Raw genomic sequence first — 65,120 nt, 5'->3', positions numbered from 1 at the left:
TGCTGGAGCAATAACAAATGAATTGTTTGCAAAGCATGCCGGTGTACCAACCAAACCAATCTAGAGGAATTTTATTTAGGCATGCCTTCAGGTGCCCAGAAACAGGGTTCAGAGTTCTCCCCATGGGCTTTCCTTGTGCAAGTGGCTCTACAAACATTACTGCGGTCTTAGAGGGTTTATTTTGAGAGGATGATCTGAACTGGAACGTGCATAGTCTCTGGCTGGTCTACACTGGCAGAGGATGAGGACAAGGCCACAGGATAGCCTCAGGTCATCAGGACTGTAATAAACCAGGAAATTGAACAATGCTTGTTTAATTCACTGTTTCAGAGATTCAACTGCAAGAGAACACACTGATACTTTTACCACGGATGGCAGTTGTCTGAACGCCCAACAAAACTGGAAGTGATTTGGCTGGTTAATTAGTCTGACGCTAAACACACTCGAAACTGCTGGACACTGTGATTATTACTTAACATGCTCACTGTTCTTTGTATTTTATTAGTTTAACCCCCCCCCCCCCCCAAAAAAAAAGCATGACTTTACAATACAAATAATATCTAATCACCTAGCACACCGTAGCAACCACCAAACAACACCCTTACAACCATACAGAACATCTGTATAACCAACTATAACACCCTAGCAACAACAAGCAATGCCCTTACAATCATACAGAACATCCTAGCAACCACATAGAAATTGCCTTATAACCCTCCAGGAAACCCTGTCAAACACCTAGCAAGGCAATAGCAAAAAATTAGCAACAGTCTTATGTTACAAGTATCAAATTGAGCAACTGTAGTAACAAAAAGATTTTGACAGGGGTTCACCCCTCTCGACTCTCGAGGTCAGCCTGGAAGACAAAATCATACTTAGTCAGAGAAAGAGCGAACCACCATCTTCATTTCCAAATCTCAATATGAGAGAAAAGGACACCCGCAACAACACCCGCCGCACTTTGGTTCCGCTCTAATTTATATTGTACAACACAATAACAATCGCAATTCTAGTGAACACTACATGTTATTAGATAAACTCATATCCTTTAAACATTAAATTGTAGTGTCACTTAAAGGTGTATCACACACTCCCCAACAAATGAAAGTGGCTCCTGACACAAGATATTCTGACCAATTTCACTCTGAACATTCACACTTTTTTTTTCACAGAACACATTTCAACTCTTAATTAGTGTATCCTATATGTATGTAATTAGTATATCCTATCAGGTGTGTGTGCCAGATCGCATCTGAGTATGTAATGTATGTAATTGTGAATGTATGTATATGATTGTCTTTCATTGCTTCTCATCCACAGTGAGCTGGGAACACTACAGGTAAGTAAGGGTAAGGGGGAATGGACGGGGGTTGGAAGTGGTGGAGGTATGGTGCACTGAGACGCTGGTAAGTACACTGAACTGGCTGGATTTCAACTGCACTCACAGTGGGCCGCGGGTGATAAGCGGGTTGACCCAGGGATGGGTAAGTAAACACAAATTTTGGCCGTCTCTCTCTCGTTGACTGTCTCGGTGGGACCTGATATTCAGTTTGTGGCATGGGGACATTGTTCTCTTGACGGACAGTATACAGTTCCTCTTGAACAGTCGCAGGCTGAAGCTGCTCCATGCCATGTTCATCGTCACTGGATATCCCCTGTTCGTCGTCTCTAACACTCTCCCTGTCCTGTTCAGGTTCTGCATGAATCATTTCTCCCAGTTGGGTCTCATTCTGTTCAGATCTGTCTTGGCAGCCAGGAGTAACATGCGGCACAGGTACGTAACTTCCAGCTCTTGGCTTCTCCATCGGTATTCGCAACCAGTATCGAGGCACACCTTCCTCTTCCTCAGAGTCACTTATATCTGGGTCCTGTGTCTCATGCGTAGGTTTCAGCCTGTCTGAAACTCTTTTCTTTCTCTTTTGTGACTCAGCTACGTTTGTCGTCTGGTTCTGAGGTGGCTCTACAGGTAGGTCGTTGACTTGCAACAGGAGGTTCCTGTGTAGAGTGTGAACTGGTCGGCCTCCTGCCTCTGGGCTTACTTTGTAGACAGGATTATCTCCAACCTGTTCTCTCACAATGTAAATAAGCTGCTCCCAGTACGGTCTAAGCTTTCCAGGGCCTCCTCGTTCACTGAGATTGCGTACAAGGACTCTGTACCCAGGCTGAAGAACCACACCCCTGCTCTGTTTATCATAGTAAGTCTTCCCTTTGGAGCTAGACTGTTGGCTGTTTGCATTTGCTATTTGGTATGCCTCCACCATTTTTCCTGCCCATTTTTCAGCATATCCTTTTGGTCCATCAGTTTCAGCTCCCTCGTCTGCCATGAGGCCGAAGAAGATGTCCACTGGTAGACGAGGATGCCGGCCATACAACAAATAGAACGGGGAGAAACCTGTGGCCTCGTGCCTTGTACAATTATATGCCTGGAGTACATTGGGCAGGTGGTCCTTCCAATTTTCCTTCTCTTTCTCTCCCAAGGTGCGGAGCATCTGCAATAGCGTGCGATTGAGCCTTTCCGCAGGATTGCCCTGGGGATGATACGGAGAGGTTCTCGAATGGGCGATACCAGCTAACTGCCTGAGAGTTCTGAAGAGTTCATTCTCAAACTCTCGACCCTGCTCGTGGTGTAGTTTGGCCGGGTATCCAAATCTGGGAATGAAGTCATTGAAAAGCCTGTCAGCGGCCGTCTTACCACCCTTGTTCCTCGTGGGGTAGGCTTGTGCGAATCTGGTGAAATGATCCACCACTACCAGGATATATTCGTACCCACCTCTGCTGGGTTCCAGGTGAAGGAAATCGATGCACACCAACTCAAGGGGCGAATTTGACGTTATACTTCCCATTGGTGCTCTTTCATGTGTGGCTGGCTTCTTCTGTTTAATGCAAGAGCACTTCCTGGTCACATACTCCTCTATCTCTCTTTTCATGAAAGGCCAGTAAAATCGCTCCCTCACTAGGCTCAGAACATTTTCAACGCCAACATGGCACATGTTGTTATGCAGCTGGGTGAGTACTGTCTGTTTGTAGGTGGCGGGCAGGACCAGTTGTTGTCAACCTGCAATCTTCCTGTAAAGAAGGTCATTCTCTATGTATAATCTGTTCCACTCTCTTAACAGTCTCCTTGCATGTGTGTACATCCTCTCTTTGTCATCCTGTGTTAGTGGTGTGCCCTTTTCCTTCAACACCATCACTTTCCCAATAGCTGGGTCTTTTCTTTGTTCCCTCACAAGCTCATCATGACTGACTTCCGGCAGAGGCTCAACTTGAGGTTGGCTGTGGGATGTTAAGTTGAGGGCTGTCACCCAGGCCACTTCTCCTTGTTGTGCTCGCCGGCTTCCTTCCCATACAGCGCATACTGCCTCCTCCGATATCTCTTCCGAACACCTAGCTATGATGGTGCCAATGTCCATGGGGCAGCGTGAATGGGTGTCAGCATCGATGTTGGTTTTGCCTGGCCGGTATTTGATATCAAAGTTGAAATCGGCCAATTGCCCCACCCACCGGTGACCCACTGCGTTGAGTTTGGCAGAACTCAGAATGTATGTGAGGGATTATTATCCGTGAAGACTGTGAAATGAGGGGCGTAAAATAAGTAATCACAGAACTTCTCACATATCGCCCACTTCAATGCGAGAAATTCAAGCTTCCCGCTGTGTAGGTGATAATTTTGTTCCGCTGATGTTAGTGTGCGTGACCCGTACCCAATCACTCTCATTTTCCCATCCTGCCCCTTCACACTCCACAGGCATCTGTGTGGACTGTGAAGGGGCAGTTGAAATCGGGATATGCCAGCACTGGGGGTTTGGTCAGCCGGTCCACGAGCTGTTCAAGGATCTGTTGGTGTTGCATATTCCACTCTACCGGAGTACGGGAGGACCGCTGACTGCCTTTCGTTTTTCCTCGTGCCGGTTTGACTGGAGAGGTGCTGGGCTTTGACTGGAGCAGGTCGTATAGGGGCTTGGCTATGCGTGAGAAGTCCTGCACGTATGTTCGATAATAGCTCAGGAACCCAAGCAACTGTCTGACGTCCCCAACTGTCTGTGGCGTCTTATCTTTCAGTGCCCGCACTGCTTCAAGGTCTTTGGGGTCTATTTTTACTCCCTCTGCTGACACCAGACGACCGACATATCGGACCTCCTTGCGGAAGAGCTCGCATTTCTCCGGCTTCAGCTTTACCCCGTGGTGTTGCAAGGCTTGAAGAACTCTGCGTAGCACCTGAACATGCTCATCAAAAGACCTGGAGAAGCACAACACGTCGTCGAGGTAAGGGATGCAGCATTCATCTCTCAGCGTGTCAAGCATACTTTCCATGCTCCTTTGAAAAGCAGCTGGGGCATTTGATAGCCCAAAGGGTATTCGGACCCACTCGTAGAGCCCCCAAGGGGTAACGAATGCAGTCAGGCACCTTGATCCTTGAGCAATTAAGCCTTGATGGTAGGCTTTCCCCTGATCGAGGATCGAAAACCAGGTATATCCTCCCAGGGAGTCAGTGAGGTCCTGAATTCTTGGAAGAGGGTGACGGTCTGGCACAGTTTTGTTGTTGAGGAGCCGGTAGTCAACACACAGGCGTAAGGACCCATCCTTCTTTCTTACACAGATGACAGGAGCTGAATAGGGCGACTGGGACTTCACGATCCATCCTTTTACCAACAGCTCCTGGATGTATTCCTTAACTTCCCTGTAGAGTGGCTTTGGGATGGATGCGTAGGCCCTCTGAACTGGGATGTCATCCTTAGTCCTGATCTCCATCTGTAGGGAGGGAATGCACCCTATGTCGTCATTGTCTCGGCTGAATGCTCCACATTCCTCATAGAGCACTTCCTTTACCTCCTTTTGTTGTTCAGGGCTGAGGTGACTGATATCAACAGGAGGAAGCCAGGACTCTGGTCGAGAGGTGCTGGGAGAAGCAACGGACTTAATCTCAACTGATGTCATCTTTCTGAGTGTAGGATCAGCCTGATGTTACTCTGGTGTATTGGTCTCAATTACCTTGATAACATGTTGGATGGTTCCCAGAGAGGTTCTCCTCGGCAGGGTGACCTCATGCTTTGAGTGGTTGGAGATGGGCACCTTAACATAAGGCCGTCGGGTGTTATTGATTTCCAAGAGGCCTTCTCCTACACTCAACTGCCCTAAGACAACGTTTTCCTCCACCGGTTCGTATAGAACAGTGGGGTTAGAGACATCAAAGTTTGGGGGTACCTTACACCAGTGGTTCCCAAACCTGTCCTGGCATACCCCCAACACTGCACATTTTCTTTGTCTCCCTAATTAAACACATCTGATTCAACTCATCAGCTCATTAACCCATGTGATAATGAGCTGATGAGTTGAATCAGATGTGTTTAATTAGGGAGACAAAGAAAACGTGCAGTGTTGGGGGTACGCCAGGACAGGTTTGGGAACCACTGCCTTACACCATGCATAAGCTGTCCTGCCAGGGGGAATGACGGTATGGTCTTTGCCCACTCTTATAGTGACTGGATCACAGTATGTCCTTGGAGGCACCTAGATGAAATTCACAATGGCTTCCACCTGTTCCTCCTCTATTCCAAAGGCACTGCGGAGAAGGCTGACAACCGTTGCAACTGCATCGCCCGAGGACTCTTTCCTTCTGATGATCTCCTGGAGTACATTGGCACCTAGAAGGGGCTGGGGCAGTGGCAGCGGGCTGACTAGGAAAAGGGCCTGTATGGTGAGATTCGGGTCTTCATTCCCGGCAAGATTGACAGTGAGCTCAACCCATCCAATTTAGGGGACAGCATGACCAGTGACTGCATAGACACCAAGTTCTTCCTCCAATAGCTCAGATAGAGGTCTCAGGATATGAGTGGGAATGTAAGTGTCAGTCCATTGTTGGTCAATTATGCTCACCTGCGAGCCTGAATCAAACAAGACTGTAGCTGGGTACCCATCAATCAAACATTTCAGCAGACTTTTATTTCCAATTAGGGGTGCTTTGCAGGCGATGTCATTCTGGCTGGTCAGTACATGTGAATCTTGCTGTTTGTTTTGCTTGCGGTGTCTTTTTATTTGTTTGTTATTTGTTACTGTTTGGGACTGAAGCTGCTCACCGGTCTCTGGGTGTCCCTCCACAAAGACCGAGCTCTGTTTCCCTGTACCCTTACTCATTGCAGACATCCCACTGCTCTGTGTCCTGCCTCACCACACACGAAGCAATGGTTACACTCCTGTGCATTCTGTTCAGTACATTTCGGACAACGAGCTGACCTACCTCTCACCTGGACTGCAGGTTGTCCCAACTGTGTTTGGACAGGTCTGCTAGAGGTTGGCTGAGAAGGAGGGTAAGACACCCGAGGCATTTCTGTCCGCTGCTCAATCAAAGAAGCCACCATGTGTGTCAGGGTCTCTACCTGAGAAGTGAGTTGTTGTATTGTCTGGAGATTTTCATTGTTTGATGGTGTATCCTGTGACTTGTTATTGTTGTCATGGTCTCTCGTCTCAACCTTGGCGCTGTGTGCTTGTGTTACCTTTTGTCGAGGGGGTTGGCCCAGTCTGCGCTGGTGCTCATTCGCATCACTAATTATTTTCATGACCTGGCACAAAATTTCCTCATCTGTGACTTTGTTTGAGATTAGAGGTCTCAGCCTCTGTCGGAGGTCAGCATGTTTTGTCCTCAATCCCTGATAGATAGTATGGAGGAACACCTCCTGGATGGTCTTAGGATCATATGAAATGTCTGGACTGGCCTGTTGGGACTGGAAAAGGATTTTCTGCTTAAGCCCAATCATGCGGTAGAGAAACTGCTGTGGTGATTCTTGGTCTGATTGCCTGCGCACATCAATTCCTGGAACATCTCTGTCGTTGCTTTCTCTCCGAGGTGAGACCTGAGGAAGCCTTTGAGTTCAGATACTGTAATTGAATCTTTGTTAACAAGCATATCTTTAAAAGCCCCCGGTTTGATGATCCTCAACACCCCTCTCAGCACTTCTGCTTCTGCAAAGCCCTCTTTCACTCCCTCGTCGATATGTTTGCTGATATTGTTGTAATTTAAATCAGAGTTCTGATCCCCAACCTGACCACCATGTACTTTGAAGTCTCTGCGCTGCAGGTAGGAAAGGTCCTTCAGTAGTACGGGTCTCTCTGAGATCATCTGTGGCATCCGGTGTAACTCTGACTCGCCCTGGTGGAGGTAAGTGGTGGGCGATGAGGTTTCTGTAAATTCACGTCGTCGCAGTTTCTCACCCAGCTCTTCATACACTTGTCTCAGTTCTTCTAAGGACTGTGTTGTTGTATTGGTGTGAGTGTTAGAGTGGGGTTGTGTTTGCATAACTGTACTGTTAGGGTGAGAATGAGGTTGTGATGTAGGGTTTGGATTGGTAGTGGATGGACTTTGACTAGGTGTAACGTGTGTGCCACAATTACTCAATGTACCCACTGGAAAATTAACAGGATCGCCAGCATTAATTACTCTACCTATCAAATCATTTAATACCAACAACTGACCCATACCCTCATCCTCAAGTCCTAGTAAGGTGTCAGATTGCATGTAGGAGACTACATACTCCATGCAGCCTTCTTCATCATTCACATTCAGCTCTTCTTCATGTTGACTGTTAATTGCAATGTCTTTTGCAACCTGATTGATGTCGTTGCTTGAGAGTCTGAATAGTTGTTTCTTGATGCCCCATACTAATTCTTTACGAGTTGCTGACATAGTGTCTAGTCCTGATGTCCCCTTGTGGTTTGTAGATTCAGTAAATCAGCGGTATAGTGACTTAAGTGGCGTGTATGTGTGTATATGTCGACCTCCCGATCACAATGCGATGATTTGATGGTGGTGTGCGATGACCACAGGATCAGCGTATGGCCCTCTGGAAAGTAGCGTGCGCTGGCCTCTAGATCAGCAGTGCGGCTCCTAAGCAAGGTTGAGATCCCTTTTCTCTTTGGTCCCCCTCCTTGGACACTCACGGGTGGACTACTGGCCTGCAGCAACGTCTTGTCACCTTGGTCGCGTGGTTCTAGTATCTCTGGATCTGCTCCCCCTATGGTCGTGATGAGGAGAGATCCCAGACGAGCCCCCACAGTTTGTTACGAGTATCAAATTGAGCAACTGTAGTAACAAAAAGATTTTGACTGGGGTTCACCCCTCTCAACTCTCGAGGTCAGCCTGGAAGACAAAATCATACTCAGTCAGAGAAAGAGCGAACCGCCATCTTCATTTCCAAATCTCAATATGAGAGAAAAGGACACCCGCAACAACACCCGCCGCACTTTGGTTCCGCTTTCTTTGGTTCCCCCCTAATTTATATTGTACAACACAATAACAATCGCAATTATAGTGAACGCTACATGTTATTAGATAAACCCATTTGCTTTAAACATTAAATTGTACTGTCACTTAAAGGTGTATCACACTTACAACTATCTACAATAGCAACTGCTTTACAATTATCCAGAACACCATAGAAATCACCTAGAAACCATTTGTACTATCTAGCAACCATCTTACAATCTAGCAATCAACCAACTTAGAACCATTCCAAACACACTAACAAGTAGCAACCATGCAGCAACATACTTATAACCACCCAGCACATCCTAACAATTCCATAGCAACCACCCAGAACACCTTAACAACATCATGTCAACCACCCAGAACACCCTACAAACCATGCAATAACACACTTACTGTATAGTCACCCAAAACACCCTAACAATGCCATTGCAACCACAGAGAATGCCCAGGCAATGCCATAGTAACCACACTGAACACTCTAGTAACCACACAGCAACACACTTACTGTGTAGTCACAATGCCGTAGTAAACACACAGAACAACCTATCAATGCCAATGCAACCACCCAGAACATCCTACCAACCACACAGCAACACACTTACTGTATAGTCACCCAAAACAACCTAACAATGCCGCAGCAATAACACAGAACATCCTAACAATGAATTTTGATTTAGACTTATTGTGACGAGGAGCCCATCACTCAATTAGCATCGCCCCTGGCAATAGCAATTATGGCTGCACTGACTGGAGACAGCTGCCCCCAATCAGCTCATCAGGAGGAGAGAGATATAAATGCCCCAGCAAACCTCAGTTGGGGTAAGAGTATCCAATGTGCACTGACCTGTCTAATGTGTGTTTCCTTCTTCCTAGGTAGCGACTAAGGACTAGGCCAAGCCAGCAACACTCTCACCACCACCGCATGAAGAAGCAAGCTATTCCCCGAATCCACCTACACTTCCAACATCACAGCAGAGTACCTTGTTAGACATTTGGCAGAGGTGTCAGTCCAGCAGCAGCAACTGACTGCATAGCTCGTTGTCAGCCATGCTTGGCATGCAGAGGAATTGGTTTGCCTACGGGTCAAGGCAGCCGCACGAGTGCCCCTCCCAGAGCAACCACACATCAGCTCCTGACCAAACTCACCGGTCAAGATAATGTGGTGGCTTATTTGCATACATTTGAGGTAGTGGCTTGCAGAGAGGTGTGAGATCAAGCTGAATGGGCACAGTTACTTGCACCTCTCTTGACAGGGGTGCCCCAACGGGTCTACTATTTGATGTCTGCCACATCTGCAAACTATTAAGCCATCTTAAAACAGGAAATACTTGCAAGGGTGGGTCTCTCACCGCTATGTGCCAACTAGAAATTCAAAGACTGGGCATTCTAGCCCCATTTGCTGATTCGAGTGCAGGCAGCACAGCTTGTGAGACTGGCAAACTTGTGGTACTTCCAAGGTGATCCACAGGTGAATGATGTCTCTGAGAGAGTGGTGATAGATCGCCTCTTGAGAGACCTACACCAGGTGCATCGGGGGCATGTCAGCATGACCAATCCTAGTATCCTCATGGAGGTGGTAGAGGCATTGGAACTATCAGAAGCTATACAAGCTAGAGAGGGTGGGTAGAGTGCTGGCTCTAATACCCCCGGAGATCCCCGGGAGAGCGACGCAGCTCAGAGAACAGCCTCAGACCAGGAGACCTACTAACTCCGCACAGGGACCAGGATGAATCTATACGAACGGATTTAAATCCTCCTTAGATGTGAGCCTGGATGGCAGGCTGCATTATGCAAGAGCGAGTGCCCACAGGTGCACCAGAGAGGGAAGTGCAAATCAATGGCATTCATCTGAGCAGCCCACTACCTGAAGACCACCCAGAAAGAGAGCAAAAAAGAGGGTGAGTCCCAGATTGAAAACTTTACTTTGTATGTTGATCTTTTCCAGCAGATGGGGCAAGGAGGCTCCTTAGCAAAAGAACAATTGGAGGACGGCTTAAGCACTGCTGGGGGCAGGGCAGAGTGGTCGATGGTAAAGAACACCTCCCCCGGACCCAACCGTCTCCCCATTTTGTGGTCCAGAATAGTTTCTTATATTGTGTGGAAAATTGATGGGGAGAAGAAAGACATCTGCTGGTGGTCCTACAAACCAAGGCAAAGCTGGTCATGGAGTTGTAAGGTCCAGGCACTCGGCCCAAAGAAGGTATCCGGTGCTGGATGAAGGTTTCCTGCGTGTTCGGTCTTTCAGCACGTAGAGTTATTTAATTTAGCTTAAACTCAAATATGACTCCATTTTATCATTTAATCTGACACCATTTTGATATGATTTCGAATTTAGGTTGAAATGCAAATTGGTTGTATGCCTTTTTAATTAATATTCTTCTGATATTTGATTATTCTAATTTAATTCTTTATTTTATTTTAACTCATTCATTCGGGTGCTCATGTTGCTAACAAGGATACAACGTAATCTACGAGTCAATAATTACAGAGTAAAACAGAATAGAATAAAAATGTAACAATTTATTAACAGTCAGGTAGATATGTATTTTGCCAATTACATATCCAATTGAAACACATCAAATCATATCAATACAAAACATCAAATTCTCAAAGATGAATCTAAGAGTAAAATATGCATACCTGACCTTAGAAAATACATAGTATGAAGTGAAGAGACACACAACACACTACGGGCTTTCTGGCTACAGAAATCGCCCTGATCCTCTTGCTGCAATCTTTTAAATACCTCAGACCAAGACAAACATCCCCCGAGATGGAGACAGAAACTAACAATTGGAATTTGCATTACCTCAGGTCCCAAGCCTGGGTGGTTTTACAACTTAATGGGAATAGCGGGTAATTTACATGGAGGGCCCTAGGAAAGGGCACTCCCATCACAGCAATCAAGATATCTCTTGACTCTTCAGATCTGTATTATATTCTAATCTACTTTTGTAAGATTGAGACCATTGTACCAGTTGCACTGAGACATTTCCAATGATACTAGACATGAGTGTTAGTTCACTAGCATTGACATTTTCATGTAATCATTTTGAGCAGACTGAGTAGAAGGAAGAATGGGTGAAGGGATTTAAAATGAAACAAATGGCCAGAAGAGGAGGAGGTCTCCTGCTCCTCCACTCTGTGGGGTGTCTCGAAGATGCCCGTGTATGTTTGTATTGTCTGTTTCTCAGGAGATCAAAGTATCTCAGGTTCTTTAATCCTTACAGAGTTGACCCACTCACAGCCAATGGCTGGGCACCCTGGGGCAGCCAACAGACACCAGTGACTCTGGGACTTCTTCCATTGGCCAGGAATGGATTCTGACGTCTGGCGATTCTCTCAGTGCTGCTCGGTGTGTCAACACACTGCTCCTCAGTGACCAGCACCAAATCCCCTGATCCCAATGCCAATAATTGAGGTGCCCTTTGAGCGGATAGGATTGTCAGGCCACTCCCTAGGTCTGCTCGGGGACATGAACACATCTTGGTGATTGCCGACTATGCCACCCAATACCCAGAGAGAGTCCCACTCCATAAAGCCACGTTGGCCAACATCGTCAGCTCTTGAGGATACAGCAGTTCTCACCTCGGCCTGGTGGAGCACTTCAACCAAACCCTCAAATGGATGATCCGGCGGGTCATCACTGAGGATGCTTGTGACTAGGACTGCATGCTGATATATGTACTCTTTTGTGTACTGGACGTACCCCAAGCCTCCACTGGAAGTACCTCATTTGAGCTGTTGTTTGGTCATCAGCTCTGAGGATTACTGGATGTGGCAAAAGAGGCCTGGAAGCAACAGCCATCCCCACTTCGCACCTCCACTGAGCATGTAAGGGAGATCATAAACAGAATAATGCCTTTATTAAAAGAACACATGATGAAAGTCCCTGGGGCTGTCATCCAACAGTGGGCCTACAGGGCCCCAGAAGCCCACTGGCACAAAGGATGCTTAAGCTATGAGTCCTTAAAGCATCCAGGAGTCCATGGTCCAACCCTTTAGTGATGGTACTAAAGAAGGATGGCACCTTCTTTGTTTTGTAATGACTACCACAAGCTCAACAGAGTGTCCACATTTAACAGATACTGCATGCCCCGAGTAGATTAGCAGATTGAATGACTAGGGAGGGCTTGCTTTATCTCTACACTGGACCCGACAAAAAGCTATTGGCAGGTCCCCCTCACAGCCCAAGCTTGAGAGAAAACCACCTTTAGCACTCCCTCATAGCACTGGCAGTACCGGGTCCTTCCCTTCGGGCTGCATGCGGTACTGGCAAAATTTGTAAAAAAAAATGGGCCATCCTGGAGGTGTGTTATTATCTGTTGAGGAGAAAGTTTACACTGATCACAGACCATGCCCCCCTCCAGTGGATGGCCCATGGCAAAGACACAAATGCCTGGATGAGACGGTGGTTATTTGTGCCAGTTTTAACGACCCCAGTCGGTTTGTCCTCTTAAATTTTTATCTAGTTTCTCATGTTCTTTTCTCCCAAACTCAAAGCTTCATTGAGCAGAGAATACCACAAAACACCATGACAACAGTCAAGAAGAGTTCAAGCTTTCCCTGTTATGACCACAAACAAACTAGCTCAGCTAAAAATAAATTAATCATTGCAAATAACCACACCATTAGAACTCTGATATGTCAGATACCAATCAGCAGTCACTTCAAATTTACCAAAGACAAAAATAGACCAAAAACTCAGACGGACAAGATTGTGTAGCATTTATGTGACCTGCAATTTTGACAGTCCAAAAGAGCCAATGGATTCTGTGGAATAACAAAAGCATAATAAACAGGCTTTTGAAAATGTGCCAGTCTCCATAATGTAAGCAGAGCCCACCCTCACAATGCAGCAATCTAATTGGTTCCTCGATCGTCATGCTCAAACTCACAGCCAGACTCATAAGAATGGGCTCGCTGTGTCGTTGAGCTAAAAACAAGTCCAGAAATTTACACCAATACATCATAAATCTGCAAGTCACTCGCACACTGGGACATTTGCAAACAATTACTCTGCATTTTATCAAGTAACGAGTTTAAAAACTAAGTATAGAGAAAAAGATACATGCACTCTATTTGTCTGTTAACCATAAAAGTTTCATAACAAGCACATTCACTAAGAGGTGGCTGTAGAAAAATGGCCCTTGGCTCCTAAAGAAAAGGAAAAACAGGGTTGCTTTGAAAAGGCTTTTGTTTGCTGAGGGCGCCCGTGTCAAATTCCTCTTGCCAGGCTTATGAACCAGCTGTGTTGGGCAATACTCGAGAGGGTATGTTGTGGCATTTTCTCTTGAGGTAAATTTGTGATGAAAACAGGGAAGGGAAGGCTTAATTACACTGACAGTGTGTGTGTAAGGTGAGCACACGTCGGATTGCTGTGCATGTGGGGAACTGCAGAGATGCTTCAGCTGCAATAGAGAGGTGGAATGATAAGGGGTGATGCAGGAAGATGAATCAATTCAGAAACTATAGCTATAAAATATATCTCTGATGGGGTATTTAGCCATGATATGCCTTGAATCTAGACGAGGTACTTGATAAGCACCCGGTACACCAGAGATATAAATATGGGTATTAAATGTTTTCTACAAGATTCATGAGCTGTGTCTGAAACCGTATATAGTGCACTATATTGGGTGTCAAAAATGTTATAGTGTTGTCCGAATTCTGGGTGAACAAGTTCATTCCCTACATTAATTTAGCTACGTTTTACCCACAATCCTCTCTGATTTTGAGTGTATTACTGATCTGAAGCACTATTTCCCATGAAGCAATACAGAGTGGACTGACGAGCTGAAAGAGTTTGAAAGAGAGATGCAGTTTACATCTCTTTTATTTCTGCTTTAATGTTTGTTTCACGCATTATTAATATTTAAAATATATATTTTTTTTCATTAACTCAGTTTAATGTTTTACTTATTTACTGAGGTGACATTGCTGTTAGCTATGACAATTTGTATCTTATCTGAGCGTAAAATGCTGCTTGGGAGAGTTTCAAGATACTAAAAATAATAAATACATAAAAAATATGTGTTATATGAGTATGCGTAATATGTCTTTTTTTGTTTAGTTTTTTTTTTTGCCAGTGTTTTAATAGTATTTAATGATTGTGAACATATTAAGCATTACAAAACGAATTTGCCACAAACCCGTCTCACTGACCGTCTCACTGAGGATACATTCTTCTTCAGCAACGACAGATCTATCTTCGCTGGATCCGAGACCTGAAGCCACTCAAGCAGCCGAGATTCGCCCCTGATAGCAGCAGATCAGCCGCAGATCAGCCGCCTCTCCCTGCACCCCACTCACTAGCAGCTCGCTGCTCCTGGGCAGCCCTATAGCTTTCTCTGCTCATCGCCTCAGCCTGCCACTCCCGAGTAGCCTCGATCTGCGCACAGCTTTCAGGCAGCTGGATCAGTTTGCAACTCTCCTGCAAGCCTGGTCAGTACTTCAAATTGTTTTACATTGTTTCAAATGTCGAGCCACGGCTGTGGTTAGTGCAGGGCACCCCTGAATGCCAATGAAGGGGACAATAAGTGCCTCCGATGCCTGGGCAAGTCCCCCACATAAATCAAATACATCCTCATTACCTGTCCACATTGCTTGGATATGAGTCTGGCCTCTCTGCGTTCACAGATAGCTTTCTTTTCAGAAAGTGACTCCGCTCCTCACGCCATCCTGTTTCTCTCCTCCCAGGAGACTGTGAGGAAGAAGCAGTGGGGCAGAGGATTTCAGCGGTCGGAGGAAACTGAGCTCAAGTTGGCTCAACCCCTGCGTGCCTCCCCGCAGAGAAAGTTTTCATCTGTTTGATTATCCCACCTAGACCAGCATCCTTCCACTAATGCAAACAACCTGGTCTCATTTGGTGGGTCTAAAGATGAGGCACTGGATGACAGCATGTTTATAGCAGCTTCGGACGCAGAAGACTGGATGGGCTCGAACCAGGACACCCCCAACCCCTTGCCGTTTCTCTAGCCAATTGAAGCCAGGGCTTCACTGGACAATGAACTTATCCGTGTCCTGTCCAAGGCCGTTAAGCAGCTCATTCTGGAGTGGTCTGCATCTGAGGAGCGGTCAAGCAGCCGTCTGGATGAGTGGTTCCTGCCGCGACATCACCAGGCCCGTCCACAGAGAGCCGCGCCCTTCTTCCCTGAGGTCCACAAAGAGTTCGAGTACGAAGTTGTGGTGCACCCCTACTCAGCCCGCCTGAAAACATCTGCCTCTCATGCTCTCACCATGGTTGACGGCCCGGGCTATGAGGTTGAGGGCTATAACAAGATATCTCCAGTGGATGAATATAGAGCTCAGAGTCAATTTTTTATAGAGCTCGTTGTCTACAAGCCAACATATCACCTTTCTGGGAACAATTACTGACTCGATCCATATGAGAGCCATAGTCTGGTCGATGGCAACCTCTGCTTCTGAAATGACTTAATTTGCCTCAACAAGGTCTTTGAGCTCGACGGTTACCCAACGCCCCAAGTGGAGTGCCCTATATATCTCCATGCTCGATCTTTCAGATAGGGTGGGACCTTATCAATCCCCAGGAGGAGAAGGTAGAAGCCGTACATGCCACCTCTGGACCTTGTATGAAAACTCAGGTACGAGTGTTCCTAGGGTTGGCGGGTTATTATCTCTGCTTCATCCCTAACTTCTTCTCTTTAGCTGCCCGATTGAAAGACCTGACCAGGAAGGGACAGCCCGAGCGCATGGTTTAGAGCCCTGAAGCAGAAGAGGCATTCCGCGGGATTAAACAGGCGCTGACCGCAGAGCCGGTCTTATGTGCAGTTTACTTCAGCTGCCCCTTCCTTCTGCAAATAGATCCCATATTATTCATTAGCAGGAAGCTGACAACGGCAGATAAGAATTATGCCACGGTGGAAAAGGAAGTAGTGGCACCCCTGCAGTGGATGGCCAGGGCGAAGGACACTAACGGCAGGGTAATGCGGTGGTTGCTCTCCCTCCAGGACTTCCATTTCGTCGTCCGCCACCGAGCAGGGGCCGCCAACACCAATGTGGACGGTCAGGGGTCACTCCCCGCCCACTCCCAGTTTCCCCCTGACTGTTCTCGCATTTTTTCTCCAGGAGCAGGACAATGCCCTGGAGATGGTCAAGGAGCACCTGCACTCACTCATCATGGGCTGATCGGCCACAGCTGAGGCTCATTCGCTCACAGCCAGATAAGTTGTGCGAGGCTTGGCCAGGGAGGGCTGGTCTACTCTATACTGGGAACTAACATGCATTCTCCTCTCCCTTCCTGAAACGAGTGTGTAGCCGATCAGCACCGCCACGAGTCCTACATGGAACCACCGACCACTGGAAACCCACATGGAGAGCACTTACTCAACTCAGCACCTTTCTACTAGTTTCAGTTCAATGTTTGGGGATAAATCCACCCTCCGGAGAATTTATTTTAAGCTCTCCTTGTCGTGTGTTCCTTCCACCCGTGACAAAGGGAATTATTGTTAGGTTATGTTAGTAACCGAGTATGTTTTCATTATACTCAATGTTATAGTTTTTGTTCTTGGTGTGAAACGCCTTGACAGCATGGACAGACCAGGAATTTTAATGTAAAATGCTTCAAACTACACAATAAACTGTCAATGCCCTAAAAGCCATTTGCTCCAACTGAAATTTAGAGCTTTGACACAATCTAAAACCAATTGATAGTGCTATTTTACATACCGTCAAAGTTTCCGTGCTCTGTGCAATACTTCAGAAGTTTGCTGTAGGTTTCGTTAGATGGGCGAAACACAAACAAACCAGAGTTAAAACAATCAGGCCAGCCGGGGTCTGGAGTTGCAGACAGCTCCTCTCTGTCAAACAGCTCATCTATGTTTGATACCACCTATACAACCAACAGAAAAGCCTCATGAAAATCATCAAAAATAAGTTCAAATTGAGGCAATTTTAAAATTTTCTTCATAAATATCTCTGGTCTTATTGTGTACAAAAAGTCAAAATAGCTATATATAAAATGAAACATATTTCACCTCAAGATCCCATAAATTCTAGATGAATAAATCAAATACTTTCAGAAATTTGCATTGATAAAAAAAAAAAAAAAATATATATATATATATATATATATATATATATATATATATATATATATATATATATATATATTAATAATGTAATTCAAATGACATTACAAACCGCATTAGAAATATTTAATGCATGTTTTGACAAGGCACAATTTGAACTGGTTCAAAATCATGATGCAAACTCACCAGTGTGTCTGCATCCATAAACACACATTTGGAATATTTTGTAAGAGTCCAGCAGTGCAGCTTGGTGAACGTGACACCCAGATCAGGTCTCTTCATCATGGCTAAGGTTGCTGTGTCCCCACTGTTCAACACATCCACTACCCTGACTTCATCAAAGATCTTATGAGGAACTGCCCTAAAGACAATTAAAAACGTCATCTTTTGTCTTCACATAAGTCGAAGTTTCAAAGTACAAAACTGGCTGGAGTTAAGCATGTTGTACCTTGTCTGATTGGACACATGGGGTCCAATGAGCACCACCAGCTTTTTTGAAGTCTTGTGGTTCCTAAGAGATTTTCCAAGCACCATAGCTCCTCTTGCATAGCTATCGTTTGTGGTCAGAGTGACAAATGCCTGTTCTGCTAAAGATATTAGTTTGATATAACACCGGTCTAATGAATTTGATTTCACATTATTATGCTAATGCACAACAGATCACAACATAATGGATTTCCTGAAAAATCAAGTCATGTTTAAGCCTTAATGGAAGCCGATGATGCATGTTTCCTATAACAAATTAACAAATTGTTCATGAAAAGCCCTGTTCTTAAATGGTGAGAGTCAGAAATATTAATAATCGTTAATAACACACCACAGAATGATGATATTTAGGACTGTTTTTCAGCTGTACTAACTGAATCAACAGACTCTGTGTACAGCAGTTTTACCTGATAATGAGACCAATATTGAGACATTACTTTAATAGAATAGAATAGAATAGAATAGAATAGAATAGAATAGAATAGAATGAGCTGATTGGTGTCTCATGCCACCTACTGGTTAGGGTTTATTTGTGCATTTTTTATTCATAAATGCGTACTATATTAATATTAATTAAATGATTTTAGATATTTATTTCTTAATTCTATTATAAATATGTATAATTATATATTATACCTGTTCCCCTATGCCAGATACATGCAGATAGGCTGACTGTAAATAATAATTTACATTATTAAATGTGGGCTCATTACATCATTTTGTCTGAAAGTTTGAAAAATAGAAACTACTTTTACATGTGTATGCAATATAATGGGATATATTAAGAAATGTACTAGCAAAACTACCCCAGTGGGCATCACTGGCTACCCTTCTATCTCTCAGTTTTACTTAAACGTATTTAAAAACTGAAACATCGAAGCAACTGTTTATTGCCTCCTCTGTATTGTACATATTATATGTTACTATGTAATTTAATCTGGGATGAGTATTATATTATTTTCCATTTATAGACCCCCATCATAGGTTTTCTCTGAGAATCAGTCATTAAATCTGCTCAGCTTTACATCATCATGGATCAGTCCCCTCCAGAAGAAAGCAGCACATGGCAAACAAAACCCCTGACTGAATTTTGAAACGTTTGGAAGTTTGGATTTATTTATTCATTTATATGTAATTTTGATTAAGCTATTTTATTTTCATAAACAGGTTCATGTGGAAGCTCATTTATAAACAGAACTTTTCTACACACAAATCTATTATTCTGAACAATACAAGTATATTAGAATAAATCTTGTACAACAGTGGTATTGTTCTGTTGAGACAACTATTCAATTGTAACCATCAAATTAGTATAATTATTATAAGATTCCAGTAACCCCAAAAGAGTTTGCAATATTATTTGATGCCATTTCTGAGGGCTATATTCATCTATTCTCTAATTAAATATTTTAATCTAATGGTTAAACATACAAAATACAAATCTGTTTAACATGTATATATATATATATATATATATATATATATATATATATATATATATATATATATATACATATATATATACACAAACAAAAATTGGCTAACAATAAACCAAGCATCATACTGTTTAAAATTGATTTATTATATTATATTTCTTATGTTACAGCGTGGCCATGTGATCAATGTTACTTTACTCATCGCTGTAATATATTAATCAAAGAAAGAAAAGTATTTTGTTATTACAGGAAATTGTATTTTATTGAATTATTTTCTAAAGATTTCTGGTATGGATTTTCATTTATGGATTTTTAAAATGACCATAATTTATAGATTTCCACATTTTGAACGCGACAAAGCACGAGCGCCGCCTGCAGGAAGACTCGTGTGTCTCTCCGCATGAACGCGTCTTCAGCGCCGTCAGTACACGCACACGTGACTTGGTTGTGTGATCATATCAATAGTGGCCTATGTGTACAGGAACAGGCCCGTCGCAACAAGGCAGGCAAACCAAGCAATTGCTTGGGGCCCTGAGCTGACCTGAATGTAGTGGTCCTTTAAATTAATTTCAAGCTTGTGTACTTTAAATTACTACTTTATTTACAGGTGTAAATAGTTGTATGCGCACCTGTTTATTTAGAGCAGATTGTGTATTCTGATGTAATTGTTTTGCACACCTGCTTGCTTGATTATGTTGAGGTGCTTTTGTGCACACCTATATATATATATATGAGATACCCTTCTGGCTGCTGAAGGAGGTTCACCTCAAGACCGTCAATAAACATGGAGGAGGATTATATATAACAATTGTCATTTTTTTCTATTTTACTTTTTAAACTGAATTCTTGAAGGATCAACAAGTAACATTTTAACCTGTCTGCCCTTAACATATGATTTCAAGCTTTTGTAAATCCTTAAATTGCCTATTGATATGTAATATAGATTATATAGATTTGTATACATTGTTTTTATTTTATTTATCAATTGAGAATTCTAGAATAAATTTAAAAACGGATTTATTGCTAATAATAATTCAATCTCATTTCTCCATGAATACAGATGAAGGTCAGATCAGGCCACTAGATGGTGGTAAAGTCTTAGATCTGATGAGGAAGGAGCTGTGCATTCATATTCAGAAATGATGCTCAGCTAGATGCTTAATGTAAAAAAAAAATAACATGACTACATGGTGTGCAATGCAGGGTTCTTGCTGGACCGTTCGCTACTATGATTTTAGGAGATTTGGGAGCTGAGGTGATTAAAGTTGAGTGACCAGGTAAGGTTCATGTGAATGGAGTGGTACATAAGTGTTTTGAAGACATCTTATGACATATATTGCATGACTTTTTGTTTTAAGATGTTGGTGTAATTTCAAGGATTAGATTCGTCCCAAAAAGCAAATGCTGTTTTTACCTCACCAAAGGATTTTCTTCTTTGCCACTGTTTAATAAACAGACGGTGAATTAGGACTGGGGCTTTTAAGCTCTACAGTAATAGAAATACCCATTCATTAAGTTTTCTTGCACATCTATTAAACTCGTATTTGACCAGTGCCTCCAGAGCAAATATTGTGAGGTAGTTAATGCTGCTTCCATGTTTGTGGGTGAAGAGAGCGCTTCTTTTCTGAGTGTGAGCAGGAACAAAAATATATACTCCATTGTGTGTTTGTTTTCTTCTTATTTGAGCAATTTTAGCATCTTTTCAAATGCGTGAGGTCATATATAATTGGGATTTCTTTCTTGCAGAGCATTGCTGTTAATCTTAAAGATCATAAAGGCACCAAACTTGTAACTGAGGTAAATCTTCAACACTCAGTGTATTTATTATTCGGTGCATTACATCACATTTGTTGTTTGATATATGCATCTTCTCTGTTGCACTGCTTTGTCTCTTCTGTCAGCTTGCCAAAATCTGTGATGTTCTGGTGGAGAACTGCTGGACCAGGAAGCTGAACGTGATGAGACTTGGGTACGAGGAGTTGAGTAAAGTGGCCCCTCAGCTCATCTATTGCTCTGTAACAGGTGAACACATACTGTATTCACAACATGCAAAGACTTCCCACTATAAGCTATTTCCATAATTTCTGCAGTATTGTGACAAAACTGCTTGTTTTTATTATTTATTTATTTTTATTAGAAATTGGGCACATTAAATTAAATTAAAAGTTGTAAATTACAATTGTAAAAACTATTTATTGCTTGTGTACCCACCAGAAAAAAAAAAAAAACATTTTGCACAATGTGTGACTTTTAGTTATAAATAAGCCCGAAATACACTTTGACATTTTTATTTTAAAATGTGTATGCTTTTCCATTGCCAGCTGCTCATTAAAACACATTGCAACATATTTACAACATATCACAATATAAACACCACAATGCAAGCATTGCTTATGATCTACTGTTAATTATAATGACTTATTATGATCTTTTGGCATGGATGCATGTTATTTATTGATTGTAAACTGCTCTGAAAGCACAAGCTTTCTGAATTTGGACATGTAGTTCTGACATATATTTAATCTAATCAAAAAATTCCTGTGCTCCATCCCCAAATTTTAGACCTCTTAAAAAATGTATATATATATATATATATAATCACAATATTTTAATCATTTCAGATATTTAATACTTTTTACAACCCTTAATTTCATACAATTTCACGTTTTATAAAGACCCACACTGATTTAAAAAAAAAAAAAAAAAATTATTTCCATCATGCTCCTAAATAGATTTTACAGTTGAAATAAATCTACTTGTTTTGAATTTAAATTATTTTAACGTTAACAATATATTTCTTGTCATCTTAAGGCCCCCTAGTGGACCCCGGCTCCCCGTTTAAGAACTACTGCTTGTTAAAGAGATGTGCCATTGCACATTTTTGCAGTGTTTTCTCTTTTATAATGTATTTAAGATACTCGTCTCCAGTTAAATACGTAAAAACCCAGGTTTTCTGTACTGTAGACACTCCTATGGTATTCTAAATCTGGCCTGCTTTTGACTCATAAACCCTTATGTTTTCAGTTGTAGGGCCCTTGTGAAAAGGCTAATTTACTTTACTGTCTGATTCTTTTTTAATCACACTCATAAAGGAAGCCACGCTTTACTTGAAAATTGTTCTGTAGCCACGCTAATCTGAAGCGGATGGGCACTGTCACCACGCTGGCTGCTTTGCTGATTGGTTTCACGTGTCAAGCACCCATACATCCTGCAGTCAAGTCACACTTGATAAGGAAAGCGGTATTACATCTCTCTGTGTAAAAAGTCACCAGTTTGTTCAAACTACCATGCATTTCGTTTTTTCGGTTATATAGGTTTAAAATATTTTACTACAGATTTGCATCTGGATTTAATACGGTTAAAGAACTACTGAGAAATATCTGTTTTTATTTACATGAAAACATGAAGTCGTATAGCTAAATTACAACATCTATCAGCACGCGAAGATTCAAGCCACTCAAGTGAGTTCAGCAAACGAAACTCTCATGTTGGTCGTGATCATACTGTACATTTCATGCAAGTTGCTACATCATGTCAACACTGCAATGGCAGCTCTTGCGGTTAGCAATGAATTGCACTCAAAGACTGCGTTATTTTTCTGCTGTTCTCTGTAAGATCACAAATCACAGCCAAATTCCCATGTCTCGCGCTGCTTATGAAGACCTGGAGGCGTAACCCACAAGACCTCATTAAACTGTGGATGCTGGACAGTTAAACTAGAATGATTTACTGTGCTCATCCTGTGTCGTTTAATTTTCCGCTTCTGAAAAGATTTTGCACTTTCTTTTTTTGAGTGTAAATTAAGTCTGCAATGCTTCGACTCAACAAGTGCTATTTGATTTATTACTTGACAGGGATTTTCTTTAGTCGATTCTCATCATTCTTCCTGGTCTTCTGTGGTTTTGCTGCCCACTACCTTATCAGTATTTTAATATTATTATAATTGTTTTGAATAAAAGGTGACTTTATATATTCAGTCTCCAGAGAATTCCCAGAACCACAGCTTCCGACTCAGACATATCAGATCAAATTAAAGCTGCATCGTTGAACCAAAGTGATCATTTCCCTCTCAATTAGATTAGGCCAAAATGTAATTTGTTCTGTGTTGACTGTAATAGATATGCTAGATAGGAATTTATTTTTAGGTTTTCTGTGGTATCTAGAGAATGTTTATTAAATTGAAGCCGTGTCTGCTTGACAGAACATTGAAAAAGTTATTAGATATTAGAAACTCTAATCTAACAAAAAAAAAAAAAAAAGAACGCATGATGAGTAACTATTTTGAAACACAGTAAACATCTTAAATCACGACCAGCTCACAGGTGTGGTCTGCAAAGTTTCCTCAACAATTCAAATCATATAACAGACTGGTCATTTTGACGTAATTTGTCTACAATAAAAGTGATTTATATAAAGTGTAATATTTGGCCGTTGCACTCTACACATTTATATATAAAAAAAAAAAACAACAACAACAAAACACATAATTGGCCGTTGCACTCTACACATTTATATAAAAAAAAAAAAACAACAACAACAAAACACATAATTGACACACAGGAAATAACATAACTTAAGTAAATTATTATTCCACACACACACACACACACACACACACACACACACACACACACACACACACACACACACACTTATATATATGTGCAGTATAAGTGCAGTCAAACACATCCAAAATCAAAGTTTTTCTTAACATAATATATGTGTGTTTAATGTATGTGTATTTGTTATACAAATACAAACACATGTCTGTATATATTTGAGAAAAATATTGTTGTTTGTATGTTCAATATATTTATATATAATATAAAATGTAAGAATATGAATGCATGTAAATACATGTAAATATTTTCAAAATTTTGACTGTATGCGTGTGTATTTATATAAACATAATAAATATACACAGTAAAAAAACATATTATGTAAACAAAAACTTTTATTTTGTATGCGATTTACCATTTTACAGCACCAATATATATATATATATATATATATATATATATATATATATATATATATATATATATATTATAGAGCTTTTATAGAATAATTACTACATTTTCGATTCAGTCCATGTTCATTTTTACTAAGAAAAAGGCACTGTCACTTGAACTCAGCACATGCAGCACTGTAAAAATAGACTACTGCATATGCAATGCTCCTGGTTTACAGTACATCGTGTGAATGCGCTAACACGTTAACATAGGCTAGAAAAATATATACACTTCATACGCACTGCAAATGGGCCTTCGATTGGGAATATTGCAACCAGCGCTAGAGGTCTGCTTTGGCTCTCTTGTTGAGGTCTTTCAACCCTGTGTTTAAGCAAATATCATTACCAGTCTCCTACCCTGCCTTATGAACTGTGATTAACTAGACAACCCAATCAGGAAAAAAGGAAGCATTCATTTATGGGTGGTTTGCATCTCACATGCTGTAGCAGTTCTGCAGTCATGTTTAATTTATTTGTAATGCAGTGGCATGCCGTCAGTGGATTTATTGACATCCTTTGGTTTATTGCTTCAGTCCCGAGGGAGCAAAATGTTAGTCCAGTAGCAATTTGGTAGGGACCAATTTCTGTGATTTTGGCTCGTGAGGAAACGGCACTGTGTAACCTATATACAATGATTGCATATGCAAATCCTCATGGAGGCTTTAAACCATGACTTGGCAGCGTCTTTGATACAAGACATCATTGCCTTTTGTTCCAAAAAAAAAGAGGTCCCACACATGGAAGATTAATCAGATGTTGATTATCAGGAACCATGGAATTTGCCATAGCTGGCATAACCATGACCAAATTTGGTCCACAAGCATCAAAATATTTGTCTGTTTCTTACTGCGAAAGGTTTTTCTTCTTCTTGGAGGGTTAAAGTGCTTATTGTATGCTTCAAATACTCTTCCTTTTGTCAAAAATATTACCATTTGTGGTTTTGTCTAGTACACACTTTGTATTATTATTATCCATTAAACTAATCTAAAGTTTGTTTAGTCATTGCATTTTTTTCTTTGACTTCTTGTTTTATGCCAAATCAGCCATTCATTCACTAGCTCTTGCACTATTTAAGCAAAACCAGTCATTCTGTTGAGACATGATGTCTATAAGAGGATCGTATATACACACAATGGTAAACACATTGCTTGACATGCCAGCAAAATAAAACAACCGGAAAACCCTTCTGATTTTTTTCTGTTTTCCATGTTTCTACTATAAAAAGGTGGTTTTATTTCCACACTGTTTTTATCAGGAGTACATCATGTCTGTTACAGTCCATGCAGATATGAGACGGGTGTTTTCGGGCGAGACACACACTGTCTAGTTTGGTTGACGTGGAGTAATCAGGCTTGGTTATACACTGATGAGTACAGAGAAGGAGAACCACAGACTCCTGTTCCTCCTCTGGAGACGGTTGAGGTCTCTGTGGCGCTCGGCGTCCACAGAAGCGACAAAGCTCCCTGTTTCTTTTTATTGTTGAGGTTTCATTTCTTTACACCAAATTAAGTGGCGTCTGAGAACGCGAGTTATTTTCAGCATATGTCCTTCATTATCGGCCCCCACACCCAAATGTGCCGAGGTTTGGCATCGAATGCTTTTCACATTGTGCTAAAGCTGGCAGTGGAGAAACCTGATGAATGAATACAGCATTAATATTAGATATTAGTTCTTGCTGCTGATGATATAGATTCTCTTAGAAACCAGTTCTCGGAAAGTGGTTTAGCTCTTAAAGTTTACTATACGAAGATTATTTATTTATTTATTTTTATTATTTTATTTGTATTCATAATTTATTGGTAAAATGATGATACATGGTTAAAGGAATAGTACAGACCAAAAGTTTGGACGCACCTTCGCATTCAAACGGTTTTCTTTATTTTCATGACTATGAAAATTGTAGATTCACACTGAAGGCATTAGAACTATGAATTAACACATGTGGAATTATATATGGAAGTATATACATAACAAAAAAGTGTGAAACAACTGAAAATATTTTGCTTTGATGACTGCTTTGCACACTCTTGGCATTCTCCTGATGAGCTTCAAGAGGTAGTCACCTGAAATGGTCTTCCAACAGTCTTGAAGGAGTTCCCCGAGAGATGCTTAGCACTTGTTGGCCCTTTTGCCTTCCGTCTGCGATCCAGCTCACCCCTAAACCATCTCGATTGGGTTCAGGTCCGGTGACTGTGGAGGCCAGGTCATCTGGTGCAGCACCCCATCACTCTCCTTCTTGCTCAAATAGCCCTGGATGCCTTCAGTGTGTCTCTACAATTTTCATAGTCATGAAAATAAAGAAAACTCTTTGAATGAGAAGGTGCGTCCAAACTTTTGCTCTGTACTGTATATATATATATATATATATATATATATATATATATATATATATATATATATATATATATATATATATATATATATATATATTTGTTTTTGCAGGTAAAAACCTATAGATTAACCATAATAATAACAATAAAAAAAGAATTCTCAGAAATCTCTGTGGGACACATCACATACCGTATGCTTATAAGTTATAAGTTATAAGTATAAATATTTTAGTTTTTTCTTCAATTTTGGTATTAGATAGCATATTACATAAGGGTGTTTTGTGTGGTGTTTTTTTGCTCCTTGTAATGTTATGGTGTTTATCAATACATTTTAAGACGAAAAGCTGTTTTTTGTTCAGGTAGATTGGTATATTAACATTGAAATATACTGTTAATAATACATGATAATATAATACAAAATGTGTGTGTGTGTGTGTGTGTGTGTGTGTCTGTGTGTGTGTGTGTATATACAGTATATATATATATATATATATATATATATATATATATATATATATATATATATATATATATATATATATATATATAATACTTAAATCTGAGAATGAGCAGTAATAATAGTGATAGTTGTCTTAGCAAACACAGGTAATTAAAGCAAAGAGAGAGGGAAAAATGTTATGAAGTGATGCTGCTTTGTGAAATATACTTGCACAAACTCTGGTTAGTAGACTGCTGTTTTCATACTAGGGCATGACAGATTTAGCTTTAGCCGCCCATACCTCTGCCAAGGAAATAAACACATCCATAGATGTTTACCTCCACTGAGTCAAAGTCTTAGAGCCACGATGGAGTTCCTAGAATCAAATTAATCTGATGATAATAGAGATGGAATCGGGTGTTTGCCCACATTGACTCCGGACGTGTGTGCTCAGCTGTGGGGATTTCTGAGAGCCGCACACAGGCCCAAATCAAGCCATACTGGCAAAGCAGAATATGCTGGAGATTGTAGCTCTGACATGCTCATGTTACACCAAACTGTGAGCTGTAAGCACATTTTCATCTGATAATCATCCTCACACACATAATCAGTAACCACGTCTGTTAATTTGTTCAGGATACGGACAGACAAGCCTGGATATGACTCCATTGCGTCTGCGGTGTCTGGTTTGGTGCACATCACTGGTCCTGAGGTGAGGAAGATGATCTGATGAGCTAAATGTGAAGTGTGTCATTTCTAGCATCAACAAATGGTCAAGTATTGGCAGAACAAACAGATAACCATCCCAAACCCACACCAGGATTACACACTTCATCTTAAATACTACACCCCATTTAAGGTTCTTTACCTCTTGTTTATTTAACAGCTTCTGTTATTTATTATTATTTTTTAATTATTTTTTTTTAGGATGGAGACCCAGTCAGACCAGGTGTTGCAATGACAGATCAAGCCACTGGTTTATTCACTCATTTACTTCATTTGTACAGATTTGGAGAATTTTTACATTCGATCACTTGCTCAGCAATGGATCCTCTGCAGTGAATGGGTGCCGTCAGAATGAGAGTCCAAACAGCTGATAAAAACATCACAATAATCCACAAGTAATCCACACCGCTCCAGTCCATCGGTTAATGTCTTGTGAAGCAAAAAGCTGCATTTTTGTAAGAAACTTTAAACGATTGCTTCCGACTAATAACACTATGTTTGGACACTCATTCTGACGGCACCCATTCACTGCAGAGCATCCTTTAGTGAGCAAGTGATGTAATGCTGCATTTCTCCAAACCTGTTCCCAGTGTGAAAATAGTATTATTGCATTGATATAGTTTGTATTTTAATGAAATAATAAACAAAACAATCAGTGTGGTAATACTATTGAAAATATAAATTAAGTATAAAATAAAAATAAAAATACAGATTTTTATAGTACACTTTAAAATACAATGCTAATATTACCTTTTTTTTATTAATTTGTATCATTTTCAAACCTAAAATAAGTAAGCTCTTATTTTGGTGGGTTGATGAAAATGAAGTATATGTGCTGCTGTGTTTATCGCTGCCGAGTGAAGCACGCCGTTGAATGAAATGTCAGTTTTGCATTTTGCTCTGAAACCAACAGCACGAAGCATAGAATTATGCTTTCAAATGGAGTGGAAATCTTAGTATTACAGTTAGTAGATCTAAAACAGTGTTTGTGCTTTTGATGTATTCAGTAATTCGTAGAATATCTCCATGATGACATATTCAGCTCTTAGAAGAATCCCTTTTTCAGATTTCAAGACTGTTGTCTCTTGCTTAAAACATGGAACAAGCTTTTTAAATCGAACCTGACGACTCTGTTTCATTTCTTTGGCTTGAAAGTATGCAGTTCGCTGGAAGTGGGTTTAATCTGACCCATTCCAGACTCTAGAGAAAACATGAACGTTTTACTTTACAGTATAAATAAATCAGCTCTCCATAACTGTATAAGCATATAAATCAATTTTCCCTAGCTACTAGACTTCAGCATGCGCTATTTAATTTACCATGATGGCTTGATAGTTTTGACTTTATGGTTTTTCTCTTACTTTGAATGAAATGAATATATATATATATATATATATATATATATATATATATATATATATATATATATATATATATATATATATATATATATATATATATATATATATATATGTGTGTGTGTGTGTGTGTGTGTGTGTTAATGTTCCTATGCCTTAAATGTTCACCTTGAGTGTTGTTTTACTGTAAATTATGCCATTTTATGGCTTTTAAGTAAAGTTCAAGTGAAGTTTCTAATTCAAGTGGTCACTGTAATCTTGAACATTAAGTCACATGTACTTTTTGGATGACTTTTCTTCTTTATATAAGTGGTGACTCAACTCAATCTGTTCCTGTCGTAAGTAATGATGTGGTTGGCATGCTAAGGGGTAAATGCTAATTTACATGTATTATGTATTGTAAGTAAAAGTAGGTTTTCCTGTCATGCCACTGTGTATTTCATGAACAAATCAGCTTTTGAGACTTTGAATACCTGTCCTTGTGGAGAAAATAGCACACCATTTACAAATATGATTTTGAATAATTTGCGCCTGCAATTTTCCTTTGGTTTTCGAATGAGCGAGGGACTTCAACAAATGTCACAGCGCTCGTTCCGCGTCTCACCTTGCAGACTGCCTGTGCTGCCTAAAAATGCGAACTTACAGAGGATCTAAATAGCAGCTCTGGCTCGCTCAGAAGACGTCAATGCCGTAAGAAGCCATTTGAGACGCTGAGCGTGTAGCATCAATGGAGTTCGAGACGCTAAGTGTACTTGCTCATGAGTGTGTGTTGCTGTCTGTTGACTGTGATGCTAAACAGGCTTCACTGTGTGCCAGGAGAAATCTGACGGATGATATTTGGTTCACTTGGTGAATGTTCTATATTCCCTTATTGTTTCGCAATTGCCAGTGTGTTTACTGAAAACTTAAAAACTGGAACGGAGACGTACAGTATAGCATCTTTTTTTCAAATGTCTTTTGCATCTGCCGTATCGCTTAATATGATTTTTTATTGAGTTTTTCACCATAGTAACTACTTGAAACCTCAGATAACCTTTTAAGCTACAGCTGTTTTCTGAGCTGAAATTCTAGATTGACTAAAGACTTGATAGATAAATATTTGCATGCAACAAACATGTTTTTCAGTTTATGCTGAATGACTGTGTTTCCTCCACTCAGCTTCTCATTGTGTTCTGACACACAATAAAGGAGGAAAACACATAATAAACTGTTGAAGATCATGGAATCAGAAATGCATGATAAGAGTCCAAAATTCACAAAGCAGATTTGGTCCGCATCCTCCACTGTTTATTTGATCTGAACCACTTGGAGTTTTGCAGAAATTTGACATTTGAAAATCAGTGTTGGATCACTGACAATGCAGAAACTATTATTTTGCACATTATTTGAGATACAGCTGAGGAGTTTTAAGGCAAATGAGTAAATGTTCATGAATTTTAGACCCGATCTTAATATGCTTAAATATGATTGTAATGAAACAAAATGCGTCACAGTCTATCCGGTATCATTCTTCATAAATGTTCTTGCTCGGCTGATGCCCGGATGTATGTCGAAAATGTGCTGTCTTTGCTCATGCTGAGCTCTAATTGCCATGTGACTAATCACTCTCGAAATGCAGGAAATAGCTAGAGCTTGACTATCTGAGCCATGACGTCAAAGGCATAGTTCACCCTAAAATTAAATTTCTCTTACTATTTACTAGCCCTCAAGTTGTTTCAAACCTGCATGAACTTCTGTCTTCTTTTGAGCACAGAATGTTGGTAACCACCAAATTGACTTCCATAGTATGGAAAAAAGTAAATGACTACCTTCAAATATACAGGTTTGGAACAACTTGAGGTTTGGGTAAATTATGACAGTTTTCATATTTTGGTGACCTATCTCTTTTAGAGCACAACGTTTTTAGTTTATTATATAATTCGTTTTCAATTTGCAAAAGTTTGGGGTTAGTAAGCTCTTTTGCTCACCAAGGCGAAATTTTTAAAATAAAAAATACCGTAAAAACAAATTCTGAAATACTTTTATTATATTTTTCATTGTTATTATCATTTCAATTACAATGATTATTAATTGTTAATTACAATGATTAATAATTGTTTTCTATGTGGATATATTGTAAACTGTCATTTATTTCTGTCATCAAAGCTGTATTTTCAGCATCATTCCTCCAGTCTTCAGTGTCACATGATCTTCAGAAATCATTCTAATATGCTGATTTGCTGCTCAAGAAACATTGTAATATTATTATCAGTGTTGAAAAAAAGTAAGTAAATTAAAAATTTAAAAAATTATTATTAACAGTAATTAAAAACAACGACTTTTATTATTATTTTCGGATATGTTGTTAGAAACTAAAATATACTTTTGAATGGGTTTCAGAACCAACTTCTTTTTTTATTCATCTATCAACAGGGGCTGATTTATTTGATCCATTGGTTTAACATTATCATAGTTCTAAGCTTCAATATGATGCTATGGTAACACTTTAGAATAAGGTTCCATTAGTTAATGTTAGTTAATGTATTAATTAACATGAACAAACAATGAATAATACATTTATTACTGTATTTATTCATCTTCGTTAATGTTAGTTAATGAAAATACAGTTATTCATTGTTAGTTCATGGTAATTCACAGTGCATTAACTAATGTTAATAAGCACAACTTTTGATTTAAATAATGCATTAGTAAATGTTGAAATTAACATGAACGAAGACTTATAAATGCTGTAGAAGGATTGTTCTTGCTTAGTTCATGTTAATGAAAGTAATTAACTTACATTAACTAATGGAACCTTATTCTAAAGTGTTACCGATGCTATATATGATAAGCATTGTAAATACAGTACATAACACATATTGGGTAAAATAATCTATTTTAATTAAATTGAAAACTTTAAAATTTTTAATCTCTTCTTATCATTATTGCATCAATTGCCTTTTTCTGTCACCGAGAGTGCTTTCAATGCAGCCTTATATTTTGACCAAAAGAAAGTATTTTAGAAGGCCTTATAATCATGCTGCCTCAAAGTGCTGCCTAAGTAGTTGTGTTTTGGAACAGAGCCTTGGACTCTGTGTAAACCTTGCAAATGAATAGAGGGTTCAGAATCAGGCATCTGAGTTAAATCTGTTGTCCTGCACTGGCTTTGCAAAAAGTTGCATTTTAAGTCGGTCATCTTTTCCCTTTAGATTTCTGAAAAGATCATTCAAAAGATCCACAACACATCCGACTCTTGTTTCTGACATGATACCGCAAAACCTTTGTGCAGAGCTAACGAGTCGGAGCACTCACCCCCTGAATGATACCACTTTGAAAGAAGGATGTGGTTAGCAGACATGGTTCCAATAATGCGATTGTTTGAGATCGTCTGTTGTGGTTCGAGTACATTCTCTCTTGGAACTTTTTTTTTTTCTTCGTACCCTTCATACGTTTTTAATTGCTTCCCATTTCAGGAAAAGTCTTCCGGGCTCTTCTGCTGGATTTTGTGCATGGATACTCAACACATTTATCGGATACATGTGTCTTATCTGTGGGCTGAAGGGATGATGGGTCATGGTTTCTGCGGTAGACCCTAAACTTGCAGAGATAAGCGAGTTCTGCCTCTTTCTGAACAACCCCCACCGATCACCCTGTGGTCATTGCAATCTAACCCTTGAGCAAATGTATAGGTTCTCTGCAATAGCAAATGGACGAGGGCATTAGATAACCACACCACACAGTTTTCCTTAATCCAGATGCAAACATGGGTATTTATGGGCAGCAATGTGTCCTAGAAAAACCCTAGGTTGTTTGGAAATCATTATTCTTCAATTCAATTATATCATGTCTGTATGGCTATGTCTGAATTACTGTATGTTTCTGAACGTACTAGGGATGGTTTGAGTAATGTTTGGTAAGACTTTAGATTTGGACCAATTTTATTATTTACTAGTTGTTTATAAGCATGCATATTTGCTGTTAATTAGTACTTATAAAGCACAATTTAATGTGTTATTCTGCATGACCGTATTTTGGATCCCTTAACACTACTCCATACCTAAACCTAACTACCTTACTAACTATATGCAGCAAATTAGGAGTTTATTGAGGCAAAAGTCATAATAGTTGAATTGGTCCCCAAACTAAAGTGGATTCTCAGTTGTTGAACTAATCTCGAATCTTGTGTTGTGCTTCCCCTAATTTTGTGTTCCCTGTGAAAAATGACTGTCCTTATTATTATATTAAAAAATCTCTTCTCAATCTCAAATTTTTCTATATTTTATATCACCAAACCAAACTTGTTCCCTTTCAAGGGAACTTCGAACTGCGTCCTCTAGGGGGCACTCTGGGAACACCTTGTTGTGATCTGTGTCTGAAGCATACATTGAAAAAAGAAGCGAGCTTCTTTCTCTGTTTATCATGGCGACAACTAGCAAGCGTTTAGACAATGTGTGCATCCATGTCGGTGTTATTTGACACCCGATGACACATGCGATCTTTGCGTAATTTGTTTGGGTGAAGAGAATGCAAGAGATATGTTATATCTTTAACACTTTCTGTTACTGAGGATAGTGTATATCTGCTGGGTTTTTACCCAGGAAAAGCAGGAGATATTTGAGGATGGTGAAGAAGCTGAGACTCAGCCTTCTCAATTCTCCTGCCCTGCATATGTAGAGCTGTTGAAGGTTATTGATCGCGCCACCGTAAATAAAAAAAAAAGGGACCATTAGAGTGCACTAACAAGGTGACGCTGTGAGGTCAAAAAAATCTCCATGCAGAGATCAAAAAGAAATGAAAGAGGCCGTTTTCTTCTCGCATCTATCGGTTTTGGCGTGAAAGTAAATCTGCCAACATTGAGGTGATGCACGAAAACGGCTATGAGGGGATGCCCCCTGTAGAAAGAGCTAAAAAAAATCTTTCTACTTCCTCTCTTAATCTCCCTCCTTGTCATCTAAGCCCCTGCAGAAAATCATCTCACTTAAATGTCAAGGCATACGCAGTAGCAGGTCAGGATGTGGCTTTATTACACATGATGCTGCTGTTTCAAGCATATCAGACTGATATACTAAGAGACCTGTATAGAGGCGGGTACATTTTTCTGATCAGGTAGCTGAGCTGTGCCGCACCACGGATCTCTCTCTGTGCTACCAAGCAGGCCACCTCTGCCATGGGCAGGACTATGGCGGCCATGGTGGCAGCGGAGAGACATCTGTGGATGAACCTGGCAGACATTAGGAAGAAAGAAAAGGCTTTCTTCTCGAAGCTCAAGTTTCACCTTCTGAACTTTTTGGTATTTCCATTGAGACGGCGATTAGGAAATTCAGGGAGACAACAGTGCACTCTGCTGCTTTCAGATCCTTCGTTCCATGAAATGGTAAATGGACTGCATTTATATAGCGCTTTCAACAGACCACATGGCCATCCAAAGCGCTTTACAATTTGCCTCACATTCACCCATTCACACACACATTCACACACCGACGGCGGTGTCTGCCATACAAGGCGCCATCCAGCTTGTCGGGAGCAGCTGGGGTTAGGTGTCTTGCTCAAGGACACCTCGACACTTGGTCAGGTGGAGCCGGGGATCGAACCACCAACCTTCCGGTTTGTAGACAACCTACATGAACCACTGAGCCACTGCCGCCCCAAGGTCACAACATAGGGGTCCTGGCCTGTCTCGATCAAAGACGGGCACAGAAGGCTTGTGTCGCAACTCGCACTCCTCCCCCACCTGCGGGCAGGGGTTAGAGGAATCGTGGGACACGAGGAGGTAAGCAAAACCTAAAGGATGTGATCCAGACGAGGCAGCGTTCTCGTCCGGTTCTGAGTGATACCGAGGTATCTACTCGTTCCCTTTGGGGATTTTTTACTTCTGCTTTTATCCTCCCCTTCCTATTTCCCCTGTAGCCACCAGCTCTCCACCTGATCGAGGTTAGGTGGAAACCTCTCACATAACAGTCTCCTATGCTGGACCTATATTGTTTTTTATGGTTCTATGTTCATAGCAACCACCCTACTGATTGTCCAGACTAAAAGGAGGCGCCCCTTGAGCGGGGCTGCAGCGCAGGAGGGTGGGTGAGTAAATGTAGCCCTCTCTGTATATGCTTATGTGTATTAAATTGATGGTGGTTATGTGTCTACGAATACTCTGTGAGTTTCCTTTGCAGTGCTCAATTACAGTGTTTACTAACGACTCGCCAGTACCAGCCATCCAGCTTCATGTTCGGTACAAGGCGTCTGAGATCACAGGTTTCTAATGGAGCCTCCTTGATCATCAGGCCTGGCACAGCACTGCGGGGAATTTCATGGATGTCTGGCCAGGTCACCCTGAGGGGTCTCCTGGCCACTTAGTGGTGCTGTCACATCTAGTGGGAAGTGGAGGTGGCAGTTACAGAAGTCTTCTTGTATATGCTGCCTCAGTTGATGCTCCCCTTGTCCGAGGTTTCTAAAATTTGAGCTTGCCTCTCCCGTGCGATTCAGCACCTCTGCGATGCTTAGGAACCTTTAAGTACACATGCTAAGCTACTCTGAGATCAAAGTTCTCCTCTCATATGAGAGTGAATTCTCAGTTTTTTCACCAAAGCACTCCAGTATTGTTTCAATAGATCGAGTTGATGACTCTCAATCATACTGTTTTGAGATGCATTATTCCATCTATGAGCTGCTCTATCGGAGTGCCACGAGAGCCCCTCCTTAGAACAGTATTTGAAAATCTATGCTATGGTAAGTGTGCACGTGAAGTCTTTGCACACTTTCTAAAATCCACACTGTGGTAAGTTCGCACGATAGTTTTCTGCGTTCTTTCTAAAATCCTATATGGTGAGGGCTTCGCGCGGCTGCTTCGTGCCCTTTCTTGAGTCGGTTAAAGCCCCGTTCATCTTGGGCGCCAGTCCACCCATGTATCCTCGGATACCTATCTAAAACAGGGTGTTGCTACTAGGGATCTACAGTTCCTTCAGCAAGCTTATGCAAGAGCAAGCAGTAGCCCCTGTGTGACAGGCCAAGACTTAGTATGAAGCTGGGCTCTTGGTTGTATCCCTTTAAAGGAATCTATTCCTGATTTCAAGCCTTGAGCTCCCCCTGGCCTAGGCCTTTGGCCATGAGGGATAATGTCATGGACAGCCATCTAACGTCCCAGGGGCAACTCCCATGGCTTGCCATGGTTCTGCCCTGCACTCCCCATAGCGACCCTTAGAGGATGCAGTTCGAAAGTTCCCTTGAAAGGGAATTTCTCAGGTTACTTATGTACAAGAAACTGTGTACTCTAGCTTCCTGCCATGCTTTGGACGCAAGCTTCAGACGAAGAAGTGGGTGACGTGTTCTCCCATTGCTTATTTATACTATAGTTGCACAGGTAGTCGTCAGCCAATGTGTTGGTGGTGTTTTTTAATGTATGCTTCAGACACGGGTCACAATGATGTGTTTCCCCCATAACAACCCCTAGAGGACTCAGTGTCTCGTTCCCTACTCAGGGAACCATGGTTACATAAGTAACCTGAGACGTTTTGTCTAATACAGAAAACCAGTTAACAGCAAGTTTGTCTGATGCCTGAAATCATTTGAGTGTATTTTGTGTGTAAGCAGGAGACAAAGTGATGAATAAAGAGCTGTGAGGTGCGAGGTGGCACTCTTTCAGCTTCATCTTAGCACATTTAAGACAAGTTAATTGAAGTGCACAGTATAATAACATTGATTTCTCAAGAAAGCAGAGGCTGAATGTAAAAAAAGATTATCTTATGAGGTGCACATGATTCTTGCACTTTTTCTGTTTATACTGTCTCTGGTTCAGTTTAGGACCCTTGCAAATCATTTAATGAGCTTACTGAAGAAGAAAGTTAAGAAACATCATTTTATGATTTAGTGTTGACCTAATAAATAATTGTTTAGCTTGCATATGGACAAAAATGAGATTGTTTCCAGCCGTTTAAACACAGAAACCAAAGTTTTGGTAAACAAAAGCCTCAGCGTAAGACGTCATGGAAATAAAGCAGCTGGAAAGTGAAGAATGAGTTCATCTTAAGGTGTATGGCAGGACAGGCTGAGGAAGGAGTTCTGTGTCATCCAGACTGTTAAATCATCACCGACAGGCTTTGATCTGACAAAATGTTCCACCTCCTTTAACTTTCTCTGTGTCCTCTTGGAACATGGTTGTACATTGCAAAATATTGTCTCAGCTGCATAGCTTCTGACCCGATGTCACCAGTGCATTTTTTTTTAACAGCTTTATTCAAATGCTGCAACCAAGATGGTTGTTACAGTAAATATAAAATGTAATATGGTGTTTTTCAGGTGTTTGGTAAAAGTTTTTGTTAGTTTGTTATGTTGGATTCCAGTTGGAGGAAGGTTTTATGGCCAGGCCGCATGAATTGCTGTGTCAGCCGCATAAGAGTTCACTGAACTCACAAAACAGCGGGGTGTAATGAGCTTACAGACAGTTCCCAAGATTTAAAACTGTTTTCTTTTTCTCCTTCAATTTTTCTACAGGTTGCTTGTCTAACTCACATCGCTGCCAACTACCTCAACTCTGGTATCGAAGCCAGACGATGGGGAACTTCCCACGGGTGCATTGTCCCTTATCAGGTACCTGTAACACCATTTCTAAACACTGTTTAGAGCAGGGGTGGGGAACGTTGATCCTGGAGGGCATGTGTCCCTGCAGAGTTTAGCTCCAACCCTGAAAAAGAAAAACCTACCTGTATCCTGAAGACCTTGATTAGCTTGTTCAGGTGTGTTTAATTAGGGTTGGAGCTAAACTCTGCAGGGACACAGGCCCTCCAGGATCAACGTTCCCCACCCCTGGTTTAGAGATTAACATTTTTCAGTTAATGCAATTAATTTCAGTGTAATTTAATTAAATGCTTTAATAGATTTTTTTAATGCATTTTTTATTTTTTACTTTATTTAATTGATTATATTGAATGCAATATAATTAAGTACAATTTAATTTAAAAGTGTTTATTTTTATATTTAATTCAGTTTAATTTTATTTAATTAAACTTTTATTTAATGTTTTTGTAATTTTTTATTTCAATAACTTTTTTATGTATTTTATTTTTAATTTAGTTTAATTCACTTAAGTGTTTAATTTAAATTAATTAATACAGATTAATACAATATAATTTAATGTTATTTTATTTAATGTAATTTCATTTTATTTAGTGTAACTTAATTTATTTTTATATTACATTTTTAATACAATTTTATATATGTTTAATTAAATTGAAAGGAATTTCATTTATAATATATATATATATATATATATATATATATATATATATATATATATATATATATATATATATATATATATATATATATATATAAGACTGATATTCTTGATCACCTATTCTCAGGGACTTATTGCTTTTTTAAATTTGCCCTGATGAGTCAACACATGGTTTGTTCTGCCTGTAAGGCTGTTCTAGTCTCATCCATTCATATCTGTTCCCACTCCTCAGCTGTGAGTAATGATGTTTTAGAACGGACTGGCCAGCACATACAAACATTTGTTTGACCGGTGCATACGTTTGACCAGTGCATACAAACATACAAACCTTTGTTTGTTTTAGGCAATTATTCATGGAGAATGTTTTTTTTTTTTTTTTTTGATAATTTGATTGAATTTTTGTCGGATGACTGCATCTCTGGAATTGTTGTGCCAGACGCCTCTTTATCCACTCTTAAAGGGAAACAGACTCTCATTTTATTTTGCAATGTTCATTTAACTGTTTATTTACCCAAGTGCTTACGGTTTAATACTAATGAACTACTTTTGCTTGTGTAAATATTTGATGAAGTTGCTTATACTTGCGCATGGTTATTGTTGGCATAATTAGGCTTGTTTGAGTTCATCAGCTTTAATGTATATGAGAGTAGGTGTTACTGTCAGGAGAGGAGTGAAAAAAGAGCTGGCAACTCCCACATCTCACAGCAGGCCAGCAATCTATGTAAGCAGAGGGTAATTATTATGTTCATGTTCTTTGTTGTCAATAAGGTAGATTATTTTGAAATATTACTGCTGGTGCATGAAGATGAACAAGTAATCAAATTTTTTGTCTTCTATTTTTAGTTTAATAAAAACATGATCTCAGAAATATGATTTAAATCACATATTCTATGTGAGATTATGCTGCCAGAGTGTTCACATAATAATAGAGTTAACAGTCGAACATTTTAGACATGAGCTGAGCAACTGTAAACTGCAGCTTCGCTGTCATGAGATGATGTCACAATTTCATGACAGTTTGTAAATTTAGAATTTGGTGAATATATTGGCCGTACAATTATTATTTTTTTTGTACATTTTTTTACGATCTTCTCAAGCCCCTCTGAGGGTTAAAGGTGCAATAGGAGATCTTGGAAAATGATAATATTAGCCTGATAGCACTGAAAGCAAATGTCCCACCCTCCCTCCAATAACCATCCAATGCCATGCCCCCTGAATGCATTTATGCTCACAGACCAGAATAACATAGACAACATTATTAAAAATAGGCTACATCAGTGGTTCCCAATTCCAGTCCATGTTCCAAAGTGAAGTAAACCCCTGCTCAGAGAGTAGACAGCCATAAACCCGGTGTAGGGATCATATTGATCGAAACACAGTTCTTTCAAGTAGCGCACATCTAACGAGTGGGTCATCTGAATCAGGTGTGTTAACTGAGCGAGACATGTAAAATATGTGCTTGAGCACAGGAATTGGGAACCGCTGGACTATCATGTGTCTTTAACCACTGAGAAAACTTTAAAAGGACTACGATACCAGGAAGGAAGAGCGGGTTGTTGATGTTTGTCTGCCATTCTAGCTCTGTCTTTACAGCGTGTCTGAATGTGTTAATGACGTATTTTATCCGCCCGAACAGAGTGTGCAGAGGTATGCAGATACATACGTTGAAAGGCAGGTAGGAAAGCTATTTAAAATGCTCAGACCGAGCGTTCTGATGGGACGTACATTTCTTGGTCCTAAGCCTCCCCCATGTCGGGAACTTAGTAGATTATTTAGCAGCTGGTAAACTACTACCAAGTGTATCTCAGTGGGTCCTGTGTATGATAGAAAAAGGCTCCTGCTATCCACCGCCAATATTCAACGGGTTACACTGACAATAGTGGCCCCCAGCAGGCTCTGGTGATGTAACAAAAAGTGAATACCCTATTAAGGCTCTGGTTCCTCTGCGTATGCAGGGCATCTGCATACTGAATTACATAGACGATTGGTTCAGAATCAGGGCCGGTCCTGAGAGCTCTTTGTCGTCGTGTAATGCTAGTAACAGATGCGTCCCTCACCGGTTAGGGTGCGGTCATGAGTGGCCACCCTGCCTGCAGTCTGTGGAGCGATCACCATCTGACATATCATATCAATTGTCTGGAGATGCTAGCGGTGTATCGAGCATTAAAACATTTCCTCCCAGACCTGAGAGGTCACCATGTGTTAGTGCGCACTGACAACACATCGGTGGTCTCTTATATCAATCACCAGGGGGCTCTGCGTTCATGCCCCTAGTACAAGTTGCCACACCAGATACTTCTGTCATCCCAGGGCAAACACCTTTCGTTCAGAGCAGTGTATATTCGTGGGAGATTGAATGTGGGAGCAGACTTAATGTCAAGACAGGGGCCGAGGCCTGGGGAATGGAAGCTTCACCCCAAGGTGGTGAAGCAGATATGGAGAGTTTTTGGCATAGACCAGGTGGACCTCTTTGCGACTCAGGAGACATAGCAATGTCCCCTCTGGTTCTCTCTAGTTCATCCAGCTCCTGTGGGAATGGACGCTATCGTACAGACCTGGACGAGGCTTCATCGGCCTCCAGTACAGTCCCGTGTTTCCCCCTGGGACTGGGTTGTGGTTTAAGGGCTCTTTATAAAGCTCCATTCGAGTCAATACATGATTATCTCAGATAGACATCTGACTCTTAAGACTGCCTTGTTACTGGCTATCACCTCTCTAAAGAGAGTTGGAGATCTTCAGGCCTTCTCAGTGGCCCCTACCTACCTAGACTTTGGCCCTGGTATGGCCAAAGCATTTTTATACCCTCGAGCAGGTTATGTACCTAAAGTTCCCTCTGTTACGCCAAAACCCACAGTACTGCAGGCCTTCTGCCCTCCTCCCTTTCCGGAGCCAGACCAGGAAAAGCTATATTGTACAGTATGTGTCCAGATCGAGCGCTGGATGCATTTGTCCACAGAGCTGCCCTGTGGATAAAATCAGAAAAGGATTTTCCTGCCTCTAAGCAGACCCTAAGTCGTTGGATAGTCGAGGCTATCAATATATCTTATGAGTTCTCTGGTCTTCCCCCTCCTTTGGGAGTCAAGGCTCACTCTACTCGGGGTATGACGGCCTCTAAGGCCTTCTTAGCAGGTGTGTCCCTCCTGGACATCTGCAAAGCTGCAGGATGGTCCACGCCCTCAACCTTTGTCAGATTTTACAATCTAGATATGCGAGCCACTCCTGGCTCTTTTGTTCTCTCGCCTTAGCTGTGCTCTTCGGATACACACTAGGCAGGGATTTGGAAGTCTGGCAGCGTGGGCACATCGTTCCCCAAAGCGTTAATCTTAGCTCGAGTTTCTGATGAGGAACATCCCAAAGTTACGAATGTAACCCTAGTTCCTCGAAGGAACGAGATGCTGCCTTGAATCGCCATACTTCCGGCACCCCTGCCGGCGCCTTTGCTTGCCTACTCGAAGCTGAAGCCAGCTGCGGGGCACTTTCCTTGATAGCTTCCTGGTCGCTATGTCACCCCGCCTGTGACATCATGCCCCTCCATTGGACAGATTGCACACAATATTCAGAGTCGGTCTCACCAAAGGCAAGCGTCTCGTTCCTTCGAGGAACTAGGGTTACATTCTTAACCTTGGGACGTTTTTTCCTACAAACCACTTTTATAAGAGTCAGACTGTACTAATTTCTACAAATGTTCTCTGATATACTTATACTTATGAATACTTATTAAATCAGACTGGTTGGCATTTATAATAGACAGTTTTCAGATACTATGCTTATACAGTATTATGTTATAAGAGCATTAACTACTTATCCCATAAATCCTTTTTATTTATTTTTATTTCCTTTTTATTTTATTTTTATTATTAATTAATACTTTTAATTGCCAAGGATGAAATACATTGATCAAAAGTAACAGTAAATACATTTAGAATGTTCCAAAATATTTTCTATTTCAAATAAATGCTGCTCTTTTGAACACTGATTTCAACACTGATAATCATCAGAAATTTTTCAGCTGATTAGAATGATATCTGAAGGATCACGTGAGTCTGAATACTGGAGTAATTAATCACAGCATTAATCACAGGATTTGATCACCATTTTTACATAGAACAGCCTTGGTGAAAGAGGCTTTGTTAATATATATATATATATATATATATATATATATATATATATATATATATATATATATATATATATATATATATATATATATATATATATATATATATATATATATATATATATATTCTGACAGACTCCAGTCTTTTTAACAGTAGTGCTAGTTAGTTATAGTAAAGTGACTTGCATCATTAGTTAATTTGTGTGTTTGTTGGTATGATGTTCCTTTCCATTCCACTGGCTCTGATTGGTGGATCCTCTCGTTAAGATTATGGGTAGTGTAGTTCTTCAAAGGAAGCTTGGCTATTTTATTTATTTATATTTAATCAGACTGACATGCGGCATCTATACAGCACAGTCACATCAAAAAAAAAAAAAAAAAAAAAAAAAAAAAATTCCCACAACATTAACCAATCAAATGTGACCATACAGGAATAAACTGAACATCTCCTGTCTTGTGGTCATGATATTAAAGAACAAAAATCAGTTGATCACAACAGTTTACTTGTTGGTTAAGACCAAAGACAGTCTATAAATGCCTCTTCTGTTGTCATTCACAACAATTCATTTATATTCACTTAAGTTTAACGAGCTGTGGCCTTTCATGTTCTGACAGCTTTCCCGGGATAAACATCGGATGCTGTTTTCCCAGGAGATGCTCATATCGCTTCATATAGCACGTATGAAACAGGAAGACTGAAAGTGCTTCTGCGTTCGTTGGCGGCTCTGGTCGGCAGATGTTCACAGTGTGACGTACAATGTCCTCCGTTTGATTTTTCTCACTTTTTATGACGAGGGGCGACCAGTGGAATGTCCCGAATGGTTAGGGTGTAGTTTTGTCTGCAATGAGACACTAAGCACATAGAAGTCTTTTCTCAGAAATTCCTTAAGGCGCTAATGGGCCGCCACATGGAACTCCACTATTTTTCATTTTTAATAGTTTGTTGGGCGACGCCTTGTTTCCTAACAATTTTTCCAGCTTCCGCATGGAGTGAAAGTTTAAAGGCTGGTTACAAATCAGTGCTCTCCCCTCTATCTTGTGTGCCCTTTGTGGAAGAGCACTAGAAAAGAAGCAAGGGGGAGTTTGTGAAGATTTGTGGTAAAAGGCATGATTTACGATGAATCAGGGTCTATCTTGTTTTAATTACCTTGTCGGTTTCAAAGAACTCCTAATCGTTCCCATATTTGCGTTGAGGTGCTGATTGTTTGGCCTGATTGCAGTACTGTGAAGTTGTTCAAATAGATTTATTATACATGGGGAATGTCAAAGAAATAGCTGCGCTGTTCTGAATGTGATAAGGACGATTTAATGAAAACTATATTTGTGCATTATCTCAAGTGCAAGTATATTTATTTATTCATTTTTTTTTCTACTTTTTGGCATCATTTTATTTATTTACAATATAAAAAGCTCAACTTTTTAAATAACCATGTGTTAATGCCCAAGTATAAATAATTTGCTGAATTTTATTTTATTTTATTTAAATTTTATATTGATTGACACAAACCAGAAGATAAGGTTATTTGAAACAAGCAAATAAGTCTGGCATAATTGGAGCTTAACAAAACAAGCAAAAAATATGTTATACAACAGATAGTACAATATAGACTATACGTTTTTGGCATTACTGTATGTTTCTCCATCGCTCTTGGATGTAAATCAAGGAAAGACACTAATAGCTGTGCAGACAGGTCATTCTCAAAATATACAGTAGTAACAAACATTTCTCTTCATCTCAGTCAACAGAAACACCATATGAAAGGGAACATTTTATAACCTAATGTTTTAATAACAGTAATGGTATAGATGTATTTGTTTTGTTTTGTTCTGCTTTGTGTGTTTTTTTATTTTTATTTTTTTTTATTTTTTTGCTTTGCTTTGTTTTTACATTTATTTTTGCTTTGCTTTTGCTTAGTTTTGATTTTCATTTTGTTTTATTCTTTTTTATTTAGAAAAATATCCTTTATCTCATGGATCACAGATGACTTTACTAACATACTGAATTTATTTCATTTTTTCAAGCATTGTTCAATGCACGTTCTTGCAAGCAAACAAAATATGTAATAATAATAGTAATAGCAGTAATTATAAAGATGTTTGTCCCTTTACTTAATGTTTTCCTTGAGAATTTTTCATTAGTGTTACTACCCTTCCTTCATTGGAGAAACAAAGGGGGACAATCAAATCTTTTTATGATAAGTTAAAAGGTAATAGTTACATCTTTGTACCTCAATTACCCATATATTATTACTTTAAAAGTACATATTAGTACCTTTTGGAAGGTTTTTTTTTTTTTGAGAGTGTGTGAGTCGTTGCAAATCTCCATATTAGCCGATCCTTTAGCTGATTGAACACACTTACATCACCCACCTCTAGTTTCAAGGGTGTTGGAGTTGAAGGCATTGCTAAATGATTGCTTGGCCCATGTCAAAGTTTGCTTATTTAAAGGGTAAATCTAATCACTTTAGCAAAGTAAAAGCAAACTCTCCTCAAGCCTCTCAGTTTGAGGTCTCATTCATGTCCATAGAACAAATGTTGCGGTTTAGTTATGCATCATCGTTTTATGCTTATTATGGGTACATATCACATTATTAACACTGAGGCTTGTCTCAGTTACCGTCTCCTTGATAGATCTTACGTTTCATTCAGGATATTGTGTTTCACCCATGGTACCTCAGTGTCTAGGCTGTATGCCAGATCTCATTAGTACCTCACGACCGCTATCAGGCAAAAACGTTTATTAAGTTCAGATTTGTTTCTGCACTGGCTCATCTGGTGACACAGGTCCTCAGTGACCCATGTGTGCTTGACTCTTTACCTGACTTGACTTATCAACTCACTCTAAGGGTAAATTAAAGTATGTTGTGAGGTCAAAGCGAGTCCCATCTGGAAATACTGAGAGGTTAATGCGCACAGATTGAATAAAGTTATTAAATTCAAATCTGCTTATAAATGTGCATGCTTTGTTTTTAGATAGAGGAATCCAGCATCACAGGATTAAGACTTGGTATCATGCTGACATTTTGCCATCATTTGCCCATTCTCAACTTGTTCCAAGCCTCTATGAGTTTCTTTCTTCGGTTGAACACAAAAGTAGATATTTTGTGTTCAAAACAGTTGCTGGTAGCCACTGACCTCCATAGTAGGAGGAAAATTACTGTGGAAGTCAATGGGTGCCGTCAAATGTTTGGTTTCCAACATTTTTCAAATTATCTTTTTTTAATATGTTCTGCAGAAGAAAGAAACACATACAGGTTTGGAAGAACTTGAGGATGAGTAAATGACAGAAGTGTAATTTTTGGGTGAACTATCTCTTTAATAAACATTTTGTTGTATCGCTTAACCTCGAGAGGTGACATTTTACTTTTTGCACCATTTCTGAGGAAAACAAATAATTTTATAGATGTTTAAAAAGTAGTAAAGAATAACTTTAGAGTCTCTAGTACAAAAAAGAATATACAATGCTATAAACATCTGATCTCATCATTTCCAATGGTCTCTTTAATATGTATGTGTCTTTGTTGGTTTCTTTGACTGTTCTTTGTTACCTGGACCTCGTTATTTCCAAGAAAATAAAATCTGCTTAAACTGAAAAGCTTTGACACAGTTACAGCAGAGATGCATATAATTTCCTAAATGTTCAGCGCTGGCCTGGAGAGTTCAGTGAAGAGACGTCACAAGTCGTGACCTGTTTTGCCATTGAACAAGACCTTGGAAAACACAGGATTTTTAGCATTCATTCTTATCACTTGAGATTTTTACTGAAATGGATTATTCAGTTTATTTGAGTTATTAACTCAAAGAACTCATTATAATATTTGTTTGTTCTTGGAAAACTGAAAACACAATATTGTGCAATATTGTAATACAATACAAAAAACAAACAAAAAAAAAACATTGTTTTTAGGGATTTTCAAGTTAACATTTGTGTAGCAATTAACACAGTTACCAAATTCAATATTATACCTTTTTTTTCTTCTCAGAAATCATGAGATTAATATGTTATTTTTCTATTAACGTCCTTTTTTTAAGCATCATCAAAACCCCTTTTTTTGATGGTGTTAAATGTTTATACAGCTTTAAATGAGGGTAGAAAAAAGTACACAAACTATATATATATATATATATATATATATATATATATATATATATATATATATATATATATTTGTCTAATTGTTATTTTTGTTCTGTTTGTATTTATGTTTTATCTGTTGTAATTTTTAGTAAATTTAGTTTGTACATACATGTCTATATAGTTTATATATATATATATATATTTCTTTTATTTCAGCTTTACTTAGTTTAGTATATCAAGTTAAATAAATTAAAATGAGAAATGTTGTATAAATACATGCATACATATATACATATTTATATATACATATTTATATATATATATATATATATATATATATATATATATATATATATATATATATATATATATATATATATATATATATATATATATATATAATTTTAGTTGTTTATTTTGTTTGCAAGTAACTATTTTTGCAAGTAACAAAGTCTTTCTTTTTGTTCTACATTTAGTTTACTATAATAATCCTGCAGTACACTTGTCTTCATACATGAGTCATTATATATCTGCCCCTGTATTTTAGAGGGGATCATCACATGTGAGTCTCTTTTTGAGGATTTTAGTTTATTTAATATTTAAAATATTACTACTTGCCTTGTAGTACTCCTCCCTGCACCCCTGTCTGGGCTGAAGAGTGAGCCGTGGTTTGGGTCTTTTTGTTCTGTCTACAGAATAAAGATGAAGCCTGCTGGTTAACCGGGGCACAGTACTCTTGTTCTGAAGACTGTAGGAGCAGATGAGTCAGGCTTGTGGGTATGTCTGACTGAGGATGTCTAACTGAGGTGTTACGGTGGGCTCCAAGTGAGTTCATGAAGTCCAAGAACATTCAGTGACTCTCACAAAGGGATTATTGGAGCACTAACATGAGACAAAGCTTTAGCTTATACGCATCTGCCCAAAACACTCTAGCAACCCCAGAGCAATGCACTCCAAACCAGGGGTTTTCCAGGGAGTTTGCGAGACTGCAGGAAAGTTCAGCAATGCAATGCAATGCAATAAAATAAAATAAATGATAGTATTAATGCAGCAGTGACAAATTGTTCAATAGTTTAAAATGTGTGAGTTAAAAGTAAAATGCTTTATAATATTTGATTATAACATTTACATTTTAATCCATCAATTCTCCAAATTGCTTATTGTAGGGTAGGGCTGGAGCTTAAAAAAAATATATATTTTTATATATTTTGTTAATGCTATTATTATTATTATTATTATTATTATTATTAACTTTATGTTACACGCACTCACTCACACACACACACACACACAAAAGAAAAAAATAGTGTCAGCTTAATATGAACTTTTTTTCCAGATAATGTTTTACAAATATTTTGTTTATTTAGACAAAAATAAAATGATTCGTGTTAAATATCCGTGAGTGGCAAAAGTATGTGAATCTTTAGGATTAGCAGTTCATTTGAAGGTGAAATTATCCATCTGCTCAGAGTTGTTTTATTCAGTGAGATGACTATCAGATGTCAGTGCGTGCCCTGTTTTATTTAGAGAACAGAGATCTATCAAAGTTTGATCATGTTTGTGAAAGTGTATCATGGCACGAACAAATTAGATCTCCAAGGACCTAAGAAAAAGAGTTGCTGTTGCTCATCAGGCTGGAAAAGGCTACAAAACCATCTCTAAAGAGCTTGGACTCCACAAATCCACAGTCAGACAGTTTGTGTACAAATGCAGTAAGTTCAAGACTGTTGGTACCCTCCCCAGGAGTGGTACACCAACAAAAATCACTCCAAAAGCAAGTCATGTAATAGTCTTTGAGGTTGCAAATGACCGCAGGGTAACTTCTAAACAACTACAGGCCTTTCTCACATTGACTAAAGTTAATGTTCATGAGTCCACCATCAGAAGAACACTGAACAACCATGGTCTGCATGGCAGATTTGTATGGAGAAAGCCACTGCTCTCCAAAAAGAGCATTGCTGCCCATACGCAGCTTTCTAAAGATCATGTGGACAAGACAGAGGGCTATTGGAGAAAGGTTTAATGGATGGGTGAGACCAAAATTGAAACTTTGGGTTTAAATGGGAAACGTTATTTTTTTGGGAAAAGAAAACACTGCATTCCAGCAGAAGAACCTTACTATATCTGTGAAACGTGGTGGTGGTAGTATCATGGTTTGATCTTGTTTTGCTGCATCTGGGCCAGGATGACTTGCCATCATTGATGGAACAATGATTTATGAATTAGACCAGCAAATTCTGAAGGAATGTGTCTCAAGAGAAAATGGGTCATGCAGCAAGACAATAACCCCAAGCACACAAGATATTCTACCAAAAAATGGTTGAAGAACAAAATTAATGTTTTGCAATGGCAAAGTCAAAGTCCAGACCTTTATCCAATGCAAATGTTGTGGAAGGACCTGAAGCAAGCAGTTCATAGGAGGAAACCCACAAACATTACTGAGTCGAAGTGATTCTGTACTGAAGAATAGGCTAAAATTCCAACAAAAAGCAGACTACAGAACTGATCAGCAGTGACAAGAAATGTTTACCTGCTGTTATTGCTTGAAAAGGGAGTCAGACGAGATACTGAAAGCAAAGATTCACATACTTTTGCCACTCCTAGACACAGGTACTTCACAATAAATCGGAATGTCGTGGAAAAGTTAATTTATTTCAGTAATTCAACTCAAATTGTGAAACTCGTGTATTAAATAAATTAAATGCACACAGACTGAAGAAGTTTAAGCTTTTGCTTCTTTTAATGGTGATGATTTTGGCTCACATTTAACAAAAACCCACCAATTCAATCTCAACAAATTAGAATATGGTGACATGCCAATCAGCTAATCAAATAGAACACCTGCAAAGGTTTCCTGAGCCTTCAAAATGGTCTCTCAGTTTGGTTCACTAGGCTACATAATCATGGGCAAAACAGCTGATCAGACAGTGGTCCAGAATACATTTATTGACATCCTTCAAAAGGAGGGTAAGCCACGGACATTCATTGCCAAAGAAGCAGACTGTACACAGAGTGCTGTATCCAAGCATGTTAACAGAAAGTTGAGAGGAAGGAAAAAGTGTTAAAGAAAAAGTTGCACAACCAACCGAGAGAACCGCAGCCTTATGAGGATTGTCAAGTAAAATCAATTCAAGAATTTGAGTGAACTTCACAAAGAATGGACTGAGGCTGGGGTCAAGGCATCAAGAGCCACCACACACAGAAGTGTCAAGGAATTTGGTTACTGTTATCATATTCCTCTTGTTAAGCCACTCCTGAGACGTCTTACCTGGGCTAAGGAGAAGAAGTCTGGACTGTTGCCCAGTGTTCCAAAGTCCTCTTTTGAGATGAGAGCAAGTTTCGCATTTTATTTAGAAATCAAGGTCCTAGGTCGTAGAGTCTGGAGGAAGGGTGGAGAAGCTCACAGCCAAAGTTGCTTGAAGTCCAGTGTTAAGTTTCCACAGTCTGTGAGGATTTGGGTGCAGTGTCATCTGCTTGTGTTGTGTTTGTTGAAAACCAAAGTCACTGCACTTCATGTTTCCTTCTGCTGACCAGCTTTTTGAAGAAGCTGATTTCATTTTCCAACAGGATTTGGCACCTGCCCACACTGCCAAAAGCACCAAAAGTTGGTTAAATGACCATGGTTTTGGAGTGCTTGACTGACTTTGGAGCAAACTCCAGACCACCTCAGCAGTGCCACAAACTGATCACCTCCATGCCATGCCGAATGGAGGCAGTAATTAAAACAAAAGGAGCCCCTACCAAGTATTGAGTACATGTACAGTAAATGAACAAACTTTCCAGAAGGCCAACAGTTCAGTAAAAAATTTTTTTGGTCTTATGAAATATTCTAATTTGTTGAGTGAATTGGTGAGTTTTTGTTAAATGTGAGCCAAAATCATCACAATTAAAAGAACCAAACACTTAAACTACTGCAGTCTGTGTGCACTGAATTTATTTAATACACAATTTGAGCTGAATTACTGAAATAAATGTACTTTTCCGAGACATTCTGATTTATTGAGAAGCACCTATAATTTTTTTAATGTGAAAATCTCATGATGATTTGGTTCATATTTTTTTTTTTTTTTTTTTTGCAAAAACATTGACAATTCTAAAGGGTTCACAAACGTTCAAGCAAAACTGTAAATCTGACTCTATATGTTAGGAAGGGGCTTCTTTGCCAAGGATTGATTGGTTTTAATGTTGCTCTTCAGATTTCTGGACTCATTAATGGTGGGTAAAAAAATTGTCAATTCAATATAAATCTTATTTTCCTGATAATATTTTGCAAATATCTTGCCGTTTTTTGAGGTAAAAATATTTCTTTATATATACAGTATGTCTTGGGGGTCAGGAGCATCAGAAAGTTTGAAAACCTCTGCTCTAAACCACCCGTAACACCTCATCAACCAGCCATTGGGTCAGGTCGTTTTGCATGCATAAGCATCACTCATCACTGAATTTTTTTTTTTTTTACAAACATATTAAAAATAGTTGTGCTTTAGTTAGCTCAGCAACTGGATTTCAATGTGAGACAATGCCTTTCTCTTCAAATCAAAGCCGAATAAAGTGTTAAAAAGCTGAGTGTTTTGACTGTGTTGTCCTCAAGTGTTTGCTGGGAATCATCAGTGAATTGTGTGCCATTTCCTTACTCATCGACTGCAAATCGGATATTGATTCAAAGCTCCCTGTATCTCAGCCACAGTGGGTCTGCGTTGCATTAGTCTAGCTGAGGGACTCTCTCTGGACAGACGCTTGCCAAAAAACTTGCGCTAGCGGTTTGCTTTCAGACTTCCCAGAGCTGTTAAAGAAAGCCGCCCAGACCACACAAAACCCTCTAAGCTGAATATTAACATCACTAAAGCTCCAGATATCATTAGCCCAACCACTAATCTAACACCGAGCCCTTTCCACACCTGTGGAAGAATCTGATAGCAAGAAGTAATAAATTATTGCCAATTAAATATGTGACCTTATGTTGCAGTTCCTGCTGAAAAGACCATTTTAGACATGGGTGTTAGTATAGATGGTGTAGCACCTGGAAACTCTGTAAAGCTGACATATGACATTTTTATTTTGTTACTCTATTTTACTTGTTGAATAATTATTATTATCAAAGCTTCCATTGAAACTTTAGACAAAATATTATTAAAAAAAAGTTGCATATATGTTATTTTTTATATCAAGCTTTTATGGCTCTTATATTATGAATTAAAATTATATTAATATCAGTCATCACTTTTGACTGGCCAATAGTAAGATGATACAGTACTTTGATGCATAGTTTTATGACTAACGCTGCAGTTTTTGTGTAAAAACAACAACAAAAACAACAACAACAACAAAACCTAATGCATTGCATTATAACTGCAATTGAGAACAAATGAATGATTATCAAAACCCTTATGTATCAAATTTGATACGTTTTAGCATGATGTTTTTTATTATTCACCCTTGGTAGGTTCAAATAAGCTTCTCATTGAACAAACTCTGTTGCTCTTTGCACCTAAAAGTTCTTCATAACACTTGTGAAGTATTTAAAGCAACAGTACACATATGGTTTTCTGAAAAACTAGAATAAAAAAGTATTCTTTGATGATAATTGAGAAGTGAACAGAGATTTTGATCCTCACATTTTAACATTATTTGTCTGGAGAGTAAAGTTGCTTCAGTCCTGTGTTCATCTTCAATAAATAAATAAATAAATCTTAAAGTTACAAGTTATACAAATCAAATTATTGTGTCACTAATAAAAGACACCCTTTCCTTTTCTTCCAGTGATTAAAAAGTGACTTTGTTTCATTTAAATTCTGGAAATGGTTTATGTCTTTAATCAACTATTTATAAAAATTTATATACTTATAAAAAAAATAATAATATTTAGTTTGACACTGTATTTTTTTACACATCATTGGAGTATTAGATTTAGAAATAAAAACAATGAACATTTTTTTTTTCATTTCAGAAATTTGTTTTTGTTTTTTATATTGTATTCTTTCATGAACATTTTTTTTTCTTTAATAAACGTTTGTTTTGTGTTTGCTTTGTTTTTTTAATGTCTTTCTGTGTTTTTGTTTTGTTTCATTAATATTTTTGTTTGATATTGTTCTGTTGTTGTTGGATAAAACACTAATATGTTAGTTTTAGCAATTTTAACAGGTTAGTAATAAAGTATTATTTGACTGTGATTGAGAAGTGAACACATAATTTGATCCTCACATTTTAACATTATTTTTTTCTAAAAATGATGTCTGGATAGTTAAGTTGTTTCAAAGGGCCAGTTCTTCGTACGTCGCTAATTCAGTTAGCTGGATTTTAATGTTGACGATTTGGCGTGATCTTGGATCATTTGGTTCTTCGAAGCTCATCCCGGAGCTGCTGTCATAGCAATATGTCCGTAAGCTTAAACCTGCTTGCGAGCAGCTTATTTAATGTAAACAGGATTAGATCACTTCTTTTCAACCAGAACTGATACTCAAAATATGTCTGTTACCACCGCTACCTGATCCAGGGACAATAATTTAAATGAATAATCATTAAAAAAAATATTTACAAATAATATAAAAATGCTGTGTAGTCCATAACAGCCTACTGTAGACATAGCCAGTTTTACTCCCTGAAATATTTATTTGTCATAAAATTATTACTTCATAATTGTATTAGAGTCTTACACACATGTTATACAGATAATAGATAAAAGAGTCGTGCATTATTTTGAGTGATGACTGCTGTTATAAGAGTGGCTTGATGGAATGCAGGAAATGCAGATAAGACCCTTAAGAAACTTTCATTAATGCTGTTACGTAACAAATCTGTCCAATTATAAAATGAAATGAATAGATAATTTCTACATTGAAATAAAAATGTAAAGACTGCACAACTATTATATATTGCGAATCTAAATAATTGGGAATCATGAAAAAAAATCAAATTAAATTAAAACATGTATCTATTATCTGTTTCATGTATCTATTATAACATTTATGTAGTTTTGTTTGCTTGGCTGTTTCCTTATAAAAGTCCAGAAATTTGTAAAAATTTTCGTCAGGTGTCGTTGTAAATTATATGACGTCATTACACTGCCGTCTTGCCACCAGCCAATCGCTGCACTGCTGAAATCTAAAGATGATAGATAAAGTGTAATTTAATTGCATGAAAACAATGAATTTGCCTGTAAAGGAAATATTAGAGGGGATTTGTTCTTATCAATGACCTGTAAAACTAAAGTTTTAATGTCAAATCCTCAAGGATAAACCAGAATTTTCTAAATGCACATTAGCGGTTTAAGGGAAAATCTTTCAACGAAAGAACAAGCCCACAAATTCTTCAGGTTGAACTTTGTGAGTCGAGCTCCCAGCAGAGACGCAAATTCATCCATTCCATCAACCCCTACATCAGGCTTAATGCCTGCTGGTAAGAGTCACATGTTCACTTGAAAGCAGCCAAACCAAGGTTTTCACAGAGGTTGGATAAAATATAACCCGCAGGAAAATCGAGTTAACAACAAAACTGGCTAGAAACAGAAAAGGCCACAGACCCAAAACGCAAGCGGCACCTCTGTGACGATCTCCCGATGCCTGCAAAGCCACAATGAACGAGAATCAACCGGCTAACAATGTCAAACGCAATAATTCCCCTCACATATCAATCCCATTTTTCTCTCGTCAGTGTCTCGTGAAGAGCACACAGATGGCCCCAAAGTTCAACTAACGTGACCTTCTCAAATGCAATCCATCAGCTTCCATTGGACCGGTCTATCTGCATGAGTAAATCAAGACATCGCTAATCAACTTTTGGCCATAGCAGCACACCTTAGAACATAGAGTGCATTCATCGCAGCAGCCTCTCTTAGCACAATCGCTTCGCTCTATGTGTGTTTATTCTGGTGCCCCCTGGCAGTACAATAGGTCGAACAAGAAACAAAGTGCATGGACCACAGTTAATGAGACAGTGTTTTGACAAAATGTAGCCCATCAGATTAAATGATTTCAAATGAATAAATCAAGCACGGGCCAAGAGGTCACATGCCCGGGGAGTCCAGGAAACAGCAGGAAGGCGAGTACACATACAGCAGAAGTATCCCCACACAAACGCGCTCCAGATTCATCTTAGCGTGGGTCCAGTTTGACTCATTCAGTGAAAGGGATCAAGCCCAAATTGTCCTGCTACCAGGATGTTTCCAAACTCGTGCAAAGCACCCTGGGGCTCGCTGGATGCCACTGGTGCATGGAGTTTGATGACGTTCAACCTGACATCTTTTCCTGCTGTGTGCACACAGAAGCCAAAAGTAACACGGCCAAGCTCCAATTGTGGGTAAAATTTGATTTTGGCGAGTGAATAAAACATTCACCAGCTGGGCGGTCATGACAAAACATGTAGATTCACGTGTCTTTAGAGTACTTTGACACCGAAGAGGTCTATCTAGGATGATTAAAGCATATTTTAAAAGAAAATACTACTTCAGTTTTTCTACTTCAAAATTTCATGTTTAATTCAAAGTGTTTATTTACAATAGTTGGTGAAACATACTAGCAATTTGTGAAAAATACTAGCAAAAAGTATATAAAAATATACGATATTGTCAAGTACTATTTCGCTCTATTTTGTCTAAAATTAAAGTAGATCCCTAAAAACTACATTTTGAATGCTACAAATTAATGTATGCGTCATTTACTTGTGTTAGATGGTGGCAAAGGTAATTTAATAAAAAAAAGGGAAATGAGTATACAAAATTACATATCCAATATCAACCATTACAGAACCATTAAAAAAAATCAAAATCGTCGAAAATACAAGTGTCTACATTCCTTTTGCAATTTTTTTATACTACAATTATGGCTGTTTTAAGAGAAAAAGCAAAAAGTGAAAAATTGCTATATGTTTAGTGCATGTGTATGCATGTATTCTTAACATCTGACACTGGCTGCTGCCTTTGAGCGGCTATTATAATGAGTTTGAGGTTGGCGGGGGGTGTAACTTTTGAGAAAATGGCTTATGATATTCGGCATGAGACAGGGATTCCAGTAAGGAGGCTTAAAATGTAATACATCACCCTGTTTTCACGCTGTGTCCTGCTTATAAACTGAGAGGGTTTGATTTGTTTTTCCACTGAAGTTACATTTACCAAACTTCATTATCAACAATTGAAACACCTGCTACTGAATGCAATGCTCTGATATTGTAATGCAAATATTCAAACAAAACCAGCTATTTCAGCTCCACAGCAGGAGAAAAATATAATAAAATAGTCTAAGCTGACTTTACACATAATAATTTACAGCTGGGATGGCAAAAAAAAAAAAAAAAAAAAAACCTTCTAATACATATATTTTTTTTACAGCTGGGATGGCAAAAAAAAAAAAAAAAGAAACCTTCTAATACATATTTTTTATATTTTATATACTATATATAGACTGTTCATAAAATCAAACTCTGCAGTACTTTGGCACAAATTTCACCTGTTAAAATGGCTAAAACTAACATATTATTTAGCAGGGTGTTTTATCCAACAAAAACAGAAGAATATGAAACAAAAAAAGTTTATGATACAAAAAATGCAAAACAAAAACATAACATACAAAAAAGAAATATGTATAGGAAATAAATAAATAAATGCATTTATGAAACAAACAAAACATAAAAAAACAAAAAAAGATTCATGAAACAAAACAAAAACACAAAAAAATTAAAAACACAAAACAAACATTTATTAAACAAAACAAAAAATGCTCATGAAAGGATACAACATAAAAAACAAAACAAATTTCTCAAATGAAAAAAAAAAACAAACAAACAAAAAACAAATGCAAAATAAAATAATGAATAATTATTATGTGTAAAAAAAAAATACAGCGCCATTCATCTTGATCAGCTGACCAGGGGCCTGTACTATGATGGTAGCTCAGCTGAACAAATTCAGAGTTACAGGATTAGTTTTGAGTTGACAAAACCAAACCTCTCCAATCCGGCTTTGTTGGTACCATGATGCTGTTCATCAACGTTCTTTGTCAATTCTGGCTTTGATCCTGAGTTTGTGGAGCACATGCACATGAATGTGTGACATCTGGCGAACAGCCAATCACGAGCCTTGCAATACAAAGCAAGATTTACTTCTCGCGAGAGACCCAGCGAGATTCAAAACTAAAGGTTAAAGGTTTTGCTAAAGGTTAAGAGATTGAATTTAAATGTCATATAAAAAAAGAAGGAGGACTAAAAAAATAAATGATCTTGCTCCATCAGTGTAGTCACAAGTGGAACTTGTTAACTTAGTTTATACATTTGAAAATATATAGTGATAGAGACTTGAACAAGTAAGTTCAGATTTGTAATTTTTAAAATAGTGCAATCTTTTGATACTACAGCTTATTTATATTACATGATCTGTATACATTAATATTTATTTAAAATAATTTACTGTTAAACTAAAATTGCTTGTGTGTAAGAGATAAATAATAACATGAATCAAAATAATTATATAAATCATAAAATGACTCAGTTATTATCATGAAGCCAGACTTCAATTTTTATTTTTTTTTTAAGCATAAGTGACCTTTAATTTGGAGCCAGATAAACTGGAGTGACTTTGTTTCAGACATTGTGTCACTTCTCTCACATCTGATTGGTTCACCTTCAGTCTGAGATCTTGAATCCAGAACATAACCTGCCCCGGAGCAGGTTAGCCGTGCAGCGTAAGATACCATGGCAACGAACACCGATTAAAGCCGAGCTACTTTCATAGTACCTAAAACCCAGGGTTGGCGGAAACTAAGCTGAAACATAGCTGGCTAGCCACCTAATCCAGCTTCATGGTACAGGCCCCAGATATCAAGCAGACAGAGTTCTTGTCGAGGGAGGCAAGACCCACAGCGATGGCTTTGTGTTTTAGTCAATGATGCGTGGTGCCCTGATGCTGTTATGGTCTGCAAACACTGCTCACCCCTGGTGGAGTTTATAATTATTAAGTGCCAGCCATTCTATCTGCATTCTATCAGGTAATACACAGCCATACTGCTCGTTGCTGTATACATCCCTCCCAGCTCCAACAACAGCAACAGGAGCGAGGCACTAAATGAACTGTACCAGCACATCATTGAGCAGCAGACAGCCCAACCTGATGCTTTTCTCATCTTAACTGGGGATATCAACCGCACAGACTTAAAGAGTGTGTTCCAAAAAAATACACCAACTCTTAGACTTTCAAACACAGGGTAACAACACTCTGGACTTTGTTTACACCACCAATAGAGGAGATTACAAGGCCCTGCCCCTCCCCCACATCGGTGCCTCAGACCACATCACTGTCATGTTAATGCCTGCATACAGACCGCTTGTTATAGTTGCCAAACCACACTGAACACTGGGACTCCCAAGGATGTGTGCGGAGCCCCCTCCTCTTCACTCTGCTGACACACGACTGCACACCGTCACACAACTCTATACTCTTCATTAAGTTTGCGGATGACATGACTGTAGTGGGTCTTATTAGCAAAAGAGATGAGACAAAGTACAGGAGCGAGGTGAGCCACCTGGCCGGGTGGTGCAGTGACAACAATCTCCCTCTGAATGTGGAGAAGACAAAGGAGATTGATGTTGGAGAGTGTACACTCAACATGTGCCTCTGCCCATCAACGGTGCCACTGTGGATTGAGTGAGTCTCACCAAGTTTGTGTAATTTGGTAATTGCACTCCTGTTAATTGCACCAGGTGCAGTCATTTGATTGTCATTAGCCTCCCTATAAATACCAGTCTTTTCCTGTTGTTTGTATGGAGTCCTTACTCTTCGTGTTGCCAGCATTCTCGTCTTCTGAGATTATCCTTGCCTTCTCGTCCTCCGAGTTCCCATTCCTTCCCTTCCCGGTTCCCTCCTTTTTTTATTTGTTTGGACTGCTTATTTGGTTTTGACCTTGGCTTGTTTAACCACGATTTGGATTACTCTAAATAAATAACATCTGTGATTGGATCTCTCCCTCTCCCTGGGTCTCTCTAGTGCACGATCGTCACAGAAGGACTCCATCACTTGAGATCCAGCAGTATGTTTTTTAATACTTCCTCCCCATCCACTGAGCGGGATAGAGGAAATGGTTTTGAGGGTACCCGCCTGGTCGTGTTCCGTGGGACCAGGGGAGGTTGCTCAGGAGTGAGTAGTCGAGAGGAGATCCGGCATCGCTCTCCACTGTGGCCCCACGTCTACTCTGGGTTTGGATGGGAGCCGCCGTCTCCCCATTGTTGACGGAGAGGCGAGAGGAGGTGCAAGTCTGCCAAACCAGCGCCGCTGCACAAGATGGCAGCCAACCCAGCACCACGAGGCAAGATGGACGCCAGCACTGCGCTACAGCACAAAGTGGTCACCAGCCCAGTGCCACGGTGCAAGATGGCCGCTGAGACGTTTTTGGATTATTTCTCCATGCTGTCAAAGATCCTAGAGATTCCCAGGAGTGTTCACATCACGTCTGCTGAGCCAGCACCACAGTACAAGATGGCTGCCAGCCCGGAGCCACTGCAAAGGACGGCAGCTACAGTGGGTTTTCCTGAGTCGAGTCAGGTGCCCATTGACTTTCCAGAGTTAAGTCAGGTTCCGGTTGACCCTCCAAAGTCGAGTAACTTGTTCATGTGCTTTGTTTTAGACTTGCCCAACCAGATTTGTCCTCCTGTCCATTTGACCACACGGAGGTGGTGGTCTTCTGCTCCGCCCTGAGGGGCGTCTGGTTTGTCTGCACGGATGTGGTGGTCTTCTGCTCCACCCTTTTTTTTTTTTTTTTTTGTCTGTCTACCTCCTATGGACCGTGCCCTCCGTCCCTCCCCCTGATCCTCCGCCGGTCCACCTCCTTCCTGGGTTTCTTGTTTGCGTCTTTCTTTCTGTTTCCCTTTAAGGACCTGGCCCTCCGTCCTTCCACCGGTCCACCACCCTCCTGGACTCCTTGTTTTGTGTTGCGCTTCTCTTCTCTCTGTTTTCCCCATTTTACCTGGGATTTGGATTACCCTAAATAAATAACATCTGCGATTGGATCTCTCTCTCTCTCCCTGTGTCTCTCTGGTGCACGATCGTCACAGCCTCTTTTAGCTTTTGATTTTTTTATGTCAATATGTGTACAGTTTTATGTATGTATAGTTTGTAATAATTTTATTGAGTTTTAGTTATTTTAGTGCATCAATTTAAACTAAATGAAAATGAGAAATGCTTTAGCTAAAAGTAATAAAAAAAACTTGTATTATTACATTTAATGTTTTTGGATTTCAAGTAACAAGTTGGTTTTTAACCATTTTAATTTTAGTTTCAGTTCTACTTACGTATGTAGCTACAGTTAATCACACACACGCACACACACACACACACACAAACACACAAGCAATATTTCAAGTTATAATGTTGTATTTGGTCTCATCTCTAAAGCGTTTTGTCACACAAATGCTAGTTCTTGGGAAAAAAAGTTTTTATTTTTTTTATTTTTAAGCTTGACTATTGTACTATTGTATTGTACATGCACAGTAGGTAATTTGTACCATTGTTGCAGTAGTTCCTCCCTGGGAGTACAAAACACGCAGAATTTCACCCTAAAATAATAAGTGTAACAGATTGTCTTGTGGTCTTCTTTTTTTTTTCACTTTGTTGCTAACTCCCCAACCCTAGATGGGTAGTTATGTAACACTACTGAATGTACAAAAAAACATCCACTGTTAATGCTGAGATTGCTTAAAAACAAGTCAACATCATTTCTTTGATCAACATCAGTACCTAATAAAATAGAAAGTGAAACCCTATTGTATGCACAGGCCCTTAGAGCAGGGAATTTAACACTGCTGCAATTTGAACCTGATTTAGTACACCAAAGATGTAGATGTTACCACACACACACACACACACACACACCAATGTTTAATTCGTACCACATGTTGGTACAGAGATGGCATGCATTTAAAGACTCCAACAGCACGCCGAGGCTCTTGCTCTACCATATGATCAGAATTAGCAGCTTTTTTTTGTCCGTGTTGACAAGAAACACTCATTGACCCTATAGTGAGGTTATCAATATTTGATTTTCCCTATGTGGTTTGCTTTCTTTAGACTTTTACTATCACTTTTACTCAAATAACTGGGTAACATAGTTACATAATCAAGGCAGTTTTGCCATCTGCCAGAGAACAACGAGAACATGTATATCATGCATTAAATATTGAAAAATATCTGCAAGAACTGACAGATTACCGCTGTAACCACACTAAATCATTATCTGTTTTATGATAGAAATATAAAAATGTACTGAATTTTGGCATGTTGTCTGGTAATATAATTGGGTATTTCTTAGGCACAATTAAACTTTTAGAAACGTTTTTTTTTATTTTTTTTAAACACACCTCATAAACATTAGTTTAATTTTTCAGATAACAGTATGATTAAAGATAGTTGATTATATAATTTTGTCCAAAACGTCATGAACATTCACACAGTGTCATTTTCCTCACATCTTAAATTGTGTATTGTGTTTGATAACATCTTGTGTGTGAGGCAAATTACATTTTTAAATGTTTTTGGAATAGAAAGGCCAACTCCTTTTGTCTAGCTAATTCACACACACACAGACACACGCACACACACACACACACACACACACACACACACACACACACACACACACACATGTTGGGTTTCCATGTTTTATGGGTTCATTCTGTTGGCATAATGGTTCATACACTGTACAAACAGTATTTTCTAAACCTACCCCTTACACAAAACTTTCTCTATTTTTAGATTTTTAGAAAATGCCATTCTGTATGATTTATAAGATTTTTTTTCCTCATGTAAACAAACAAACAAACAACAACATAAAAGGCCAAAATGTACTATTATTACTATACTTGTGGGGGCATTTATGATTCCTATAACACATGGAATAACAGGATTTCCTAAATTAAAAAAACACTTTTTGCCTAATTTGATGAAATTATAACTCCTATTTCATACATCACTCTAACTTTGGATTTCTTTATAGGGGGTAAAATTTATGCTTGTGGTGGAAATTAGTTATCCGTGTAAAAATGTATACAAAAATGTCAGCTTTTCAGTTTTAAAATGCATTTCACATTTACTGTGGATTTTCATCAAAAACATAAAGAGTGATAAGATTGTAAGTATGGGCAAAACACAAATAAAAAATAATAAAAAACTATATATAAATAATCCAAGGTTTATAATATTTATATAACAAAACAGGAAAAAAAAAAATGCCTGTAATTGAAAAAAAAATAAAAAAAATAAAATTGGATATGAACCTTTCAGTTGCAAGACATCTATTTAATTAATTGTATCATACTCATCTAAAATAATGGTACAACAATACTGTAATAAATTTGGATAATTTTCATAATTTTCATGAAATTGGGGTGTGTAGCACCAACATAGTCTCAGCATTCAGTATATATATATACATGGTCAGCGCATCTCAAGTCTCAAGACTTTGTCTTGTGTCTGGAAATCCATCAGAAGAAATCCAGCACATCTTGCGTCCACATTGTCTGATGTTTCACAAGGAATGCCTAGCGCGATTGGCTCCTGGTGAACTTTTGACAGCCGAAGCTGATGATTCCATCTGGAGATCATATCTGTCAGAGGACAACACAAATCTGTTAGCCATTGCTCCTTTTGACTGAATGGCAAAGAACAAAAACATCCAGCGTTCACTGGAGAAGTCCACAGTAGCTGCAAGGGCATGGAGGAAATTAGCCGATAGACGTGAAGAGCGAGCTAAGGAGATGATTCAGGAGAAGGGACAGCAGCTGTACAGGACAGAAAACCAGATGGAGAGGATATGGACAGGGAGGTTAGTATTAGAGCAAGACAGAGTGGGTGATATTAAGACTTAGTGGACGAGGAGGGGTGTTTCAATAAGACAAATGAGGAAAGCAGATGGAATATGGCTAGGACGGTCAATGAAATTCATGCTCTGCTTCCATAGGAAGCACAAGGTCATGTGGCCTGATAAACTGATCTAGTGCTTGAACATCAGTGGGGTTTATCTTCGGATGAATACCAAACCCGGTCGATAAATCAGCCGTTTTTTTTTTTTTTTTTCGGGTGACCTTCATCCATAACTTTAGCCTGTTGAAAGATTATAATTCATTGTTCTTTATTTTTCATTAAACTATTCCTGTATTTCTTGTCATCTACCTCTTATGAAGTTAGAAAAATTACCAAGTGTCCTCTTTTAGTACAAGCGTTATTTAAGGTTTCTCTCCAGGAAACTCTACAAGGCTTGATGGGGATTTGCCTGATGGGAAAAGCCAGACGTTCAGACTGACAGTAGAAGGTCTGGACTCCATCACAGGTTTCATCGGACCAACAAGCCATTTTATTAACATGTAAATTGCACATGCCAAGTCCAAGTAGAGTAGATATTTTTTTATAACAAACAAAATATGTTTGCTGCGTAGATCAGGCGGACTTAATGAAAATGCAAATTCATTCTTTGCCAGCAGGAGTTTTAAAGCATAGGCTTAAAGCGCGAGAAATAGAGGTTTCCCCAGTAACAGCTGTAAACAAAGCAGAGCTGGTACGCTCACACGCTGCTTTATCAGGCATATAACCTGCAAGTGTTCCTTCAGAAATACAGCGATATAAAAACACCTGTGCCTCGTTTTGATATTTAAACATATAAATGTAAGGAATTATTGTTATTAAACGTGCCGTACGTAACGTTACTGATGTTTATTCAAAGAAGCCTTTTTGAAAATCGATCAGTTTTAAAATTGTGGCGAATATCCAAAAATAAATAAATGTATGGGAAACACATCCCGTAGCACAACCACCTGAGCCCAACTTCAGTCTACTCATCACCTTGACTTTAACTGTGCTTGTAGAAGGCTGTGGCGAGTGGGGCGGGGCCGAGAGGCGTGGGAACGAGGAGTGAGGCCAGGTGTAGGGATTGAAGATGAGCTGCACCTGCGCCCCACCGCCACAATAGAGTCCAACGTAGGAGATGGAAGGATATAAAACTGGAGCGACGACCGTGAAGGACGAGAGAGGACCAGGCCTGGGACATTATTTTATGTTTTGGTTTTTATTTATGCGCACCAGTCGTCCGTGAGGGGCTGGTGCAACGTTTTGTATTTATTTTTGAATTATTAAAGTGTTATTGATTGTGCGCCGGTTCCCGCCTCCTTCTTCCCGATGATTACGAAGGTTATATCATTACAGTGGTGCCGAAACCCGGGAGAAGGAGGGACGCGCTGCTGAAGATCCCTCGCCGCTGTGGTGAATCCGCGGTGCCCTCGAGCAGGCGAAGTATGTGCCGCCATGGACGCTCGAGGCGGTGGGCTGGAGTGAGTTGCCGGGGACGGGCGAGCTCGCTGCCGGCCGCCCACGATATGGAGGGACGGCTGCCGTCCGTGAGGGAGCGGAGGAGTCGGCGCCGTTCGCCAGGGGGCCGGAGCCTGCTGCCTCCGCGATGGAATCCGGAGGGGCAGGGAACGGGGCACTCCTGCCACTGCCCAAAATCGGAGGAGCCGTCGCCGTCCATTGGGCGGCGGAGGAGTGTCGTGCCATCTGCCGAGGGCCATCCAGTGCCACCGCCAGGCACCGCGGAGGAGATCACCCAGCTGGTGGAGGGCCGAGCAGCAGTGCGTCTGGGAACCGGAATTTATTATTATTTTTTTTTTCCTCTCTCCCCTCTCTCGTCCTTGTCGCTCCTCCTTCCATCTCCTTTTCTCTCGCCTCATCTGTCCTACCCCCAGGTTCCCGCAGGTCCCCGTGAGCTATATTATTTTATATTATTATTATTATTATTATTATTAATAATATATTATTCTCTATTTTAATTTTCATTTTGGGCCGTCCCTGTTTAGGGGTGTAAAAATATAAAGCTGATGTTGTGCCGATAAATCATTCAAGAACATTGTCTTCATTCGTCAAGAGTCTATGCCATGAGCTTCGCGTACTTTTGAGAATCCAGTGTTTGGTTGATCCTGATACACTGTCAAGAGTTTAAAACACAATGACTTTCTTCTTCCGTGAGGGAGTTTGGCTTCATGACTGCTTTGTTTCTAGGCATACTGATAAAAAATGCAACACACACTTCTCCCGAAGTTCCCGCAGAATTCAACCAATCAGATGATGACTTTGAAACTTCTGAAGTGTTTGCCTATGCATCAGACATTGAGCCAGCGGTCTGTAACATCTGACACTGAGACTAGATAATGGCTTTATTTCAATGTAATATAAACACTTGTTAATATTTAAGTGCTTACAGGAATTCTTACAGGCTCATAGTTCTACCTTGATTATGATAGACAAACAAACCGTTTTCTACATCAGTGGAAACTAATAAACCACACAGTTCTCTCTCTTCCAAATGGGATTTAAAGTCGGTTTTTGAGTATTGAAGAAATTATACTGGTATGCACGGATTAGAACTTCTGGTTAAGCTTCTTGTTTTAATCTTCCAATGGTCTTTTGAAGCATGTTTGGGTTTCGGTAAAATTGCTATTGCTTAATTTGTAGCCCACTGTATGTTGGAAAGAAAATAAATAGCGAGAGTGTTTTTTGGCATCTCATCTTTGCATTTTCAGTTGGCAAGATTTTTTTTTTTTTTTGCTGGACCTCTCTTGTCATCAAATAAGTGGAAAAAATCCATGTTGAACCATTTTAAC

The 65,120-nt window shown here is 39.4% G+C and overlaps 2 protein-coding genes across 2 annotated transcripts; one reads left to right on the top strand and one right to left on the bottom strand.

Annotated features, from left to right (window-relative positions):
* Positions 1–16,371: 16,371 nt before the first annotated feature.
* On the bottom strand, positions 16,372–18,109 carry LOC127946590 (glycogenin-1). The gene is made up of 3 exons (XM_052543269.1): positions 17,759–18,109; positions 17,497–17,671; positions 16,372–17,111 (listed from the first exon to the last, which is right to left on the bottom strand). The coding sequence occupies exons 1-3, from the start codon at positions 17,842–17,844 to the stop codon at positions 16,941–16,943; spliced, it is 432 nt and encodes a 143-aa protein (XP_052399229.1). The 5' UTR covers positions 17,845–18,109; the 3' UTR covers positions 16,372–16,940.
* Positions 18,110–20,826: 2,717 nt separating this feature from the next.
* On the top strand, positions 20,827–40,936 carry LOC127946117 (succinate--hydroxymethylglutarate CoA-transferase-like). Its single transcript, XM_052542419.1, has 8 exons — positions 20,827–20,892; positions 20,979–21,029; positions 21,134–21,293; positions 27,660–27,724; positions 27,940–28,013; positions 37,365–37,371; positions 37,560–37,655; positions 40,817–40,936. Exons 1-8 carry the CDS (start codon positions 20,827–20,829, stop codon positions 40,934–40,936), a joined length of 639 nt encoding a protein of 212 aa, XP_052398379.1.
* Positions 40,937–65,120: the final 24,184 nt, after the last annotated feature.

This window comes from Carassius gibelio, chromosome A24, assembly GCF_023724105.1.
Source record: "Carassius gibelio isolate Cgi1373 ecotype wild population from Czech Republic chromosome A24, carGib1.2-hapl.c, whole genome shotgun sequence".
In the NCBI taxonomy this organism is placed as follows: domain Eukaryota; kingdom Metazoa; phylum Chordata; class Actinopteri; order Cypriniformes; family Cyprinidae; genus Carassius; species Carassius gibelio.
This window is presented reverse-complemented; position numbering and strand designations above follow the sequence as displayed.

What these genes read in the sequence shown, in the direction of transcription:
- LOC127946590 (XM_052543269.1), bottom strand. Translation starts at nt 17,844, where the DNA reads ATGGTGCTTGGAAAATCTCTTAGGAACCACAAGACTTCAAAAAAGCTG. An exon ending in CATGTGTCCAATCAGACAAG is followed by an intron (nt 17,672 to 17,758) that starts GTACAACATGCT and finishes AATTGTCTTTAG; the next exon opens with GGCAGTTCCTCATAAGATCT. An exon ending in TTATGGATGCAGACACACTG is followed by an intron (nt 17,112 to 17,496) that starts GTGAGTTTGCAT and finishes TTGGTTGTATAG; the next exon opens with GTGGTATCAAACATAGATGA.
- LOC127946117 (XM_052542419.1), top strand. Translation starts at nt 20,827, where the DNA reads ATGTTTGTGGGTGAAGAGAGCGCTTCTTTTCTGAGTGTGAGCAGGAAC. An exon ending in GCACCAAACTTGTAACTGAG is followed by an intron (nt 21,030 to 21,133) that starts GTAAATCTTCAA and finishes CTCTTCTGTCAG; the next exon opens with CTTGCCAAAATCTGTGATGT. An exon ending in TGCACATCACTGGTCCTGAG is followed by an intron (nt 27,725 to 27,939) that starts GTGAGGAAGATG and finishes ATTTTTTTTTAG; the next exon opens with GATGGAGACCCAGTCAGACC.